At 47.3% G+C, this 72,089-nt stretch overlaps 1 long non-coding RNA gene across 1 annotated transcript; it reads right to left on the reverse strand.

The window, feature by feature from the left end:
- Positions 1–2,471: 2,471 nt before the first annotated feature.
- LOC138247393 (uncharacterized) lies at positions 2,472–31,234 on the reverse strand. The gene is made up of 2 exons (XR_011194484.1): positions 31,062–31,234; positions 2,472–2,688 (listed from the first exon to the last, which is right to left on the reverse strand). It is a non-coding gene; the product is annotated as an uncharacterized lncRNA (long non-coding RNA).
- Between the last annotated feature and the right edge of the window lie 40,855 nt (positions 31,235–72,089).

Genomic DNA, 72,089 nt, shown 5'->3' on the forward strand with positions numbered 1-72,089 from the left:
TGGGGGTGTGTGCATGTCGGGGTGCATGTCTGTGCATGTCGGGGTGGGGAGGGGGTTCGTACCACCTCTGGGGGGTGGCAGGGGGGTGGAGGGTGTGGGGGGGGGGGACTCGGGTGGGTAGTGGGGGGTGGGGGAGACCCCTATCAGTGCCAGGGAAGGAATTCCCTGGCCCCGATAGTGCTTACCGCCATGGTTCACATGGCGGTTCCCGACCGCAAGAAACCGCGGCGGTAGGCAGGGTCATGATACCGTTGGCGGTCTTGGGACGACCGCCGGGCCGGAGTGCGCAAACTCCAGCCCGGCGGTCATGACCGCCGTGGCGGTCGGAGTGGGGAAGTGGCGGTCGATCGCGGCGGTGACCGCTGCGGTCAGAATGCCATTTTTCTGACCGCCGGTCTGTTCGCGGTCCGACCGCCGCCTCTCCGCCGACCGCCAAGGTCAGAATGAGGGCCAAAGTGTGGCTTGTTGTCAGCACATTATCACCGTAATCGAGAACACTGTAAATGTAGTCATTTGCATTGGTTTTTAGCCATACTTAGTTTTTTTTTTACATAACTTGTCTTATAATATTCATTCCTCAGTACATGGATACCCACTCTGTTCACTGGCAAGGTGCATGACTCTCAGTTCTACATATGTGGTCCCTAAAAATGCTAATTTCACACTTGGTTCTTGTGACCAAGTCATAAATCTCATTAGTAATTGTGCAGAGTTGTCCTCACTTCTCCAACAACCACAAGAGGCAGCATTGCATACATCTGCTTATTAGCATATCTTCAAGATCTTGCGCTGTCTCCTGAAACTCTTCAGAACTCAATTGCCCCACATTCTAAACTTCAACATTCATATACCAAACATACAGGCCCTCATTCTGACCTTGGCGGTCTTTTCGCGAGACCGCCAAGTTACCGCCGCGGTGAAGACCGCCGACCGCGGCGGTATGCCGCTGTGCGCATTCCGACCGCTGGGAGCGTTCCGCCGGGAAACCGCCAGCAGCCACACTGGCGGTCGGCGGAAAAGTGGAGACTGGTCAACCTCCACCGCCACGCCAGCAGAACACCGCCCACAGAATTACGACCCACATATCTGTGTGGCGGTCTTCTGTTGGCGGTGTTCTGTTGGCGGTCACCTCCCCATGGCTCCCGTCGCCTCCCGGAGGACCAACGCACAAGGTAAGTTGACCGTCCGTGAGGGGAGGGGGAGGGGGGGTGTTATGTGATGTGGGCGTGCATGGGGGTGTGCGTGTGAGTGTGTAGAGGGGGTGTGTGAGTGCGTGTATGCGGGCGGGGGGTGCTGCTGTGTCTATGGGTAATGTGTGCTGTTCGGCAGGTGCGCATGTCTGCATGTATGTGTGCGGGTATGTGTCCCCGTTGTGTATGTGTGTGTAGGGGGTGTGTATATGTGCATGTTGGGGGTGTGTGCATGTCGGGGTGCATGTATGTGCATGTCGGGGTGGGGGTGGGGAGGGGGTTCGTACCACCTCTGGGGGGTGGCAGGGGGGTGGAGGGTGTGGGGGGAGGACTCGGGTGGGTAGTGGGGGGTGGGGGAGACCCCTATCAGTGCCAGGGAAGGAATTCCCTGGCCCCGATAGTGCTTACCGCCATGGTTCGCATGGCGGTTCCCGACCGCCAGAAACCGCGGCGGTAGGCAGGGTCATGATACCGTTGGCGGTCTTGGGACGACCGCCGGGCCGGAGTGCGCAAACTTCAGCCCGGCGGTCATGACCGCCGTGGCGGTCGGAGTGGGGAAGTGGCGGTTGATCGCGGCGGTGACCGCCGCGGTCAGAATGCCATTTTTCTGACCGCCAGTCTGTTCGCGGTCCGACCGCCGCCTCTCCGCCGACCGCCAAGGTCAGAATGAGGGCCACAATGTTTTGAATGCAAAGAATATCCTGCGCATAGATGAAACAGGACCTTACATTAATTTCAGAAGATATAATACATTAATACAGATACACATACTATACAGAAATGTGAGTAAAATGGTTTGCAGGGCATTATGGGTAAGAAAACAAAAGGTGATCCATACAAGTCACACCACTCTGGACTACCCTGGGTGTCTAGCTTTAAAAAAATTGTGAATTTGGTAGGTTTCTTTGAGTGGTGGCTGTTCCTAGGATCATCTTCTTCAGCTAATCACATCGCCAAAATTGTCCATTTCTCATAACTAAATTTTATTTCTGTATGTTGCATTTTGAGAAACGTTGCTTTTGTGGGCAATAGGTCCACCCTCAAAAGCGGGGTACTGTTTTTAGCAGGAGAAGTTTGGGAACACAGAATAGTTGAACAGTTGTTATTATCTATTGAATTTATCTCCATTGTTGGATTCCAAATGTAAGTCGGCGTGCAAGAAAAAACACATTGAGCAAATTGCTCTGTGAACCACATGACAGTATGGGTAACCACAAATACGAAATTTCCTAGCTATCGTGAAGGAAAGTTTCAATTCTATTAAGGACACGGAGGCGAGGATTATGCAGATCTTTCTTCACTTTTTATTAATTAGCAAGTTCAAAGTTAAACACAAAATGAACAAAAAAACTACAAGTTCCATGAAGCCGCCGCCATGGTTATCAGTATCCAATGAGGTTCCCCCATTCACGCCGGTATAAATATCCTCCAACGCGTCACTCTTCCTCGACTTCACTGCGGAAATCCTGGCAGAGTCAATTGGTTGTAGTTTCGGAACCTACAAAAAATGGTGTAATTAGGTTCAAACTGATAAGAGAATGTCGCATTCCAATGTCAATAAGGAAAGGAATATACACATCAAATACTAGGATCTTAAGTACAAGCACAATAACTATCAATTCCGTTTAGGGAAAAACTAGACATATGAGCGAAGATAATAATAAATAAATAAATAGATAAATAAAGAAATATGGAGATAGATGCAAATATACCACCTCAATACGAAGATACAAATGTTCGGGTGGGAAGCAGACTCGTGAGTAGTCTGTGGGTGGGATAATCCTCGCCTCCGTGTCCTTAATAGAATTGAAACTTTCCTTCACGATAGCTAGGAAATTTCATATTCTATGGCAGGACCGGAGGCGAGGATTATGCAATTTCAAAGCTTACCCACCACCAGTGAGGCTGCTTCATGAATTGGTTTAAAGTAAAACTTTTTAAAAGTAGATTCAGAAGACCAATCAGCCGCATGCATTATGTCCTCTAATCTACCCCCCACCTGGATGGCTTTTGAGGCCACGGCTCCCCGGGTAGAATGGGCGCCAAAAACCTGAATATTGATACCTGCTTCGGAAAGAATCCATCTGACCCATCTGGCAATGGAAGGAGAAGACACCGCCTTAAACGGTTTCTTTATGGAAATCAACAATTGACTTTCACCTGGAGGTCTATGACTCACGGTCACCTCCTCATGGACCTTGAGACATCTAACAACGCATAATTTAGGGGAATCAGGAAAAGCTGGATAAGATACAGACCTGGTATTATTCTTCGTTCTCCTTGAAATAGTAAACGTGACCCCTTCTGGGGTAAAGACTCGAGCTGAGACATCCAGTGCCCTGATATCTGACACCCGTTTACACGAAATGAGGCACAAAAGCATGGCTAACTTGGCTGACAATTCCTTTCTTGACAAATACTGATTATCCTGCCAAGAGGTTAAAAGATTAAGAACTAGGTTGACATCCCAGAGTTCTGCATATCTGGGCCGTGGAGGTCTGGATAGTCTAATACCCTTGAGGAGTTTGCATATCCAGGGATGTTCGCCAATCGGGTGGTTGTTCAGAGGGGGGTGAGCCGCGGAGATAGCTGAACGAAAAGAATTAATTGTACAATAAGCGAGACCAGATTCCGCTAATTCTGCAAGGAAATTTATGATGTCTGTAATACTGGCCCCCATGGGATCGCAGTGTTTGCCCACACACCAACGAGACCATCTATTCCATGCTGATCTGTATCGCTTGCATGTCCCAGGGGCCCAAGCCTGTGCAATGAACTTTTTAGCTTCCTGCGAAAGTCGGTTGTCTTGCCAACGATGCCTGAAATCTTCCAGGCTATGAGGGAAAGATGACCCTGAAGGACCAGGGGGTGATAAAACCTTGACGGGTCTCAGAGAATTGAGGGAAAGACCGGGAGACGAAGAGGACACTCGCAGGAGAGTTCCAGCAGAGTCAGGAACCACGCCTGAGATCTCCACCAGGGGGTTATTAGAATGATTGTCGTCTCCTGACGGCGAACCTGTGCTGCGACTCGCAGGATAAGAAGGAACGGTGGGAAAGCATAACCCTGAAGTGTCCCCCAGTGCTGGAGAAACGCATCTACTGCCGCAGCCCCCGGATCGGGCGCCAGCTGAAGTATAGGGGAAGATGAGCATTCCATCTGGACGCAAAAAGGTCCACTGTGCAGGGACCCCAACAAGCCATGATCGCTTAAAAAAATCGAACGATGTAGCTGCAATCGCTGGAATCCGTGAGAAAACGGGAATTCCAGTCCGCCCAAGTATTCTGGGCTACCGGAAGATACTCCGCTGTGACCGAGATTTGGTGTTGGAGACAAAAATGCCAAAAATCCTTTGCGAGTTCCGCTAGGGCTCTCGATCGCGTCCCCCCTAAACGATTTATGTATTGTACCGCCGATACATTGTCCATCCGTAGGAGAACTACACAAGACCTTGTCTCTCGTCAGAGACTTGATCGCAAACGATCCCGCCAGGAGTTCCAGACAATTGATATGCATGGTGAGCTCCTGTGGGGTCCAGCGTCCCCCAAACGAGATGTTCCCGCATCGAGCCCCCCATCCCTGGCGACTGGCGTCTGACTCTATCACCAGGTCTGGGGCGGCTCCGAAAATGGCCCTGCCATTCCATGCTTCCATGTGGTCCAGCCACCAATGTAATTCCGTCCTTGCCTCCTGAGAGGGAGATGAGTTCGGAATACGTAACCCCTCTGCGAAGGTGATAGGCCTTCAGGCGTTGCAGGGCTCTGTAGTGTAGGGGACCTGGAAAGATGGCCTGAATTGAGGAGGAAAGCAGGCCGACCACTCTGGCTAATTGACGTAGCGAAATCCTGTCTCGCCGAAGGACTTGCCTCAGTTCCTTCTTTATCTTCGATATCTTCGTCGTCGGAAGACTGAGGGATGCCGAACGAGAATCTATGAGAAAACCGAGGAAGATTAACGATTGAGTCGGAGTAAGTTCCGATTTCTGTTGGTTGATTACGAAACCCAGATCCTGGAAAAGAGCAATAGTTGTGTTCATATTGGATAAAAGTTGAGACCTGGATTGATCCATCAAAAGGATGTCGTCCAGGTAAATGATGAGTCGTATGCCTTGCAACCTCAGTGCTTCCACCACTGGTTTGAGAAGTTTGGTGAAACACCATGGTGCCGACGAGAGACCGAAAGGGAGAGTGGTGAATTCGAATACCTGATCGTTCCAGATGAATTGCAGGAATCTGCGATGAGGGGGAAAAATAGGGACGGTGAGATATGCGTCCTTGAGATCTAGGCGAACCAACCAGTCCCCCTGAAGAAGGAGGTCGCGAAGTAAATGAATACCCTCCATTTTGAAATGCCTGTAAACAACCCATTTGTTGAATGCTCGAAGATTGATGACAGGTCGAAAGCCCTTGTCCTTCTTTTCTACTAAGAAGATGTTGCTTACGAAACCTGTGGGATGCCGGGATGTGAAGGATATGGCGCCCTTGTGCAGAAGATCCTGAACTTCTAAGTCTATGAGTTCGTAATCTGCTGCAGAGAAAACTATTGGCGGTGGCAGTTTTTCTTGAAGCGGGGTACCCCAGAATTCTATCTGAAACCCTGCCACTGTCTGAAAAACCCATGTGTCGGCGGTAATACGTCTCCAATTGTTCTTGAAAAACCTCAATCTCCCTCCGAAGTTTCGAGGGGAAAAAGGGATAAGCCTTACCAGAGGGACCTCCTGGGGCATTAGATGCTCCTCGTGCATTTCTGGAAGTTCTGCCTTTCCCTCTTCCTCTATTGGGGAAGAACGTTCCCTGCCGGCTATCACGCCAACCGTTGTTTCGGAAGGAACCGGGGCCTTGCTGGTAGAGACGGCTGGAAGAGCGACCACTGCCTCGTCCGGCCCCGCCAAAAACCTTCTTGGGGAAAAAATTTTTAATGGAAGATTGGGCTTTATCGAGAGCCGAAAAAGTAGCCACGAATTTACCCAATTCTTTTACAAAAGGGTCACCAAATAAATTGCCTTGGGCAATAGCCCCTGCCTCCGAGTTAGAAAGTTCCCCTAATTTGGGGTCTATTTTGATTAATAAAGACCTGCGTCTTTCTGCCGAAATGGCACAGTTCGCGTTGCCCAGTAGACAGACAGCTCTCTGAGCCCATCCTGCGATAATGTCTGTCTGAAGGGGAGTGTTGGATTGCTTGGCGCGTTCTGCCAATTGAATTATCTGTGTGAGGGGTCCCAACACATCGAGAAGTTTGTCCTGGCATGCCCTCCAAGAGCGATCGATTCCCTTCTTGGGATCTTTGGTGTACTTTGTGAAAAATGTACACATTTTTGGGTCGATATCGGGTGTAAAAGCGACCTTATCTGATAACGACGGATGTGGGCATTCCGCCCGTAAACGAGCACGCACCTCCTTGTCCAAAGGTTGTCTAATTTTACTGGTGACATACTCCGCCACCTTGTGGTCTGGACGCCACTCCGAGGAACTAGGATGGTAGATACCCTCCGGTTCAAACATATCGGAGTCAGAATCCCCCGGGTCAGAAGGATCGGGTAGGGTAGCACTAGGACGCCAAGGGCGACCTGAGTCATCATCATCTAAAGAAGAGGAATCCTCATCTGAACCTCCCATGATGCCTTTAGGTGACCCCAAGTCAGGGTTCCATAGGTGGTGAAGCATGTCACCCATTACTCTGGGCAATCGACCCTCCCGGGAGGGTAAACGCTTATGCGCGCGCGCACTCTTGGAATGTGATAAAAATTTGCTATCCTCCAGGTGCCCCGCGTCGCGCTTGCGCAGTTTCTTGGGAGCCGAAAGGGTAGAGTTATCACCCTATGCCCCCGTCACACCAAACATGCCCGTACCCTTGGACACCTGTTCCTTAAGCTTAGCTACTGTATCCCTAAGAGGGGCTAAGGCATGTGAAATTGCTTGCGAAAACAAAGCGTCCACCCCAGGGGGAAGGGTACGGTGAGAGGGACCCTCACCTGGGGACATGTTGGTAAAAGGCTCATGTTCCTGAGAGGAGTGCATGCTGAGGTTCAGACGACACACCACAATACGACAGAATACACCCTATAAAAAATATATAAAGGGTAATTCCCTACCCCCTCTGTCAAGCAGTTTAGCTGTTTAGTAGTGCAAAATTTCTTCCCCACGGGGTAATGTCAACCAAAAAGGGTGTCACGGGGTAGGGAACCAAGAAAAAACACCATAGTGTGAAAAATTTAGGAAAAGAAACGTGAATACTAAAGTTGAAAGCGAGCGCCGAGTGTTTCAACACGCGAGCGCTCAAACGCGCTTGAAACAAACCCCGCGCGTGCCCTCTGTCGGGCCCAACGCTGTTGTAGAGAAAAGAAAGCGTCCGAGCGGAACACTGCTCCGGGCTGAGCACACGCGTAGCAACACTCGTTGCTACAACAGTATAATTCAAGAAACAGCGCGCTAAGCAATTTAAACACAATGAGGCACAGAGAAAAATTAACCGGAGGCAGTAAGGCACTTAACTGACGGTTGTAGCAGTGAAGAAAGAGGAAGAGTGACGCGTTGGAGGATATTTATACCGGCGTGAATGGGGGAACCTTATTGGATACTGGTTACCATGGCGGCGGCTTCATGGAACTTGTAGTTTTTTTGTTCATTTTGTGTTTAACTTTGAACTTGCTAATTAATAAAAAGTGAAGAAAGATCTGCATAATCCTCGCCTCCGGTCCTGCCATAGAATTCAGAGTTGCACAAGTAATCACTATCGTAAACTCTGTATCTAGAGTACATTTTAAATAAGCATGGGTTTCCTTTGTACAATTTTTTCACTTATTAGATAGTATCAAATGAATTGCTGCATAGTCAGTACACAATGAAAAATCATTCTAAGCTGCAGTTCAGTTGTTGTATCACATTTTTCGGACAAGCAACAAGCACTATATATCCCTGCAACCAGAATGGTTTGACAGTTGTAATAGTATATTGCTTTTGTAAATCATGCATCACAAAAAATTACAGCTGAAAATGCTGTGAGCTATTTTTACTTTCTCTAGTAAGTTAAAACCACAAAGAATATGAAAAATGGACAATACTTTGAAAAATGCAAAAACTGTGGGAACATTTTATTTTTTACAACTGTGCATGCTCTAGGAAGCTGTGAAGATTGTGATCTCAGCACAACAACCCTTATGTTGATGTCATTTTTTAGAAACAAAAACCACATATTTTCTTTAACAGCCTTTTGTCCGTTTTGCAAAAAAGAAATGGTGCAGTTTTATGCCAATGCTTTCAGTTGCCGCCAGGGAAATCCACAAACCCTGTATACATTTTGAATCTGCAACAGTGGGGAGAAAGCATGCAAAATTGGCTTTGATACCTTTTGTGGGAAAAACATACTGAAGGATTAAGCATGAAGTGCTTCTAACATCAATAAAAGCTCACCAGTAGGGCAGGAAAAGGCTCAGCAGTTAAGGGGTTACATTTTGTGGTCAAGTGATCCACGGGGCTGGTGGAGATGTACAACAATTAGTAGACAGGAGGTGTAGGACAGATGTTTCCAAGGTAAAATTTACTACCACATCTGAAAATTTGTGAAGTAGATCATTACGTCAGAAAAAATGCTATCACAATTGCCACAGAGAGGTTAACTCAGTCCAGACTCTGCAGATGTAGGAGTCTGACATATATCTTTTAACACTACAAAGAAAAGATGACAGCAGTGTGGGAAGATATCACTGCATCCTCCACTGCACTGTACCTTTCACTAAGCTTTCATACAAGGGCCAAGACATTATAAGGTTCACACCATTTGCTACATAAGAAAACCCACTTAGTGAATTGAACAGAGTTTCTGAGGGACTGTGCAACTGCTTAGATTCAAACATGCTCTATTACCCTAAGTACATTATCAGCCCTGTCAAGTGCCACACATCCAGTGTTAGACTAATGCTTTCATATTTTTACTCTGCATTACTGTGATGACCCTAGATTACCACTCAATCAGAGATATCAGAGCATTCAATCTCTCAGTCCCTGGCGGTGTGCTGAACATCCTTGCTAAACTGGTAATCTGAGAGTTAAACATGGGCATCTTATCACACCGGGGGTCTCTAATCGCTGCAGATTTGTCACTGCAATGACTAGCTATTCCTCGAAGAGCCAGGTTTTGAGCTTTCTCCTGAAGTCGAAAGGTGGGGGGGAATATTGCTCCAGATCTTGGCGGCAAGATGAGAGAAGGCTCATCCTCTACTGCGGCTGCGGCGAACTCTTGGGACTTGGGTGAGGGCGAGGGATGTTGATCGAAGCCTCCTTGTGGGTTGGTGGAAGGAGAGTCTGTGGTTGATGAGGCTGGGTCTGATGTTGTGAGGGCTTTGTATGCCATGGTTAGGACTTTGAATTTGCATCTCTTATGCATGGGCAGCCAGTAGAAATTCCTGAGGAGTGGGGTGATGTGGGTCCATCTGGGAAGGTCTAGGATTAGTCTTGCGGCTGCATTCTGGATGGTCTGGAGGCAGTGGAGGAGTTAGGTGGGGAGTCTGATGTAGAGGTTGTTTCCGTAATCCAGCCTGCTGGTGATGATGGCTTGGATTACTGTTTTTCTAGTCGTGCTGGTTATCCATCTGAAAATTTTCTGTAGCATGCAGAAGTTGTGGAAGCTGGTGGTGGCCACTGCGTTTATCTGTTGTTTGAAGGAGAGCTTGCTGTCTATGATAATGCCGACATTGTGGGCGTGGTTAGTCAGGGTCGGGGATGACTGAGTGTGAAGGGCCACCAGGAGTCATCCCGGGGCAGGGGTTGTTTCCGAAGATGATCCCCTCTGTCTTGTCTGTGTTCAGTTAAAGGCAGTTCGATTTCATCCAGTCAGCGACGTGCGTCATGGCGTTGCAGAAGTTGTCTATAGGGGAGATGTGGTTCTCCAAGAGGTAGAGAATAAGTTGAGTGTCGTCTGCGTATGAAATGATGTTGAGTCCATTGGAACGTACCGTGTCTGCTAGGGGCGTCACATATGTATTGAAAAGGGTGGGGCTGAGGGAGGATCCCTGGGGTACGCCATATATGGTGCTCTTTGGGTCTGATGTAAAAGGTGGGAGGATGACTCTCTGGCTGTGTCCTGTGATGAAGGCGTGGATCTATTTAAGGGCATTGTTTTGGATCCCAATGTGATGGAGTTTTGCAGTGAGGGTGAGTTGAGAGATGGTGTTGAATGCGGCGGAGAGGTTGAGGAGGATCAATGCTGCCTTCTCTCCGTGGTCGAGGAGGGACCTAATGTCGTCTGTTGCAGCAATGAGGTCAGTCTCAGTGCTGTAGTTGGTGCAGAGACCGCACTGGGAGGGGTCCAATAGTTTGTCTTTTTCCAGGTTTTCGGAGAGCTGTTTGTTGATGGCTTTTTCTAGGACTTTTGCTGGGAAGGGGAGCAGAGGAATGGGGCAGTAATTTTTGATTTTGTTGGGGTCTGCGGATGGTTTCTTGAGGAGTGGCTTGACATCCGCTTGCATCCAGGCTTCGGGGATGGTGGTGGTCCTGATGGAGGTGTTGAGGATGGGAGTGAGGACGTGGCTGATTTCCTTCTGGCACAGGTTGAAGATGTGGTGAGGGAAAGGGTCGTTGGGTGAGCCAGAGTGGGGTGAGCTAATTTCCTGGATGGATATAGTCTCCCAGTCTGTGATCAGGTGACTGGGAGAGTCTCCTGATGGGGTTAGTAGGTTGGCTGTTGGTTTGTGGGTGGAAGTTACTGTAGATGGCCGTGATCTTGTTGCGGAAGTAGTCGGCTAGAGAGTCGCAGAGGGTCTTGGTGGGTTGGATTGTGCCCTCAGTGGCTGCTGGGTAGGCAAACTCTTCGACGATCTTGAAGAGTTCCTCAGGCAGTTGGTGCTTCGGGCAGTGGCTGAGTAGGGGCGCTTATTTTGCTTCTTTGAGGCGAGGATGGTATTTTTGAGTGCATCTTTGAAGGTAGTCCAGTCTGTTTGGTCTCTGCTGCTGCGCCACCGTCTCGCTAGCCTTTTGCAGTCTCTTTTGAGGGTAAGGAGTTGGTGATGAAACACTTTGCTCGTTTGCTTGATCTGCTGAAGGTGGAGTTCCTTGCAGGGGTGATCTTGTTGCTGTAGTCGAGGATCCATTTGAATAAGCAGAGGGCCTCCTGCTCAAGGTTGTCGGAGTCAGTAGGTTTGCTGATGTGGTCGACTGGGCCTCTGTGATTTTTCCCCATCTGGGTAGGGGGGGAGGTGGTGGTATATGGGGGCAGGCCTCGGTCTGCTGGGTATGGTGACATATATCACTCTACAAGCATCCTTGTAAACTGATTGCGTAAACATGCCACAGAGTGAAAGCACAATACAAATACCTCTGGGGCCTAGATCACCTCAGTCTCGTGACAGAGACACATGAAGCAGAGAGGATGAGGGAGACACCCATTACAGACTGATCTCATCACCTACGTAAGCTATGAGGACACAGAAGCAAGCACATGACCACCACGCTGCCACTTGGCTCAATTACTTCTTGCAACCCAAGCTCCAAAAGTAAATAACAGCCAGTTCAGGGAGTCCTGCGCCTGGCCGAGGAAGGCAGCAGAGTGCAGCACTTGTGCCAATAGTCTCAGGTCATTAAGTTTGAGGCCTAGGGTTGCACTGACAGCACTCAGTATGTATCACACACAGTACACGGAAATTGCCCTTCCGATATCTGTGAAGAACACCCCCTCCATACAACTGCACACCCCTACAGAAGCTGAATATTACTATTAGTATCCTGCTACTGCTGGCTTGTAGACTGCTGCTGTAATAGTGCATTGTTAAATTTCTGACAAAGAAGTACTATAAGCAACAATATATTAACAGTTCTGTCAGAAATCTGAATAGCTATTCTGTTGCTTGAGGATAAATATATAAATCTGAAAAAGACAAGTCATGCTGTTATCTAACATGTTCATTATTTTTTACACTGAAACTTGTCCAACATTAAAATCTGTATTACTTTTTAAGCTCAGACTTGTCTGAGTGGTACAATCTGCATACAATGAAAAAGACAATACCTCAAAGAAAGCATATAGGCCCTCATTACAACCCTGGCGGTTGGTGTTAAAGTGGTGGTAATACCACCAACAGGCCGGTGGTAATTACTGCCAAATTATGACCATGGCGGTGTTATCTCCGATAGACAGCCAATGTACCACACCGACCGCCAGGGCGGAAACAACAGCCACCATGGCGGTAGCTGCCTACAGCCAGGCGGAAGTCAATATTCCGCCCACCATATTAAGACACACTATTCTGCCACCTTTTCCGGGGCGGTACCAACGACATCAAAAGCCTGGTGGAAACACTGCACAGAAGTCAAAGGACTCACCATTGGAGACACAGGAAAGAACTACGCCGCCATGGAGCCGGAGCTGCATGTCTTACCCATGATTTTCTACGTGCTGCTCCACCACGAACATCAACGCCGGCAAAGATGACGGCAGTGAGTACAGCCGCCTAGCACACAAGAGGGGGAGGGAGGAAAAAGAGAGTGACACACACACACACACGCAACACCCTCCCCCCCCAACACCATACACACAACCAGCTGCATTACCAAAACATTTGTACTCCGTACCTCGGATGAATAATGCAAGGAAAAAACTATTTTGAGAAAGTGAATGTAATGCGAGAAACACATAAAGATAAATAAGTGAGGCAAGACAAGAGATATACAGGGAGTGCAGAATTATTAGGCAAATGAGTATTTTGACCACATCATCCTCTTTATGCATGTTGTCTTACTCCAAGCTGTATAGGCTCGAAAGCCTACTACCAATTAAGCATATTAGGTGATGTGCATCTCTGTAATGAGAAGGGGTGTGGTCTAATGACATCAACACCCTATATCAGGTGTGCATAATTATTAGGCAACTTCCTTTCCTTTGGCAAAATGGGTCAAAAGAAGGACTTGACAGGCTCAGAAAAGTCAAAAATAGTGAGATATCTTGCAGAGGGATGCAGCACTCTTAAAATTGCAAAGCTTCTGAAGCGTGATCATCGAACAATCAAGCGTTTCATTCAAAATAGTCAACAGGGTCGCAAGAAGCGTGTGGAAAAACCAAGGCGCAAAATAACTGCCCATGAACTGAGAAAAGTCAAGCGTGCAGCTGCCACGATGCCACTTGCCACCAGTTTGGCCATATTTCAGAGCTGCAACATCACTGGAGTGCCCAAAAGCACAAGGTGTGCAATACTCAGAGACATGGCCAAGGTAAGAAAGGCTGAAAGACGACCACCACTGAACAAGACACACAAGCTGAAACGTCAAGACTGGGCCAAGAAATATCTCAAGACTGATTTTCTAAGGTTTTATGGACTGATGAAATGAGAGTGAGTCTTGATGGCCAGATGGATGGGCCCGTGGCTGGATTGGTAAAGGGCAGAGAGCTCCAGTCCGACTCAGACGCCAGCAAAGTGGAGGTGGAGTACTGGTTTGGGCTGGTATCATCAAAGATGAGCTTGTGGGGCCTTTTCGGGTTGAGGATGGAGTCAAGCTCAACTCCCAGTCCTACTGCCAGTTCCTGGTAGACACCTTCTTCAAGCAGTGGTACAGGAAGAAGTCTGCATCCTTCAAGAAAAACATGATTTTCATGCAGGACAATGCTCCATCACACGCGTCCAAGTACTCCACAGCGTGGCTGGCAAGAAAGGGTATAAAAGAAGGAAATCTAATGACATGGCCTCCTTGTTCACCTGATCTGAACCCCATTGAGAACCTGTGGTCCATCATCAAATGTGAGATTTACAAGGAGGGAAAACAGTACACCTCTCTGAACAGTGTCTGGGAGGCTGTGGTTGCTGCTGCACGCAATGTTGATGGTGAACAGATCAAAACACTGACAGAATCCATGGATGGCAGGCTTTTGAGTGTCCTTGCAAAGAAAGGTGGCTATATTGGTCACTGATTTTTTTTTGTTTTTGTTTTTGAATGTCAGAAATGTATATTTGTGAATGTTGAGATGTTATATTGGTTTCACTGGTAATAATAAATAATTGAAATGGGTATATATTTGTTTTTTGTTAAGTTGCCTAATAATTATGCACAGTAATAGTCACCTGCACACACAGATATCCCCCTAACATAGCTAAAACTAAAAACAAACTAAAAACTACTTCCAAAAATATTCAGCTTTGATATTAATGAGTTTTTTGGGTTCATTGAGAACATGGTTGTTGTTCAATAATAAAATTAATCCTCAAAAATACAACTTGCCTAATAATTCTGCACTCCCTGTATACATATGTACACAAAAAGGGGCACAGCCCAGTCCACAATGTACGTAGTCCACATGGCCACAGGCCAAAGTCCAAGGCCAAACATGGCACCTGCCTCAACATGGAGAGAACACTGCAGGGGCATCTGTTGGTAAATAGGCAGGCACCTCAGGGGGACAGGGAGGCACCTCAGCCGGGAGATGGAAAAACACCACTGGTTCTGGAGGGGGCAACATGCCCTGTGGTTGGTCCTGGGAAGTGTAAAGCCACAGTCTCTAGAGTGGGTGACTTGCCCACTTGCTCTGGAGGGAGCAACATGCCCTGTGCTTGGTCCTGGGGAGTGAAAGGCCACAGTCTCTCGAGTGGGTGACTTGCCCACTTGCTCTGGAAGGGGCAACATGCCCTGTGCTTGGTCCTGGGGAGTGCAAGGACACAGTCTCTCAAGTGGGTGACTTGCTGTAGGAAGTTGGCTCTGTATGTACTATTTCAAAGTAAGAAATAGCATGCACAGAGTCCAAGGGTTCCCCTTAGAGGTAAGATAGTGGCAAAAAGAGATAATTCGAATGCTCTATTTTGTGGTAGTGTTTTCGAGCAGTAGGCTTATCAGAGGGTAGTGTTAAGCATTTGTTGTACACACACAGGCAATAAATGAGGAACACACACTCAAAGACAATTCCAGACCAATAGGTTTTTGTATAGAAAAATATATTTTCTTAGATTATTTTAAGAACCACAGGTTCAAGATTTACAAGTAATACTTCAAATGAAAGGTATTTCACTTAGGTAACGTAGGAACTTTGAATCAGCAAAATAGCATGTACAGTTTTCACAAAAATGGCAATGAGCTATTTTAAAAATAGACTGCAATTTTCAACAGTTCCTGGGGGAGGTAAGTGTTTGTTAGTTTTGCAGGTAAGTAAACCACCTACAGGGTTCAAAGTTGGGTCCAAGGTAGCCCACTGTTGGGGGTTCAGGGCAACCCCAAAGTTACCACACCAGCAGCTCAGGGCCGGTCAGGTGCAGAGGTCAAAGAGGTGCCCAAAACACATAGGCTTCAATGGAGAAGGGGGTGCCCCGGTTCCAGTCTGCCAGCAGGTAAGTACCCGCGTCTTCGGAGGGCAGACCAGGAGGATTTTGTAGGGCACCGGGGGGGACACAAGTTAGCACAAAAAGTACACCCTCAGGGGCACGGGGGCGGCCGGGTGCAGAGTGCAAACAGGCGTCGGGTTTGCAATGGAGTTCAATGGGAGACCCAGGGGTCTCTTCAGCGAAGCAGGCAGGCAAGGGGGGGGCTCCTCGGGGTAGCCACCACCTAGGCAAGGGAGAGGGCCACCTGGGGGTCGCTTCTGCACTGGAGGTTGGATCCTTCAGGTCCTGGGGGCTGCAGGTGTAGTGTCTTTACCAGGCATCGGGTTCTTAGAAGCAGGCAGTCGCGGTCAGGGGGAGCCTCTGGATTTCCTCTGCAGCCGTCGCTGGGGGGTCAACTCTGGCTACTCACAGGGTCGTAGTCGCCGGGGAGTCCTCCCTGTAGTGTTGTTTCTCCGCAGGTCAAGCCGGGGGCGTCGGGTGCAGAGTGCAAAGTCTCACGCTTCCGGCGGGAAACGTGTTGTCTTTAAAAGTTGCTTCTTTGTTGCAAAGATGTTTCTTCTTTGGAGCAGAGCCACTGTCCTCTGGAGGTCTTGGTCCTTTTAGATGCAGGGTAGTCCTCTGAGGCTTCAGAGGTCGCAGGACCCTGTGGAGCGCGTCGCTGTTGCAGTTTTTCTTGAAGTGGGGAGACAGGCCGGTAGGGCTGGGGCCAAAGCAGTTGGTGTCTTCTCTGCAGGGCTTTCAGGTCAACAGTCCTTCTTCCTCTTCAGGTTGCAGGAATCTATCTTGCTAGGTTCTGGGAGCCCCTAAATACTCAATTTAGGGGTGTGTTTAGGTCTGGGGGGTTAGTAGCCAATGGCTACTAACCCTGAGGATGGCTACACCCTCTTTGTGCCTCCTCCCTGAGGGGAGGGGGGCACATCCCTGATCCTATTGGGGGAATCCTCCATCTGCAAGATGGAGGATTTCTAAAAGTCAGAGTCACCTCTGCTCAGGACACATTAGGGGCTGTCCTGACTGGCCAGTGACACCTCCTTGTTTTTCTCATTATCTCCTCCGGCCTTGCCGCCAAAAGTGGGGCAGTGGCCGGAGGGGGCGGGCATCTTCACTAGCTGGAGTGCCCTGGGGCGCTCTAACAAAGGGGGTGAGCCTTTGAGGCTCACCGCCAGGTGTTACAGTTCCTGCAGGGGGAGGTGAGAAGCACCTCCAGCCAGTACAGGCTTTGTTACTAGCCACAGAGTGACAAAGGCACTCTCCCCATGTGGCCAGCAACATGTCTGGTGTGTGGCAGGCTGGCAACACTAGTCAGCCCGCACTGGAAGTCGGGTATGTTTTCAGGGGGCATCTCTAAGGTGCTCTCTGGGGTGTATTTCACAATAAAATGTACACTGGCATCAGTGTGCATTTATTGTGCTGAGAAGTTTGATACCAAACTTCCCAGTTGTCAGTGTAGCCATTATGGTGCTGTGGAGTTTGTGTATGACAGACTCCCAGACCATATACTCTTATGGCTACCCTGCACTTACAATGTCTAAGGTTTTGTTTAGACACTGTAGGGGCATAGTGCTCATGCACCTATGCCCTCACCTGTGGTATAGTGCACCCTGCCTTAGGGCTGTAAGGCCTGCTAAAGGGGTGAGTTATCTATGCCATAGGCAGTGTGAGGTTGGCATGGCACCCTGAGGGGAGTGCCATGTCGACTTAGTCATTTTCTCCCCACCAGCAGTGGCAAGCAGTGTGGCTGTGCTGAGTGATGGGTCCCCAGGGTGGCATAAGACATGCTGCAGCCCTTAGAGACCTTCCCTGGCATCAGGGCCCTTGGTACCAGGGGTACCAGTTACAAGGGACTTACCTGGATGCCAGGGTGTGCCAATTGTGGAAACAAAGGTACAGGTTAGGGAAAGAACACTGGTGCTGGGGCCTGGTTAGCAGGCCTCAGCACTCTTTCAAATCATAACTTGGCATCAGCAAAGGCAAAAAGTCAGGGGGTAACCATGCCAAGGAGGCATTTCCTTACACTTGTCCACTGGTTCTGGAGGGGGCGTCGTGCCCTGTGCTTGGTTCTGTGGAGTGTAAGGTCACAGTCTCTCAGGTGGGTGACTTGCCCACTGGTTCTGGAGGTGGCATTGTGCCCTGTGCTCTTGATCCTGGCGAGTCTGGGGTAGGTGGGTGTCTTACCCACTGGTTCTAGAGGGGGCATTGTGACCTGTAATCTTGATCCTGGCGAGTCTGGGGCAGATGGGTGTCTTACCCACTGGTTCTAGAGGGGGCATTGTGCCCTGTGTTCTTGATCATGGCGAGTCTGGGTTAGGTCGGTGTCTTACCCACTGGTTCTGGAGGGGGCATCGTGCCCTGTGCTCTTAAAACTGGAGAGTGCAAGGTCACAGTCTCTCAGGTGGGTGTCATAGGCACTGGATTTGCAGGGGGCAGGCCGCACAGCAGCCCATGGAGGCAGAATTACATACCGTCCGCCGGCGGTGACAGCTGCTCAGTGGTGGTGCTCCTGCTGGTGAGGATAGGCTCCTGCCCTTCCCCTGAAACCTTGGATGGCTTCTCACTGGGGGTGGTGGTGGTAGTGCTGCTGGTGGGAGGAGGCTCCTGCCCATCCCCTGCAACCTCGGACGGCTGCACAACCATGGTTGGTGGTGGGGGCTCCATCACAGTTCCTGTCCCAGGCTCCATTCCCTTCTTGGCAGCAGCTTGGGCAGGCTCGTTTCCCTTCTTGGCAGCAGCTTGGGCAGGCTCCTTTCCCTTCTTGGCAGTAGCTTGGGCAGGTTCCTTTACCCTCAGGACATGTGCCCTGGATCCTTTTCCACCACGAGTGGGTGTGATGACGACTGGGCCCGTGGACTGGGTGGCTGATGTGCTAGGCTGGGTTCTTCCCACCCTGGCCAGACGTGTGGGGGGGGGTAGGGAAGAGGTCAATGGTGGATAGGAACAGTTTTTTTAGGGACAGTGGGGCGGGAAGAGGGAGAAGGTTTGGGAGTGGAGGAAGAGGGAATGGTTGTTGGAGGTGTCTGCTGATTTTGGGTGCAGGTGCATAGGCTGGATGCTGTTGTGAGGTGCATGGCTGTTGGGTGTTTGAGTGCTTGCGTTTGTGTACCTTAGGAGGTGGGGGTCAGACACAGTGGGAGAGGACACAGGGGACGTGTGCATGGCTGTTGTGGAGGTGTCTGCCAGTGAGGTGTGTGTTCTGCTTGGTGTGGTGGTGATGCTGGTAGTGGATGATGATGTATTGCATGCAAGTGGGAGTAGGGACGGAACTGGGAGGGAGGTGGAGGCGGAGGAGGAGACAGTGGAAATAGTGGATGTTGGTATGTCTGCATCTGGATGGTGTTTGTGTGAGTGCCTGTGGGATGAAGTATGGTGCTTGTGTTTGCCTGAACCACTCTTGTGTGGTGTCTTGTGTGCATGCTCGTCTGCCCGTGAGCTTGGGATGGGTTGTGTTTGAGGAGAATGGGACTGGGAAGTGGAAGGTGGAGGGGGGAGGGTAGAACCAGGGACAATGGCTGCCATCAGAGAGGAGCCCAGAGCCTGGATCAATCTCTGTTGGGCCGCCAATCCAGTGTGAATGCCCTCCAGGAATGCATTAGTCTGTTGCATTTGGGCTGCCAGCCCCTGGATGGCATTCACAATGGTTGACTGCCCTACAGAGATGGATCTCAGGAGGTCAATAGCCTCCTCATTCAGGGCAGCAGGGCTAACTGGGGCAGGGCCTGAGATGCCTGGGGTGAAGGAGATGACCACCCTCCTAGGTGAGCGGGCATGGGCAGCTCTATGAGGGGCTGCTGGGAGGGCAGTGCTGGTACGGGGTGGCGGCTGTACCTGTAGCTGGGGTGGTTACAGAGGTGTCCGCCACCACCAAGGAGCTTCTATCAGAGGAGGTATCTGTGTCTGAAGTGTCCCCTCCAGTCGCCGCCGTGGTGCTCCCCTCGCCTCTGTCCCACTGGTGCCCTCAGCGTCGGTGGACTCTGCCTCCTTGGTCCTGTGGGATGCAGCTCCCTCGGTTGCCGCTGCCTCTGCTCCTCTGCCAGATGATGCTAATGCACATAAGGACGGGATGATAAAACAATAAGGGGGAGGGATAAAGGATACACTTGGTCAATGGCTGCGCCAACACCACTGTTGGCATACACAGCACCATCACACAGGGAACAGGCCAATGCAATATGTCATAGCACTACCAGAGAAAATGTTAGCATTCAAGGCATGGGGAGGGGCACAAACCGCCAAATGCAGCACACCTGGGCCCACGCAGCCCTGACCAGTAGTGGATGCTTACAAGCTAGGTAGCAGGATTATCCCCTCAGAACCCTAGCCACCAGGGGACCTATGCTGCAATGTGAGGCCTGGCCTAGGGGCACCCACTGACACACAACCCCCACCCGGATACCACCCTACCATGCGTAAGTTGTAATGATGGGCACTGTACTCCCCCCCTTGTGGCTGCTGTGATGCCCTCAAGTGCCCATCCAGCTCAGGATAGGCCACCACCAGTATGTGGGCCATCGGGGGGGGTTAGGGTTCAACGGGCACCCCTTTCTAGTTGGGAGGCCATCCCCAGCTGGGCCTCCGCCATCTTCCGTGCCCAGCGTCTCAGGTCCTCCCACCGTTTCCGACAGTGGGTGCTCTGCCTGCCATAGACCCCCAGGGTCCGCACATCCTTGGCGATGGCACGCCATATACCCTTCTTTTGACGGGCGCTGACCGGCAGAGGAAATAGGCACAGGAAAATAGTATTAATCAAACAGTCCTGCCTGTTACACTTATGGCCCACCATATCCCTTCACATCACCATTTTCACACACATGGCCCAGCACACAACTACCACGCCACCCAGAGGACATCCACTCACCCCCCTTACCCGAGGCCTTCATACACAACTCCATGCATTCATGCCACATGCATTGTGCCTGATGTGTACTCACCTGTTGGTCTGAAGGCCCATACAGTAGTCAGTACTGTGGTAGGACTCCATCCACCAGTCTCTCCAACTCCGCCGAAGTGAAGGCAGGGGCCCTTTTCCCAGTCACACGGGCCATGGTAGGTTCCAGACCCGGTCACAGCAGCACATGCAGTGTAGGTCCTGTCCTGTGGATGATCAGGTAGCAAGTGAGGAATATGATAGAAAATGGCGGTCACGCCCGCGGTGGTGCATATCGTCACCGCCTGCGTATATCCCCATTGGCCTCTGCACCCCTTAGGGCCCAATGTTACCCAATGAGGAGTTGCATGGCGGTTCCCGACCGCCTCCCGTAACGGCACACAACGTCAGCGGAATTACCTCACTTCCACCTGTCCCTCCACACAGAGCATGCGGACGCCATTTCAGGTGGTTGGGGGCAGGCTCTGGATATTTGCTGCGTCACTGTTGAAAATTGGACATACTATACTAGTCACACTTACCCATTGCAAGTTAATAGCATGCAAAGTTCTGTTGTAGTCCCATTGTTCAGTTTGTGACCGGCTCCTCACTCTTTTGCCCCATAGATTGCTACCACTGCGGATGAATAAGAGATGGAGACATACTCCTGTGTACAGACCCCTAGTGGACTTGGCAACATTGGAGGACAGGCACATCATCCTCACCTATAGACTTGACATGGCCACAATCACAGAGCTGTGTGCCCAATTGGAGCCTGACCTGATATCTGCTATCCGTCACCCCACTGGGATCCCCCCCTCTTGTGCAAGTTCTATCAGTTTTCCATTTCCTGGCAACTGGTTCTTTCCAAGTGACAGTGGGCTTGGCAGCAGGAATGTCACAGCCAATGTTCTCAATAGTCCTGACCAGAGTGTTGTCTGCCCCGATTAAACAAATATTCAGCTACATTGTTTTCCTCCAGGTTGAAGATTTGGCCACAGTGAAGGCCGAGTTCTATGCAATTGAACATATCCCCAACATATTTGGGCCGATTGATGGAACACATATTGCATTTGTCCCCCGTGAAAATGAACAGGTGTTCAGAAATCGTAAGAGTTTCCACTCTATGAATGTACAGATGGTGTGCTTGGTGGACCAGTACATCTCCCACATCAATGCTAAGTATCCTGGGTCGGTGCATGATGCCTTTGTCCTGAGGAATAGCAGCACCCCAAATGTGATGGCCCAACTACAGAGGCACAGGGTGTAGCTAATAGGTGAGCCCTGGTTCCCACCCAGTATATGTTGGTGTATGGGTATGGTGTGGGCCATATAGGATAGTGTGTGGCTAAATGTTGTCCCTCAATATTTCAGGTAACTTTGGTTACCCAAATCTCTCATGGCTGCTGACCTCTGTGAGGAATACCAGGACAAGGGCAGAAGAACGTAATAATGAGGCACATGGGCGAACCAGAAGGATCATAGAAAGGACCTTTGGCCTCCTGATGACCAGGTTCCGGTGCCTCCATCTAACAGGTGGATCCCTGTGCTACTCACCCAAGGTCTGCTATTATAGTAGCACTGCATGTTGCACAACCTTGCCCTGAGACACCATGTGCCTTTTCTGCAGGAGGAGGAGGAGGCTGGAGATACCTGTGTGCCAGCAGTGGACCCTGTAGACAGTGAGGATGAGGAGGCAGAAGATGAGGATGAGGACAACAGAACATCAGTCATCAGACAGTACTTCCAATGACACACAGGTAAGACAGTGCTACTTCACAGTTCAGTGCATTTTTGGGAATTTCTGTGGCATTGGCATGCTGTTATTTCACACTTCTATGCCCACTTACTGTACCCTTTGGCAATTCATTTTACAGATGTTGGTAACCTCACATATGCTCCTAGTGTGATCACTGTAGCCAGCTACAGGTCATACACCTATGCTCATTTTCTGTACAGTTGCATTGCAATGTGTGTACCTGTTGAAATGAAAACATAATAAAAAAATGTGACATACTAAAAAAATCTTTTTTTTTCCCAATGGTGTTTATTGAAGTGGTAAAATATGGAGGGGCAAGTGCAATGGCATGGAGTGATGAGGAAATTCCAGGGTATAGCTCCAATCTATTTGTAGCACAGGTGCATTGTCCAAGGGTACATAGGAAGGGGAGCAATGGCAGTTCAAGGTGGACAGGGTGACAGAGTGGGACACAAGGGTGACAATCAGGAGAGTCTCGTTTCCTGGCGGGGTCTTGGCAAGTGTCTCTGGCTTCTGTCTGGATCGCAGGGAACGTTTGCGGGGTGGTTCACCTTCTGCAGGGGGAGGGGTGCTGGTGGCCTGTTGGTCCTGTGGAGGGGCCTTCTAGCCCCCAGCGGAGGTGGAAGGCTGTTCACATATCTGGCTAGTGGCAGGGTGTGAGACTGCCTCCCTCCTTCATAATGTTGGCCATGTCTGCCAGCACCCCTGCAATGGAGATCAGGGTGTGGTTAATGGCCTGCAAGTCCTCCCTGATCCCCTGGTACTGTCCCTCCTGCAGCTGCCAGGATCTGGACCATCGTGTCCTGGGAATGTTGATATGCTCCCAGGATCTCTGCAAGTGCCTCCTGGAGAGTCGGTTCCCTGGGCCTGTCCTCCCCCTGGCGCACAGCAGTCCTCCCAGTTTCCCTGTTGGCCTGTGCCTCTGTTCCCTGAACCGTGTGCCCACTGCCACTGACCCCAGGTCCCTGATTGTCTTGGGTATGAGGGGGTGGCCTGGGGTCCCTGTAGCGGTGGACACACTGCTGATTGACATGTCCTGGGGAGAGAGGTGTGGGAACGCTGGGTGGGTGCTGTGGTGGTGTTTCCCGATGGGGGAGGCTCTGTGGTGGTGTGTGACTGGGCCTGGGTAAACGTCTGTCCAGAGGTCACTGGTGGACCAGGTTGGTCATCCAGATCCAGAAGACCACAGTTGCTATCATCACTGTGGGCCTATTCTGTTGGGGGACTGGATATTGCTGGCACCTCCTCTATGCTGACATTAGCTGGGGTACCTGTGGGGATTTAAATGCTGTGTTATTGTTTCTGTGTCTGACATATTGTGCATCCGTGGCTTGCCCTCTTTGGTTGTATTTGCCCTGGCAGCTTTCACTAGTGTAAGTTGGTATATGGTGGGTCAGCTGATACTCTCTAGTATGCATGCTTTAGTGATAGGTGTCCATGCAGATCTGTGAGTGGTGTCCATGCACTGGTATGGCATGCAGGGCTTGGCACTGGGATAAGTGAGATGTGATGGTGGGGTGTGTGGGAAGTGGTGGAGTGAGGGTGAGGGTGGGGTATGTGATGGCATGCAGGTAGGGGGGCAATAATAGTAGAGAGTTGACTTACTAGAGTCCTGTCCTCCTCCTGCTCCAGCCAGGCCCTCAGGATGCATGATTGCCAAGACTTGCTCCTCCCATGTGGTTAGTTGTGGGGGAGGAGGTAGGGGTTGGCCGCCAGTCCTCTATACAGCAAGTTGGTGTCTTAATGGAACATACCTTCCCCCATAGGTCGCTCCACCTCTTCCTGATGTCATCCCTAGTTCTTGGGTGCTGTCCCACGATGCTGACCCTGTCCACGATTCTCCGCCATAGCTCCATCTTCCTAGCTAGAGATATATGCTGCACCTGTGCTCCAAATAGCTGTCGCTCTACCCAGATGATTTCCTCCGCCATGACCCTTAGCTCCTCCTCTGTGAATTGGGGGTGCCTTTGTCACCATGGGTGTTGTGTGTGGTGTGTATGTGAGGGTGTGTAGTGTGATGTGTTGGGGTGTGTGATGTGGGGTGCGTGAGTGGTGTATGGGTGTAAGTAGTGTGTGGCTCTGGTTTTGTCTGTGGTCTTGGTGTCTGTCTCGTGCCAATGGTTTGTAGTCCTAAAGGGTTGTGGGTAATGTGTGTGAGTGTTTTATAGTGGTGTGGGTGTGGCATGTGTACGGTTGTCAGGTGTGTGTTATTTGAATTGTCCAATGTGGCGTTGTTGTGTATGTGTGTGTGTATTTTGAGCGCAACGGTACGTACCGCCAATGGTTTACCATCATTGAATGTCCGCCGTGGTGATTTGTGGGTCATAATGTGGTGGGCGTTGTTCTCTAGGCGTAACAGTGTGGATTTTGATACCGCCACTTTATCACTGACCTTTGGACAGGCGGATTTGTGTATGTGGCTGAATAGTGACGGATTGGTGTATGTATGTCATAATATGGTGAACGGATATCTGCCACTGCAGCGGTTTGTTGGCAGCAGTCAGCTTGGCGGTAAGTGGGATTTACCCCCCAATGTCATAATGAGGGCCATAGTGTCCTTGCGGCAGAAGTGATAAAGCAGAATTTGGAATACCAGACACCAATCCTCAGCACTCCCTTAGTGGTAGTATAATATTTGTAGATCTCTCAGTATATAAAAGAACACGTGATAGCATTTCTACCTCATTTGAGGAATGTATACAACAGCCAATTGTCCTAGTTTGTCCAAAACATGTTCTTTATTGTTTATCACGAAAACAGAAATTTCTTTTAGTTTGCTTGTAGATATTACATAGATACTTGCAGCCAACGCTTTTTTTCAATTTTGAACCTCTTCAAAAGGGCTTACATTGTACAAACTCACCAATGGTAACCGATGGTCGTATACAGCGTTTAAATTCTTTCTTGAGGCCGAGTCCTGCCACTGAGGTCAAGTAACCTTAGGAAATCATGAATTTATCCCTGTTAGAATATAAATTCAAATGTGTATGCATTGCTCAGGGATGTGGAATTCCTATCACCCGGGACATCTTGTTTGGGGTCAAGGGCAACAAGTTTTTATGTTTACTTTGTCCTTGGGACAAGTAGGCCCAACCCCCTGCAGCACAAACCCTTTGGCTGCCTGTTTACAGAGAGTTGAACTCTCTGCAGTTGAGATAATGTGTTTCCAAAGGATAATGCTGTTCGAACTTGTATTTATGGTTCATTATTTGAAAGCCTTCATTATTAGGGTGCGTGCTGTAAATAAATGTTTTAAGGTCACACTTCACTACTGACGTTGGTTCCAGTACAAAAAAATAAAACGTGTACACACATGTTTGAAAAGTTTAGGCTAAGAGGCTAAGTATAATGCTCCCAGAATGCTCTCTGATTATATGCAAATGAAGTGTCATTTAGTAAAATGTGTTGATGCATGCTAGTATTTCCCAAAAATATTTCTAATGGAAAATCAGTGTAACCATTTTCAACACTATTATGGGAAGCATGAAAATAAACAAACACTGACAAAGCCAACTGATCTGACATATTTTTATAAGTCTTTTAGTTTTATCAATGCGTGTCTTGTTTTGACATGGCTTTTGTAACACTTTATTGTTGTGGCAGCTACCAGGCCCTCAACATTGTAACAAACATTGGCAAAACCCCCCCCAAAAGTTTTTGAACTCTTAAAGCACACGTTGCCACCAGCGGCATAACAAAGGCCCCGCAGCCGCCCTCCAGGGGGCCCAGTCAGCACAGCACCTGCCCTGAGTGAGTCTGGAGAGGGGGCTCCTCCATGTTCTTTGCAAAGGGGCACCCTCCAGTTTCGTTACGTCACTGATTGCCACTGTAGTTCCTGACACTGAACAAAACTACTTTGTGTGGCAATATGCTCCTTGTGGAAGAGCAGAATGCGATCACTCACAGTAAAGCCAGCCAAAAGAGAGAGAAATAGAAGTTTAATAAAAACAAAATGTCTTTGTTAACACCAGACCTAATTAGGGACCAAGACCCACATGTAGGTAGCTTTTTGCATGTCGCAAACAGCGACTTTCGCTGTTTGCGACGTGCAAAAAGCACATTGCGATGCACAAACCCAGTTTTGCGATTCAGTAACCTGGTTACCGAATCACAAAACGGGTTTGCGACTCGCAATTAGTAAGAGGTGTTCCCTTCCTAATTGCAACTCGCAGTGCAATGTAGGATTGTTTTGTGACCGCGAACACGGGCGCAAACCAATCGCAGTTTGCACCCATTTCAAATGGGTGCTAACACTTTCGCAAAAGGGAAGGGATCCCCATGGGACCCCTTTCCCATTGTGAATGTCACTGTAAAAAAAATTTCAGAGCAAGCAGTGTCCTGTGGACCACTGCCTGCTCTGAAGAAATGAAACAAAAACGTTTCATTTTTCGTTTTTGTTATGCATCTCGTTTTCCTTTAAGGAAAACGGGCTGCATTACAAAAAAAACTGCTTTATTGAAAAGCAGTCACAGACATGGTGGTCTGCTGTCTCCAGCAGGCCACCATTCGTGAGGGGGTCGCAAATTGCGACCCACCTCATGATTATTCATGATGTGGGCATTTGCGAAGCCCTTGCGAATCACAGATGGTGTCAAGGACACCATCCTACATTCGGATTTGCGACTCACAATTTGCAGGTCACAAATCTGAACCTACCTACTTGTGGCCCCAAATTCTTAAAGAAAGTCACAAAAGTGCACCCATGGTATATGTCGTACCCATATAAAATATTTGTGAACTGTATTTTAGCGTGGGTAAATACGATGTGTAGATTTGCTCATGTGAAAATCTATTGAGCATTTGCAAGTTCATTTTCCCTCCAGCCACTTTCTTCCCAACCCTGGAAGAAGTTCTAATTCTGCCATTGTCAGGAGTAAATGTCCAACCTTTCTTATTATGGGAAAATATTAGAGAGAAGCTGGCAAAAATCTTTAAAACATGCAGGTTAGTAGGTTTGCAGACTCAAAGGCATTCCAGCCCTGGAACTATTGCTTACTGCTTCCTCCAGCCCCAGTATGCAGATCTGCAGAAAGGTGGCAAAATAAGGAAATTTCTACAGTAGGGATTGAAACTCCAAGTATTCAAGCCCTACTATGGTAGTAGCCCTGGCATAATCAGAGAGGCTATTAATTGCTGCCATAATTTGTCGCCACACTACATGGCACCAAAGGGACAAGTAGATCTTTTTACAGGACAAGTAGATTTGAGAATCAACCTGTCCCCTGGACAAGTAGATATTTTAATAAATTCCACACCCCTGATTGCTGTACCTTGGATGTTTCACTCTTATCTCGTCGCTGTTGCAGATTCCGTGTGAGCACAGATGTGCTCTCTTTGTGAGCTGCATCTGCCACCATGTGTAAGTTCACAATTACTTAAGGTTATTTGACTTCAGTGGCAGGACTCAGCCTCAAGATTGAATTAAAGACTGTATGCAAACATCAATTATTATGGGTCAATTTGTACAACGCAAGCCCCGAAGAAGTTTAAAATTGAATGAAATGCTTTGGCTACAAGTCCCTAGACTACAGGCACAATTTATATACAACATTTTTTGTGTGGTGAACAACAAAGAAGATGTTTTAGACAAACATGGACAATAGACTGCTGTATACCTTGCCTGAATGAACTTGGATTGCTATTGTGTGTTCTTTAATATACTGAGACACCTACAGCTGATCTTCTACCACTGAGTGCTGAGGATTGGTGCCCAGAATTTTGTAGGAGGGTAGCGCTAACTGTTATCCGCTGATATGGAGGTGGTGATTGGCTCCCTCAATTGCTTCCTGCAACCCAACCTCATTACCATATTTGATATAGTTACTGAGGTTACAATGATGTGTATGGTGATGTGCATGTGTCCTAATCACTTTTTGTAAATAATTTCTGGTGAATTTGGAATACTAGAGTCTATGAGTGCAGCCACAAACTATGCATATTTATAAAAGTCCAGTGGTTTCATAGATCCAAGTGAGGGAAAAATGGTCCCCCTGCCTATTTCAAGGTAATAAACTACAAGCAAAATAAGATCATTGGGCCCCCAGGGATGTGGAATTCCTATTGCCTGATGCCTGGGACATACTGTTTGGGATCAAGGGCAACAAGTTTTAATGTTTCTTTTGTCCTTGGGACAAGTAAGCACAACCCTCTGCAGTACAAACCCCTTGGCTGCCAGTTTACTGCCAGTTTACAGAGAAGGAAAGTGTCTGCAGTTGAGGTTACATGTGTGTTAATGCTGTTCGAACTTACATTTATAGTTCATTAATGAAAAGCCTTTATTTTTAGGGTGAGTGCTGTAAATAAATGTTTTACGGTTACACTGCACTACTGACAGTGGATCTAGTAAAAACAAAAAAAATTACAAACATGTTTGAAAAGTTTAACAATATGAATGTAAGTATAATGCCCCCAGAATGCTCTCTGATTAGATGCAAATATTTGCAGAAGCTTGTAAGCATGAGTGATGACTGTTTGCTTTCAAAATAAAATGTTCAGAAAACAATGTAAGTAGGAAAAAAAGAGTTTCACTACTATGAAATTTTATGTGCCATTTCTTTGAAGCGTCATTTAGTGAAATGTGTTGATGCATGTTAGTATTTCCAAAAAATATTCGTAATGGAAAATCAGTGTAACCATTTTCAACACGATTATGGGAGGTATGAAAATAAACAAGCACTGGCAAAGCCAACTGATCTGACATTTTTTGTGAGTCTTTTGGTTTTGTCAATGCATGTCTTGTTTTGACATGGCTTTTGTAACACTTTATTGTTGTGGGAGTTGCCAGGCATTCCCCATTGTAACAAACACTGTCAGCACCTGCTCTGAGCGAGTCTTTTGGGGGTGGGGGGTGCTCCATGTTCTTTGCAGGGGGGGCCCCTCCAGTTTTGTTACACCACTAATTGCCATAATAGTTCCTGGCACTGAACAAAAATACTTTGTGTGCCAATATGCTCCTTCTGGAAGAGCAGAATGTGATCACTCACAGTAAAGCCAGTCAATAGAGAGAGAAATAGAAGTTCAATAAAAACAAAATGTCTTTTTTAACGCCAGACCTAAATAGGGACCCAATTCTTAAAGAAAGCCACAAAAGTGCACCCATGGTAAATGTCTTTGAATTAGTGGCTTTCATGAACTCACAAGAGCTCACAAAAGTAGACTCGAAAATCTTACTCCTAGAAAATATGTGTGAACTGTATTTTAGCATGAGCAAGTATGCATGCGTAGATTTGCTCAAGTGAAAATCTACTGAGCGTTTACAAGTTCACTTTCCCTCCAACCACTTTTTCCCCCATCCCTGGAAGAACATCTACTTCTGCCATTGTCAGGAGTACATTTACAGCCTTTCTGACTATGGGAAAAGATTAGAGAAGAGCTGGTGAAAATCCTTAAAACATACAAATCAATAGGTTTGCAGACTCAAAGGCATTCCAGCATTAGAACTATTACTTACTGCTTCTTCCAGCCCCAATATGTAGATCTGTGGAAAAGTGTCAAAAGAAGGAAATTGCTATAGTATGGACTGAAATTGCAAGTTTTCAAGTCCTACTATAGTAGTAGCCCTGGCGTAATCAGAGAGGCTATTATCAGAGCTCTTACATAATGAGATTGCTGTCATAATTTGTCACCACACTACATGGCACCGAAGGGACAAGTAGTTTTTTTTTTAACAGGACAAGCAGATTTAAGAAGCAACCTGTCCCATGGACAAGTAGATATTTTAATAAATTCCACACCCCTGGGCCCCTCAGACACATGGGCCTAACTGTCACTGCCCCTGCTGCACTACTGATAACTATGCAGCTCTTAAAGTCCAGAAACAATCCAAGCATTCTGCTCTTTGGCAGTACTGCAAAATCAGCCCAAAACGACCAACCTCTCCTTTTCCCACATTAAAAGGGTCTTTTAAATTTATGCCACTTCAAAAAATTAAACTAGCACCCAGCTGCATGCCTTCGCCTTCACTCTGTTATTTTTTTGTTTGTCCTTTTACCTAGTGTTGGATTAAACACAGTTCTGGAATTACAGTTATTCACTTTTGGATTTAATTGTTAGCATAAACGCCCCCTCTTGGGGCTTACATTAAGGAGTCACTGCTACAATGAGTCTGTTGCCCTGTGATACACTTTCAGAGAAATCTGTAGCCAACAATCTGTTTAAAAAGCAAAACTACATGCCCTAGAATGCATTGTGCTCTTGTGTAAAAAGCTGATATTGGCTGAAAGTACCACACACTATGGCGCAAGGGTTACCTTTAGCTGTGAACAACAATTTACCACATTTGACTCATGACTTGGCATTACTCAATGCTGGTGCAAAGCAGAAGCCAACTTCTTGCAATGCAGCATAAGAAGTAAACTGTGCATGCCCTTACTGGGGGATAGGCAAGTCTTGAGAATAGCAAATATTTTTAAACTATAGATTTTCATGTAGCACACAAGGGGTTACAGTTATAGCATTTATCTCATTACATGAACATAGCTGATCATGTTGTACTCACGATAAAGTGTCACTTGTCACACAAAGACATTGAAATGTAATGCTTAAACACGCTTAAAACACGAAATTATCATGCATAAGCAACAATCTGAAAATGTGGCAGATATGTAAGAAATATATCAGCCAACTCTTCCCATTTTAAGGTACTACAAAAGATTGAACATGATGTTTAAATAAACTGACATTAAACATGGCCTTTCCGTCTTTATCAGGCAGGGGTTGTTACAGTGGCTGTAGAACACATTTAAAAGTGTTTTCTTCTTCCACTTGCTGCTCCAAATATGTAACGAAAAGAAATATGCTTTAAGGGACTTGCCTAATCTGTGATTTGCATAATTGTACTGGTTTGGCAGGGACATTAAAATACTAATCGTGTCGGTATAAAACGGCCAATTGGCAATCTACCGTGTGCGCAACCACTGTATTTGCACATTGATGTCATTTACCTGAAGACAAACACCGTACCTCTATTCACGACCTTCCGCTGCCCAAACAGGAGCTGTTGGTTCTTTCTTCTTTCAAATGAAGTGACAGAAGAAACTTGCTACTGCTACCCTTCTAGAAAACAAAATGGTATGGAAATAAACTGTAGTTGTTTCTTTTTCGCATTTCTGATAGGGCCGTCCAGAACTTCTGGGTTTCTGACAGGCATGCGCGCGTTCACCGTTACATAATACGCATGCGCATGAAAATGCGTGCGCATGCGTTTATGAGGAAGTGACACTGACGTGACAGGAGTATACGCCGCAGGAGCATCGGTCCTGGCCGTCGTGAGTACGGGACCGACGACGGCCGTTAAAGAAGTGAAAGTGGGCTGCTGATTCCAGGTTGAATAGGTGTCTAGGCAAATTCTGGTCAAGGTAGTTAGTCACCTTATTCTTCACTCAGCCTTTTAAGAACTTCAGGCAGTGCGGCACAAGGTCATGACCCTGCATCTAGACCTTTCCTAGTAACCCTCAGAAGACGAGCAGATGCCCTATAACATCCTGAACGCCAAACAGCAGAGACCTAAATGATTCTAGGTGACATAATATCTAAAAAAAACTTTCACACCTGATCTCAAAGTATCCTCTTCTACAAGAGACGGGGAATCTGTAATGTCCCGTCCTGCAAACCTCAAACTAACTGTCACAAATTACTGTATATGGCCAGTAGAAACCACAGCTTCAGAAGGGTGTTTGGTGTGTGACACCCCCACATAAATGCATTCTTGGCTTGGTAGTTGGGTCTAGGGGCTTTGAGTCAGCTCTGCTTTGTGTTGATTTTTTTCGTCGTTATTTCACTAAGAGGTTTTAACTTTGTATTTTTTGCATCAGAGACACATATATGGTGACCGGTTTACCAGGAAAGTAGTAAATATGATCCCACAAAAATGCTCCTTGAATCGGTGCAAATTAACTACTTTTTGGAATACGTAAACATTGGCAGTAGTAGCCTTCTTGGAAAGCTGTGCCAGTCTCAGGTTTCCAGACATACTACCGGCTGTCAAACACCCCAAAGGTGATGGAACTAATGCTTGCAAATAGTCTAACTACTAGCAGTCCCTCAGGGCGGCATTCCCATCCATCCTTTTTCACCCACAGTGCCACTCTAGACAGAGAGCCACCTAAGGGGAACAGTCCATCCTGAATCTTGGTTATGTCACCTGTCCATGTTGCAACCCAGTGCTTTTTTAGTTGGCAAATTTGAGATTCACACCTACTAAATTTCAGTGAATAAGCTGTGCCCCCGAGTGCAGATGTCAAAATACTTACACTTCAGAGCCCACTCACTCCCTAAAGAAACCTGAAATACCTCTTGTTGAAAATCCCAAATTACTCCTGACTGTAAAGGACTCCTTGTAGATTCCAGATTTCCCCTCCCTGTATACGTATTAGAAATAATTAAAAAAACAACTCATTCACTGCAGCAGCATTCTCACACCTATGGCATAACATTCTTCAAGTGGGGACCCGAAAATTCATTACAAATCACTCATTACTCACACTTGATACTAGGCCTGATTACAAGTACGGTGGTCCTGGGACTGCTGTACCTGCGGTGGCGGTTTGACCACAGCATCCTTGGTGGTCTCACCACCAGATTATGAAGATGGCAGTCAGACTGCTGCAAACGCCAGGATCTTCGATCCCGCGGCAGCGATGGTGGGAAAAGCCGTGGTCAGTTGCGGCGGTGCTGATGCCGGCACCACCATGCTGATCATGACTTGCCTGACCTCGCCATGAAAAGCTCGGCGGAAAGGCAGGGAATGGGCCCCAAACAGGGCCACAGGGCGAGTGTGTCCATTGGGCATTGTGGCTAGGGACACATGTGGTGCCCCCTAAGCCTGCACTGTCGGTGCACACCGCTGAAATGCCCAAAATTGTGTACGGCAACAGAGCACACAAGGTGCATCTGGCACTACACTGCACCGGCATGTGCTTTAGGCATGCTGCCGCAGTGACACCGCTGCAGGCACTACCGCTAGCCAAGCTGTAGTGTTGTAATACAGCGGTGGGGAGGCTGCCATCTTGGCAGCATCCTCCTGAACTCTATATTGGTGGTCAGACGGTCAGACTTCCAAGATCATAATCAGGCCCATAGTTTTTTGATGACACTCTCAAAATACTGCTCACTTAGGCCAAAGATTAATCCGCTAGATACCTCAGAGTATGACCACAGGGCTAAACAGCTGTTCATTAGAAAGTCCAAAAACACACTCAATTCAGACCATAAAGTACTTTCAATAAAAACTTTAAATGCCCCTCACTAGAGACCACAGAACATCCTGTTAGTATGAGACCTCTCATACATTGTAGTGTGCCTAACCTGCCCATCACTGGATCTTAAATGGACTTGGGCAGAGACATAAAAATAACCCCAACTGTACGCAATCAAATATACCTTGTTTATACTCTCAAAGTTATATTTTTCTGCCCAAAAGATCCCTCATCAGTACCCTGAGACACTATTCAAATGTATCATGGCACTCCAGATGTATAAAACAAAATACCACTTGTGTGCGTCTAAAATAGCTTCTATTTATACTAACAAATGTGTTGACAATGGATCATTCACATAAGCTGCCCTGTGAAAAATATGATGAGTGATATGTTGTTTGTGTTTGTACTTATTGACCCAAGTTCATTTTAGGAGGTTGCATATGAATGAGTGCCATTACTGTTATACCATTTGATGTTGTGGTTATGTTTTGAAATTGTGTTTCTAGAAACAGTACTAACAGTTCTATGACACTTAGGCCCTCATTACAACTCTGGTGGTCGGTGTTAAAGCGGCGGTAATATCGCCAACAGGCCGGCAGTAAAGAAATTGGGATTTGGACCATGGCGGCTACCGCCATCTAAATCCGCCACTTTAACACACCGACCACCAGGGTGGTAACGGCCACTGGGCTGGAGACTTCGGTCTCCAGCCCGGCGGCCGCCACAATCCCACCCTCGGGATCACGACCCGGCCTCACGCCATGGTTTTCATGCCAAAGTTACCGCCATGAAAACCATGGTGGTAGGCACGATCTGTGCCAGGGAATTCCTTCCCTGGCACTGATAGGGGTCTCCCCCTCCCCAGAGTCCTCCCCCACCCTCCTGCTTCCTCCACTGCCCCCGCACATATACACACCCACATGTGCACCCATATACACACATGCACACATGCATACCCACCACCACCCATGCATGCACACATACATACCCACACACCAACATACCTTGTCACACACATGCATTCACAACACTCACAATCACTCATTCACGCATGCATCCTACGTGACTCACACCCGCATGCACGCATACCAATACATACACACAACACCCCCCACATACACATACCACCCCCCACATACACACAACACCCCCTACCCCCTTCTCCGGTCAGAGAACCCGACTTACCTGCTTGCAGGGGTCCTCCGGCTGGAGACTGTCCGCGGCGCTGCTGTCAGCAGCGCTGCCGTCCGCTGCCATGACCGTCTGCGGTGTTCCTCCAGCATTCTGGCGGAATACCATAGGCAGTCATGATACCGGTAGACGTCTGTTAGCCACGGCGGAGGTATGTTGGCGGCCGTCGCCTTGGCGGTAGGTGGTCAATACCGCCAATGTTGAAATGAGGGCTTTAATGTGTGGAGGAAACATTAATTTCCCTTAGATTTAATGTTATTTGTATATCTTTTATTAATTACTATTTGTAAGAAATTGGGTTAATGGTTAAGGGAAGTGAAACCGTACTCGAGCAGGAACCACAATCCTTATCAGGGTGAGGTCACAAGCAAACCCTAAATCAACCCATGCTTATCCCTCAGGTAGCTTGGCACAGAGCTGTCAGGCTTAACTCAGAGGCAATGTGTAAAGTAATTGTGCAACACTTAAAAGAGTAATAACATGAAAACAAACACAAAGGGGATCTCACACCAGATTAGAAAAATAGAGTAATTTTTAATAACTAAAACAAGAACAAAACAATAAAAATGCAGTTAGTAGAACTGGAGATATGCAATTTATAAAAGTTCAGTGGAAATAGTGCCAAAAAATCACAGATGCCCAACTGTAGATACCTGTTCGTGGCAGACTGGGACAAAGTTACAAATTCAGGCCGACCGTGATGGAGCACGAATGGCTACAGGGGGCTAGTTAGGCCTGCTGAACAAGAGTACCTTAACTCCTGGTTGTCAAGCATTGCAAGGTCCCACACTGAGGATGCGTCATGCTGCCAAGGCTATACGTCAGTTCAGAGGAGCTGCAGAGCTGCAATGCGAGGTCCACAGTTGTCTTCGAGCGTCCCATAGACGAGTGCTTGCAATGCAAAGTCTAGCATTGAGGATGTGTCACGCATTTGAGGTGATGCATCGGTTCCATAGAGCTGTGAGGCTGCGACGCGAGAACCTGCGTCATCGTCAAAGCTGCAGTCAACAAGGGATTTGCAGTGCGAGGGCCATAATCTATGATGCCTCTCACAGTAGTGTTCCAGTGCGAGGTCGATGCAGAGGCGTTGTGCTGGGAGAACACTCATAGTATAGGTGATGTAATGTTTCTGTTGACTTCACAGATGGGCTGGCAAAGCACCTTTAGGCCCACTTACAAGGGACCAGGACTCGGGTGGCACCACTTGGCAGGGTAGGATTCACAGATGGCAGAGTCTAGGTGCTGGGTTCAGGGTTGTTTGAGCCTTCTGTCCCTAAAGGTCTAGTCAGATGCGGGCCAACAAGCCCTTAGAGTCACTCTGGGGTCCTAGGTTCAACAGATGTGGGTCCAGACTTACACGCCCAGGCAAGAGGGCAGTAGGTCATCGCAGCAGGGCAGCAGTCCTTCAGAGCAGCAGTCCAGCAGTGTGTCGGTCCTTCCTTTCCTCTGCACAGCAGTCCTTCCTGGCAAAATATATACATGTCCACAAGTGTAGTGAAGTTGTGGTGTCTGAGGTCCAATATTTATATCTGGGCCTTCCTTTGAAGTAGGAGAAGCTTCTGGAGGTTTGCCTTTGAAGTCCCCAAGCATCTTGCCTTCCCTGTCTTGGCACCAGACTAACTACAGGGGGTATGCAGCCCTTTGTGTGGAGGCAGGACACAGTCTATTCAAGTGTAAGTAGGGCTATGCACAGCTCTGTCCTCCCCTCCTGCCAGTGATGGCCCATCTAGGCACTCCCAAGCTCTCTATTGTGTGTGACTGCCTAGGAGAAATACACAACGTCCAACTGTCAGCTACATACACTCATGTGACCTAGAGATAGGCTGCAGACACTAAATGACTAATGACCAATCTCCTACGCAGGCGACACCCAACTCATCTTCTCGCTCACTGATGACCTCACCAAAACCAACTTCCACTTATGCTTGACAAGTATAACTGACTAGATGAAAGAAAACTGCCTGCATCTAAACACGGACAAGATTGAAGTTCTGATCTTCTGCAAGAGCAGCAACATATGGAACAGCTCCTGATGGCCTTCAGAACTAGGACACGCACCCACTCCCTCCGAACATTCGAGAAACCTCGAAATCATCATTGCCAACTGGCTCACCATGGACTCACAGATTAGCACTTTGTCCTCCGCCTTCTTCTTCACTGTGCGCATGCAACGTAAGATCTTCAAGTGGCTACGACCACACACAAGATGTATCGTGACACAGGCACCCATCACCAGTCAACTAGACTATGGCAACACCCTCTACGTAGGAATCTCCTCACAGCTCCTACACAGATTTCCGACCATACTGAATGCTGCAGCTAGACTCATCCTTGATGTTCTCCGATGATCCCACATCACACCATACCTAAGGCAACTTCACTGACTCCCCGTGCAGAAGAAGTGTGTATTCAGTGTGTTGACCCACACACACACAAAGCTCTTCACAACCAAGGGCCCACCTACATTAGCCACCGCCTGAATTTCCACCAACCATCAATATGACTACACCCCACCTTCCTATCCCTTGCCCACACTACACGCATCCACTGAAGCAGAAGTGGAGGACATGCTTTCTCCCACATAGCAGCAAAAACCTGGAACAGCCTCCCCACACAATTCCGGACCATAACCTCTCATCCAGAATTCCCTAGAGCTCTCAAGGACTGCCTATTCGAATAAGCCTCTGAGACCTGGAAGTGCCTGGATACCCTCGAGGGTGAGTAGTCACTCTTTACAAATCCTGTTTGATTGATTGATTTAAGGAAAATGCCAACTTTCTTAAGGTGGCATTTTCAAAACTGTAATTTAAAATGTGATTTTACCATAAGCGAGAATTTTTCATTACAATTCCAAGGACACCAAACATGAACTAGGTATATGCTTCCATTTGGAAATTATCACTCATTAGATGTAACTCTAATGTTAGTCTTCAGGAGAGACAGGTCTTGTACCAGTGAAAAAACAAATTTAAGAGTTTTTCACTACCAAAACTTGTAAAACTTAATAGTACATGTCCTACTTTTTAAATATACCATACACTGCCCTCCGGGCTGTTCATGCCCTACCATAGGGGTGACTTATAGGTATTAAAAATTACGTTTGTGGCCTGGCAAAAGTTTTTTTTTGCCAGGTAAAAAATGGCAGTTTTAAACTGCACACACAGGCTGCGATGACAGTCGTGAGACATGTCTAAAGGGCTATTTAAGAGGGTGGCACAATGAATGCCGTAGGCCCACTAGTAACATGTAATTTAGAGGCCCTAGGTAAATGTGGTGCCATTTTACTAGCGACTTACAAGTAAATTAAATGTGCCAAAAGAAGGTAAGCCATTTCTACCAAGTTTAGAGGAGTGAGCACAAGCACTTTAGCACTGGCTAGCAGTGGTAAAGCGCACAAAGTGCTAAGGGCAGCAAAAACAGGATCAGCAAAAAATGGATGAGAAAGGCAAAAGGTTTGACGGTGATCCTGCAGAGAGGGCCAGGTCTAAACCTATTTTTATATTTTAATGACATGCTGATACGACAATAGGACTCTAGAGAGAGGTGGGAGTTTCAGTGTTGGGAAGAAGAAGTACTGTTAGAGGAATAAGTTATTAAGGGGGTGAAAGCTTAAAGGGGGAGGTTGATCTTCAGTTGCTTTCAGAAAGACCTAGTGTTGGGTTTGGTGCAGAGATGCATTGGGATAGACTTTCAGAGGGATGATTGGTAATGGTGCAAAGATTGGCTGCCAACCTGTCAACGTTTTGATGATAGCATTGCAAGACAGTTGAAGGAAATCAACCAGTGCCATCTGGTTAGGTTGCTCAGCTAGAGGCTAGTTGTGTGTTTTCAAGTCAACCTTTAACTTGAAATTGTATGTTTTACCCCAATTTTCTGTTTTTCCTTCCCTTAAATACACAGCACACATTTTAATAGGTGTTAGAACATGATCTTTTTGATTTTGTAAAGTGTATGTGACTAAAATATATTTGACGTTGGATGCTTCAATATGGGTTCTACTGGAAAACTTTAGTGTGTATAACTGGAACAAAGTCTGGTTATTCAGTACAATAACCTCACAACAGTGTTTAACGAGGGTGGTTAACCACTGTTGTGACATTTTCCAGGGCAAGCACTCACTTCCCCTTTTTTTTCTGCCATCTCTCCGGGATCTCTGGTTGGAGGTGTCACCCATCTTCTTCCACCCTTCCAAGGTCTTTAAAGACCTGAGAAAGTGTGAGATTGTGGGTGGTACTGTGTCTATAATAACCACCTTCTACCCTGTCAGCACAGAAGATTTGAAGCCACACAAAGAAGCAGTTCTTAAGGAGCAGCTGCAGAGTGATTCCAGCTGTCCACACTAAGGCCCCCATTACGACTTTGGTGGTCTGAGGACTGCCAAAGTGGCGATGGTGATGGCGGTTGCACCGCCGCCAGACCGGCGGTGAAGACAGCCATATTATGACCATGGTGGTGTTCCCAACAGAACACAGCCAGTACCGCCAGTGCGGGTGGACCACCGCAGCCTGCGGTAGACATCTCCAGGGCGCCGGGGACCATCTTTCCACCAACCATATTACGACCCAGCACACGCCAGGATTTCTGGGGCGTTATCACTGCCACGAAAATGCTGTGGAAAACGACCAACATAAAAGGAGACACTCACCTTTAGGAACACAGACACGTCCGCAGCCGCCATGGAACCCGAAATGGAAGTGTTCCCACTGCTCCTGCTGGCCATACAACTTCAGAATCAGCGACGACAATGAAAACAACACCCGTAAGTACACCCACCTAGCACACACTGGAGGGAAGGCCAATAGTACACACCCACACACAACCCTGCCACCGCTAGCGACTCCCACACACACGCAAACATACACCCACCCCAACACACAAACACATCTACATACACACACAAACACACACACACCACGTCCAACATACACGTTTCATACACACACACCACACTGCATACACACACCACTGCCACTGTCAAACACATCCACACACAACACCACCAAGTCACACTACCACAACACCATCGTAACCACACAAATGGATTGGCAGAGAGGTACAACTCACACCCCCACAGGAAAACACATACTGGCAGCAACACATAACAACAGCACACAACCAGTACAAGCAGTAACACTGCCAAACAACGTGTCACATCACACGCCACGTCCACCCAACACACAAAGTACATCACAGATGCATCACAACCTATACACTACTGCCATACAACACCAGCACAACACATCACAACAAATCCATAGCACAACTCACCCACACAACTCATGCTGCTACACAAACACATCACGTACATTGAAGACACACACTAAATCGTACATACAGGGATGTGGAATTCCTATCGCCCGACGCCCGGGACATCTTGTTTGGGGTCAAGGGCAACAAGTTTTTATGTTTACTTTGTCCTTGGGACAAGTAGGCCCAACCCTCTGCAGCACAAACCCTTTGGCTGCTTGTTTACAGAGAGTGGAACTCTCTGCAGTTGAGGTAATGTGTTTCCAGAAGATAATGCTGATCGAACTTGTATTTATGGTTCATTATTTGAAAGCCTTCATTATTAGGGTGAGTGCTGTAAATAAATATTTTAAGGTCACACTTCACTACTGACGTTGGTTCCAGTACAAAAAAAAAACGTGTATACACATGTTTGAAAAGTTTAGGCTATGAGGCTAAGTATAATGCTCCCAGAATGCTCTCTGATTAGATGCAAATGAAGTGTCATTTAGTAAAATGTGTTGATGCATGCTAGTATTTCCCAAAAATATTTCTAATGGAAAATCAGTGTAACCATTTTCAACACGAATATGGGAAGCATGAAAATAAACAAACACTGACAAAGCCAACTGGTCTGACATATTTTTATAAGTCTTTTAGTTTCATCAATGCTTGTCTTGTTTTGACATGGCTTTTTTAACACTTTATTGTTGTGAGAGCTACCAGGCCCTCAACATTGTAACAAACACTGGCAAAACCCCCTCAAAAAGTTTTTGAACTCTAAAAGCACACGTTGCCACCAGTGGCATAACAAAGGCCCCGCAGCCGCCCTCAAGGCGGCCCCTTCAGCACAGCACCTGCCCTGAGTGAGTCTGGAGAGGGGGCTCCTCCATGTTCTTTGAAAAGGGGCACCCTCCAGTTTCGTTACGTCACTGATTGCCACTGTAGTTCCTGACACTGAACAAAACTACTTTGTATGCCAATATGCTCCTTGTGGAAGAGCAGAATGCGATCACTCACAGTAAAGCCAGCCGAAAGAGAGAGAAATAGAAGTTTAATAAAAACAAAATGTCTTTGTTAACACCAGACCTAATTAGGGACCAAGACCCACATGTAGGTAGCTTTTTGCATGTCGCAAACAGCGACTTTCGTTGTTTGCGACGTGGAAAAAGCACATTGCGATGCACAAACCCAGTTTTGCGATTCAGTAACCTGGTTACCGAATCGCAAAACGGGTTTGCGACTCGCAATTAGCAAGGTTGTGTTCCCTTCTTAATTGCGACTCGCAGTGCAATGTAGGATTGTTTTGTGACCGCGAACGCGGGCGCAAACCAATCGCAGTTAGCACCCATTTCAAATGGGTGCTAACACTTTCGCAAAAGGGAAGGGGTCCCCATGGGACCCCTTCCCCATTGTGAATGTCACTGTAAACATTTTTTCAGAGCAGGCAGTGGTCCTGTGGACCACTGCCTGCTCTGAAAAAATGAGTCGAAAACGTTTCATTTTTCGTTTTTGTAATGCAACTCGTTTTCCTTTAAGGAAGCAGTCACAGACATGGTGGTCTGCTGTCTCCAGCAGGCCGCTATTCGCAATGGGGTCGCAAATTGCGACCCACCTCATGATTATTCACTAGGTGGGCATATGCGAAGCCCTTGCGAATCACAGATGGTGTCGGGGACACCATCCTACATTCGGATTTGCGACTCACAAATTGCGAGTCGCTCTGACTCGCACTTTGCGGGTCGCAAATCTGAACTTACCTACATGTGGCCCCAAATTCTTAAAGAAAGTCACAAAAGTGCACCCATGGTATATGTCGTACCCCTATAAAATATTTGTGAACTGTATTTTAGCATGGGTAAATACGCATGTGTAGATTTGCTCATGTGAAAATCTATTGAGCATTTGCAAGTTCATTTTCCCTCCGGCCACTTTCTTCCCAACCCTGGAAGAAGTTCTAATTCTGCCATTGTCAGGAGTAAATGTCCAACCTTTCTTATTATGGGAAAATATTAGAGAGAAGCTGGTGAAAATCTTTAAAACATGCAGGTTGGTAGGTTTGCAGACTCAAAGGCATTCCAGCCATGGAACTATTGCTTACTGCTTCCTCTAGCCCCAGTATGCAGATCTGCAGAAAGGTGGCAAAATAAGGAAATTTCTACAGTAGGGATTGAAACTGCAAGTATTCAAGCCCTACTATGGTAGTAGCCCTGGCATAATCAGAGAGGCTATTATCAGAGCTCTTACATAAAGAGATTGCTGCCATAATTTGTCGCCACACTACATGGCACCAAAGGGACAAGTAGATCTTTTTACAGGACAAGTAGATTTGAGAAGCAACCTGTCCCCTGGACAAGTAGATATTTTAATAAATTCCACACCCCTGTACATATACAAAACATACATCTGGAAGGAAAGGCAGGACAACTATGTAAACCTCAACACCAACGGGTGACAGGTGCAGATATATTAAAATCATATTCTCAGGAAATATATAACTATATACAACAGAGGCCTAATGGCCAGTCCAAAAGTGTCTATTTCCCCAGACACACTGGGCAGACCTCTGGCCCCAACTTGACTCCTGACTGCAAAGTGGTCTCCACATGGCAGGGGCATCAGTGGGGCATTGGGTCTTTAGGTTTGGGTGGGTGTCCTTAGGGTTGGGTTTGGGAGGGGGCTTTAGATTTGATTTTGAGGGGGGAGGGGCTTTCCCCTTAATATGGCCCTTAGGAGGAGGGCCCTTGCCCTTTTTTGTGGTGGTAGCCCCCCATAGGAGTGGCATGGGCACTACCTGGGGGGCCATTTCTAGGACTGGGGGGTGAAAAGACTGGGAATGGGGATGGAAGGAGGGTGCTTGGGGGAAACAGGGACAAGGTCAGTGGGAGGGAACAGGGCAAATTCGTGGGAACACAAGGGCGGTCATGGGAAAAATAGGTGGGAGGAGAGGGAGTGGTTTTGAGGTGTGTCTTGGTAGGTGCCTTGGGTGGAGGTGCGTGGGTGTAACCATGTGTGTGCTGGGTATCTGTTGGGTGGGTGAGTGTGGACATTTAGGTGTCTTGGGAGGAGGGGGGAGGAGATGCAGGGAGATGACAGGGTGGATGTGTGAGTGTCTGTTGAGGTGGTGCCTGCAGGTAAGGTGGATGTGTGCTGCATGTGGGGATGTGGGTAGTTGTGGTGAGTGTACATGTGGTGAATGGGGTGAATGTATGGGGTCTGCCATTGTGGTGACGGTGGGCATGATGGGTTTGGGAATGGATCTGGGAGTGTTGATGTGAAAGCAGGTGTGAGTGGTGTGTCTGAGGGAGGAGGTGGGGGGAGTCTGTGTAGGGAGTGGATGTTGTTGTGTGTGCATGTGAATTTTGGCTGTGTGTATGGCAGTGGTGTGACTTGTGGTGCCTATGTTTGTCTTTGCAAAGTGTGTCTGTTGAGGTGGATGAATGCTGGTCTGACTGTGTGCTTTAGATGGGTGTGGGGAGAGTGGTGTGGGATTGGGCACAGGTAGCTGGAGGGGGGGACGGATGACGAAGGGACCCTGGCTCCCGTCAATGAGGAGGCCAGAGCCTGAAAGAATCTCTGCAGGTCAGTCAGGGCACCGTGAATGCCTTCCAGGAAGGCATTGGTTTGCTGCATCTGTGATGCCAGACCCTGAATAGTATTCTCAATGGTTGACTGTCCCACAGAGATGGACCTCAGGAGGTCAGTAGCCTCCTCATTGAGGGCAGCAGGGCTGACAGGGGCAGGAGCAGTGGTGCCTGCGGCGAAGGAGACTCTCACCCTCCTGGATGAGCGGGCACGGGCAACTGGGTGGGGAGCTACAGGGAGGGCAGTGCTAGTAAGGGGTAGCAGACAAGGATGGTGTTGGGCTGGTCCCGGATGGGTCTGCCACCGCCAGGGAGCATCCATCGGAGGAGGAATCCGAAGAGGATGTTGTTGATCTAGTCTCCCCTGTGGCACCTTCCTTGCCCTCCATCCCACTGGTCCCCTCAGCTCCGCTGGTATCAGCCTCCTGGGTGCCGCGGGCTGCAGCTTCCCCACTCGCCGGTGCCTCTTCTCCTTTGCCTGGTGATGCTGATGCACACAAAGGCAGAGGAGGAGAGGGAGGGTGGGAGAGAAAGAAAGGGTGCAGTGAGTCAATACCTACACATCGTGCACACAGACTGACACCCTAATTAACTGCTGGTATGCCATGCCATTGCATACCATTACATTGTAAGGCTCAACTTTGGGAAATCAGAGGGGAAACAGAAGCTATGCATTCTAATCCATTCAGTGTGGGAACATTGGCACCTTTGACTACATGAAGGGCCATACAATGCACAGTAGCGTAGACCTACCCTGTACACCTTACTCTACCGATTCCTGCATGGCAAGGTAGCATGCCAACAAATCCATCAACAATGTGGTCAGTAACATTTTGTCCCTTGCAGCCGTCTACACCTACAGTCTGAGGCAGCTGATTTGGATCACACCAATTACCTCTGTCATATTGGCCGACCATTAGTGATGGCAATGCCCTGACACCTCAGGTATACTGATGTTGATGAAAGGAACTGGTCACCCAAAATATGACAAATGTCAGGAGACAATATCCCAAAATTGAGTTCCTACCCGCATGAGTCACCGTCTGCATGGTTTTGGCACCCATAACTGATACAATTCCTGCCAGGATGGCTAATAGCCATAGCCGATGTGCAACTGCCAATGGACTACACAACATCTACCCACTAGTAGGGCCCCCAAACCCACACATGCCTAACGTTAGGAAGGTGGGGGTGTTTACTTACCCCCTGGTGGCTGCTGAACTGCCCTCAAGCGCCCATCTACCTCAGAGTAGGCCCCTGCCAAAATGCGGGCCCTTAGGGGGGTCTGGGTCTGACGAGAACCCCTTCCTCGTTGGGAGGACGTCCCCAGCTAGGGCTTTGCGGTCTTCCGGACCCAGCATCTCAGGTCTTCCCACAGCTTTCTGCTGTGGGTGCTCTGCCGGGCATGGACCCCCAGGGTCCTCACTTGCTTGGCGATGGCAGCCAAATCCCCTTCTTCTGATGGGCGCTGACCTGCATGGGTGACACAGACAGAAGGAGAAAGTCATGTAGAGTGGCATCACACCAACAGCAGTGAACTTCACACATCAGACACATCTTATGACTACACAAATGTGTCTTAATGGCACTTCCGCACCTACACTTTTGCCATCTGCATGCATCCACTCTGTGTGCCTCGTCTACACGCCTTTAAACCCCAAACACATCACCATCAGACAGGACAGGAACACCGGACTCACCTGCTGTTCTGGTGCCCCATACAACTGTCCATACAGGGGTAGGACCCCATTGACAAGCTTCTCCAGTTCCTCCGGGGTGAAGGCATGCGCCATATCGCCTGCTGGACTTGGCATAATGGCTCCCAGGGACAGAACACAGCAGCACATGTAGTGGAGGTCTTGCTTGCACTAGTGTCCAGAGTCAAGTGAGCTATGCAATACAAAATGGTGGTCGCGGTCGCCCCGTACATGACCGTCACCGCCGGCGGTGATCATCATTGGCCCCAGTCTCCCATAGGCAACAATGTTAGCCAATGCTGAATTGCACGGCGGTTACGACCGCATACCACCATGACAACTAACGCCAGCTGAATTAGGTCACTTCCGTCTGACCTGTGCTTGCAGGACAGGCGGCTGCCATTTTACATGTAGCTAGTGTATTGTAGTCATTATGATTGCGTCATGTATGAATGATAGTGAGGTGCATACATAATCCATGTTCAGATATCAAAGGAAGGTTCACACGTGACATTCAGGGATCGTCAAGTGTGTGTACTGAAAAGTATGACACGATATGTGCAGTCACTTGCTGCTTCGTAGGCAGCCTAGCCAAATGTGTGTCACTAAGCCACATGTATAGTGTTAGGTGGCATGTAAACTGTCAACATTAACGTGTGGCTTTTCCTCTCTCTTATTTCTAGATACCGTGTAATGGTAAGAATGAGACATGCACCTGTGTACCGGCCTCTAGTCGACCTTGTTACCCTGAAAGAGAGACACATCATTCAGACCTATTGTCTGAACCGTCAGACCATCATGGAACTGTGTACCCAGTTGGAACCAGATCTCTTGCCAGCCATCCGTAATCCCTATGCTATCCCTCCCACAGTACGTGTCTTTTCTGTTCTGCACTTCCTTGCCTCAGGCTCATTCCAGTTGACAGTGGGTTTGGCAGCAGCCAAATGTTCAGTATAGTGTTGAACGATGTACTGTGTGCTTTACTGGAACACCTGGACAGCTACAACAGATTCCCCCAATGTGCGGACTTGGCTACTGATTTCTGTGCAATGGCACATGTCCTTCATGTGATAGGGGCTATAAATGGCACTCACATTGCTTTGGTACCTCCCAAGGCGAGTGAACAAGTGTACAGCAAAAGGAAAAATGTTTACTCCATCAGTGTCAAGGTGGTGTGTCTCGCTGACCAGTACACCTCACAAGTGACGGCCATGTTTCCTGGATCTGTGCATGACTCCTACATCCTGAGGAACAGCAATGTGGGACAACTACAGAGAGAGAGGGCCTGGCTCATTGGTATGTATACAATGGTATGTGTGCAACTGTTATGTCACCTCTCTTCACATTCGAACCTTTGTCACTACCAGTATTGTGGTAGGTCCATCCTTTGTGCACATAGGTGACTCTGGCTATCCTAACCTTCTGTGGCTGCTGACATCCTTGAGATATCTAACAACAGACAGTGAAAAAAGTTTTAGTGAGGCCCACGGCAGAACGAGGCGTGTCATCGAGAGGACCTTTGGGATGCTAAAGGCCAGATTTTGGTGTCTCCACACCTCAGGAGGTACCCTGTTCTACAGAGCACTGAAGGTGTGCCAGATCGTAGTTGTCTGCTGCATGCTACACAATCTGGCTCTAAGATGCCACATACCATTACTGTATGTTGAGGAGGTGGCAGCTGGACCTGTGGCTGATGATGGTGACATAGACAGTGATGATGAGGCAGATGATGAGGATCCAGCTGACTCTAGGGCAGTTGACCCAACAAAACATCCAATGATCTACAGGTATGTGTCAATTGCCTTGTATGTGAACTGTACTCCTGTCTGCCTTGTGACATTGCTCATCCTGGTGTGTGCCATCTGTGGAGGTGTTAAGTGCAGCTCTCCCTCTGTGTGTGTTTGGAGCAATGACATATTGCCCATCAGGGGCGGTGGCACTGTGCATATGTCAGTGCTATGTATAGTGTGCTGTTGGCTGCCATCACATCTGCATGGAAATGGCCATGATGTATGGTCCCAGTAATACAGTGTAAATTGCTAAGGGACTGGAAACCAAGGTTGTGTCAGTAGTATTGCAACGTTTCCTCACTGTACACAATGGACGGAAATGGTAGGTAACTAATATTGACAGTGGAACTCAGCTTTAGTTGGGTACTGTGAGCTGTAAGGGATGGACCATTGGAATGGATGTTTTGACAATGTGGATCTGCTGCGGTCAATTGTGTTCACATGCTGCTTGGGTATTCACACTAGGGAGGACGACAATGTACTGCATGTGTGTTGGCTGGCAACCGTGACTACTATCGTGATGGTTGTCCCTGTCTTAGTGTATTTGCAGGTAATTTGGGTGGTGCTACTCCGGTTCCTGCCTTGATTGGTGGCTCCCTTGACACAAGATTTGAGGATGAGTTTGTTCTACTAGCAAACTTGCTGCATGTGCCTCAAGGATGAGTTTGTTCTACTAACAAACTTGCTGCACGTGCCTCCCCCTTCTGTCCACCTTAAAGACTTTTGCTGGTCAGAGGTTTAAGTAAGCTGACATATTGTACAACAGTTAATTCATACATGTTACAATAAAGACAGGTAAGCAGTAGCTGTGCTCATCTGGATGATACCGCATGGAAGATGCAACATAGTTTTAGTGCTGCTACTTTGGCTGTTTGAAAATATATCTATACCACAGGCAAGTTACCAGTTATTTGTTTTTTTTAAGTTGATTATTTTCACACTGCTGGCATGTGCTGACCAGATGTAATAGCGATCTGTAAATCTGTACTAAATGCTCACCTATACCTGTACCCTAACCCGACCATAGTCTCTAAAATGTTGTCCTGGAAACATTCCAACCAGACACCCTACTAGAGGGGTGCTCCTATGAAGGGATAGTAAGATCACAATAGATGATACACCATGATCAGAGTGCTATGGGCCCTGAGTACAGTCACTTATCTTAATGTTACATATATGCACTGGTTGAAGGGATTGTAATGTGATTTGATTACCTAATCTGAAATGCCAATAAAATAAAAGTGTTAAAAAAAGCAGTAGCTGTGCTCAATGGTGTTTATTGTTATTTACAAGTGCAGTGGGTGATGACTGGGGTCATGGTGATTGAAATCCTCTGAGCAGTTGGCCCAGCTGTTGGTAGTACAGGTCCAGTATCCAACGACTATGGGAATTTGGAGAGATGACAGTGGACAGTCAACAGGGTGTGTCAGTGGCACACAATGCAGAATATTCCGGAGAGTCTCACTTCCTGGCTGTGGTCTTGGCATCAGCCCCTGCAGGATGTCTGGATGGACGACCTCATTTGCGGGAGGGTTCCTCAGCTACAGAGGGAGGGGTGTTAGTGGCCTGTGGGTTCTCTGGCAGGGCCTCTATTCCACTTTCTGAGGTGGAAGTAGATGACACAGATGGCATGTGGCTAGTGGAAGGGGCCTGCTGGTGGGAGGAGAATGCACACAAGATGGATGTGAGTTCCTTTAGCACCCTTGCAATGGTGGCCATGGTGGCATTGAGAGCTTGCCACTGCTGTATGGCCTCCTGGTGGTATTCCTTTTGCAGCCTCTGGTTGTCCTGCAAGGTGGTGAGTATTTGGCTCATCTTTCCTGGGATTGCTGGTATTTTCATGGGAGATGGCCTCTTGACCAGTCCTTTCCTTTGTGGGTCCCATCTCTTGGCCCGCAGGTGCCCTTCCACTGGCCATGGCCCCCTGTGCCTCTGCCCATTCCCAGCTACACCAGGTCCATCATCGTCTTGGGTGTGAGGGTTAGACTGAGGTCCCTGTACTGTGGGGCACACTGCTGTTTGAAAAAGTACTTGGGACATAGGTTTGGGGCCTGTGTTGTTGTTACCACAGGGGTGGGGGGCTCAGATGTGGGCAGGGTGAGGCTGGTTGTGGTAGAATGACCAGATGTCCGAGATGGGCCAGGTAAGTTGTCAATGTCCAGACATCCAGAGCTGTAGTCCTTAGTAGGGCCTTCCTCCTGGGGAGGGCTGTCTGTCTCTGGCATCCTCTGCATGGTGAAAGTGGTAATTATAGATGGAGAGGAGGAGAGTTACACTGTGGAGGTGTACTTGTTCGTATCATTGTATGATGCATACAGCGGCTTGACTTGCTTCCCCGTGATGGCAATGACAGATGCGGCACTGCAGACATTGTTAGTGGGTGATGGATTGTGGAATTGGTACCATGCTCCATGGAGGGTTGTGGATTGTGGATAGCATAGCTGTCATTGCCATGTAGTGGTACGCAGTCGGTGCATCCAGTTATTGTAGCTGTTGCAATGGTTTTAGGTGCAGGTGGAGGTGTTCCACTGTGAAGTGGGACTGGCAGCTTTTCATGTGTGAGGTGTCATGCATGGTGGGAGTTGTAGTGCTTGCTATTGTGAGTGCTATCCGTGCAATGGGGGTGGAGTGTGTGGGGATGGTGGCAGTGAGGTGGTGTGTGGCATGCAGGGGAGGGGCACTGGGTGATTGGGTGGAGTGTGGAAGTGTGAGGTGGGTTGCATTAGGGAGTGATAGGGTGGTGGGGACGCATGCTGTACAGAAGTCTTTGGTGTCAGGGGAATGTCAGTGACTTACCGGACTCCAGTCCTCCGATTATTCCAATGAGGCCCTCTGGATGCAGTATGACCAAGACCTTCTACTCCCATGATGTACGCTCTGGGGTAGGAGGTGGGATTCTACCCCCTGTCTTGTTGATGGCAATGTGGTGTTGTGATGCCATGGAACGCACCTTCCCCTGGACCTTTTGGCAGGTTCCTCCCCAACGTTTTGCCTCCTTCCTCCCATTTTTCTGACATTTCGCTGTTGGCTCGATGACTCTGAGCACTTGATCACTTCTGATCAGTGCTAAAGTGCAGGTGCTCTCCCTTCTAAAGTTGGTATGATTGGCTTACACCTAATTGGTATATTAAATTTACCTGTAAGTCAGTGGTACAGTGGTATCCATATACCCAAGACCTGTAAATTAAATACTACTAATGGGCCTGCACGCTACTTGCACCACCCACTGAAATAGCCTATCAAACTGTCTCATGCCTGCAAGTGCAGGGCCTGCATGCGCAGTTTTCTGCCACAGGGACCGTGCATCTAAATTTATGTGCCAGGCCCAGAACTCTCTTTTACTATATCTACTACTACTACACCCTCAATGTAGGCCCTAGCTAGCCCAATGTGCAGAGTGCTATGTATGTAGAAGGCAGGACATGTGTCTGGGAGTGTGGCCTGTCCTGGTAGTGACAAACAACCTATTTGGTTTCTCACTGCTGTGAGTGCTGCCTTCTCATAGGATTGCATTGTAAATACCTTGCCTTAGGGGTATTGTATAATTTATGAGGGGTATTATAGGCATGTTTGATGTGGTTCTAATGGTAGTGAGAAATGCTGCTTACTGGTGTAAGTGGATTTTTTATTACTATTACAGAAATGCCACTTCTGGAAAGTGAGCATTTCTCTGTGCTTATAACTCTGGTGATTTGCAGCTTGACTCCAATCCACTTCTGATGGATACAACTACCTGTGGATTCCTCACCTGATGAATACTCCCATGGCGCCAGCATTCGACGGAAATCTTCTTACTAGTCTCTGCACGTCGACGAGGACGTCACTCTAGCCCACGCGACGCCGTCTGATGTCATACAGGCAATAAGAGGTCCTCGCCGACGTGCCGATGACAGTTCCCTTTTTTCCGTGCATTCGAAACGGTTATCTTCGAGGGAGCTACTGTTACCTTCGTGGTTACAGTGTATTGTCTGCTGCGTAGTCTTCTCTGCGGTAATAATGTCTCAGAGGAAGTCGGGTTTCAAGCCCTGTCGAGAGTGTGGGGGCAAGATGTCAGTTACAGATCCTCACTCCGACTGTCTATGGTGTTTGAGCTCCGACCATGACGTCTCGACTTGCGATTCATGTCAACACATGAATCCGAAGGCCCTCAAAGAGCGTGAGGCCAAGTTATTCATGGCAAAGTCAAAGAAGAAGGAGAAACATCATAAGAAGTCTTCTTCGCCAAGGTCTCACCGGCGTCATCGAGACTCCCGGCGCCGTAGAGACTCACAACGCCATTCCAGCAAGGAGTCTCGTTCGAGGTCACCTTCGGCTCGGCGTCGGAAGACTTGGGAAGTCAGCCCCACGGTCACGCCGCATCCTTCGACGCCGTTGCCATCTCCGGCGTCACCGACTTCGCCTGGTCAGGCGTCGGTGATTGAGGTGGTGCAGCCTCTTGGGTTTTCTCCGGCGTCGCAGACGTCGAGGCCGGCGTCGGGGTCGCCTTCGATCCAGGCACCCCAGTATCCGGCTTTTCCCACTCCTGGAGCCGATAGTACCGCGTTTCTTAATGCGATGTATACCATCCTTCAGCAGATGGCTCCAGGAGCTGCTCCGGCTGGTCCTTCGGGGCCCTTGGCCTTTTCGTTGGGTGATCCTGCGCCTCTTCGTCCGGCACCCTTTATGCCCTTTCTCCCTTTTGGGAATGTGGGCTCGGCGCCGGTGCCGGTGCCGGCGTCGGTGGCCGCTCCGGTGGCTTCGGATGTTTCGGCCCCGGAGGTTGCCCTTCCGTCGAAGTCAGGATTTTGCCCTGTGACTCCGGTTGGTCCATCGGCTCCAAGACCTCGTCCTCCGGCTCCTGCCTCGGCGCCGAAGCTGCCTGTGGCGCCGGACGCGGCGTCAGATGCTTCTGGAGATCGGCGCCGTTCTTCGACGTCGGCGGAGGCCATGTCGACTCCGCGTATCGAGGAGAGACTTCATTCGAGGAGGCGTGCTCTCCGTCTTTTAGAAGAGCAGGAGTACCAGCGAGTCTTAGAGGAGGGAGAGATTGAGGACTCTGGAGACGGTCTACATGGTCTGGATACAGCCAGTGGGCTGGACACTTCCCCTGAGTGGGACCTTTCATCTCCAGGGGAATATACGGAGGAGGCTGCTTCCTTTCATGCTGTGGTGAGGAAGGCAGCGAGCTTTTTGGACCTGCCTTTGCCGGTGGCAGAGGCAAAGCAGAATTTGCTGACAGAGGTATTGCATCCGGCCTCTGCTGCAGCTGAGCCTCTCTTGCCATTTAATGAGGCTTTGCTGGATCCGGTGTTGGAGGTGTGGAAGAAGCCGGTGTCTTCCTCGGCCGTTCATAGGGCTGTGGTCAGGAGGTATCGAGCTGCACCATCTGACCCTGGCTTTCTCTCTAGACACCCTACGCCGGAGAGCTTGGTGGTGCAAGCCTCCTGTTCCTCAAAGTCAGCGCCTGGTTCCTTCCCGACGGTGCCTGGAGACAGAGACTCCAAGAAACTGGATGCGCAGTCCAAGAAAATATTTTCGTCATGCAGTTTGGCGTTGAAGGCCACCAACGCAACGTGCATTCTGGGGAGGTACATCCATGCTCTGATGGATGATATTTCATCTTCATTTACGGAGCTCCCCCAGGGTCTCTTGGATGTGGTCTCGGACGCCCAGGCTGCCGCAACCCAGATTATCCAGTCTGGGCTGGACACGACCGACTCGGTGGCCAGGGCGATGGGCACGGCTGTGGTGGCAAGAAGACAGGCCTGGCTCCGAAACTCAGGGTTTTCTGCGGATGTGCAGTCGACCCTGCTGGACCTCCCGTTTGATGGGGACAGACTGTTTGGAGCCAAGGCAGATTCGGCCTTGGAACGATTTAAGGAGAGCAGAGCCACAGCCAAATCGTTAGGACTGCAAGCTCCTTCTTCCTCTGCCTCTTCTAGATTTTTCAGGAGGTTTCGGGGATTTGGGCGTGGCTATTCTTCCTCTTCCTTTCGGGGGAGGTTCCAGCAACCCGCCTCTTCCCTCCCCTATAGGTCATTTAGAGGGAGGGGGAGGGGGAGGGGGAGGGGTGGGGCCCGTACCAGAGGAGCCTCTCAACAGCACTCTGCCTCTTCCTCGTCCTCTGGAGGGGTGCAGCAGGGGAAGCAGCCTTAGGCTTCCACCGTTTTCCACTCACTCCTCTCCTGTAGGGGGAAGATTACAGCATTTTCTCCACAAGTGGGAGTCTATCACAACGGACACTTGGGTTCTCGGCATTGTGGGGAAAGGCTACGCCCTTCCCTTTCGGGAGTTCCCGCCCCTCATCCCGCCCCGCCCATCTTATTGTTCAGAAGAACACCTCCTGTTGCTAGAACAGGAGGTTCGAGTCCTCCTTTCAAAGGGCGCGGTAGAGTTGGTCCCAGAGCAGGAAAAGGGTCGAGGTTGTTACTCAAGATACTTCCTGATTCCCAAAAAGGATGGTCAGTTGAGACCAATCCTGGATCTGAGGATCTTGAATTGGTTCCTCAAGCAGGAAAAGTTCAAGATGCTGACCCTAGCACAGGTGCTTTTGGCGTTGAACAAAGAAGATTGGATGGTGTCTGTCGACTTGCAGGATGCTTACTTTCATATCCCGATCCTCAAGTCGCACAGGAAGTATCTCCGGTTTGTGGTAGGGTCGCAGCACTATCAGTTTGCGGTCCTCCCGTTTGGTCTTACTTCAGCACCTCGAGTCTTCACAAAGGTGATGTCAGTGGTTGCGAAGGAGCTCAGAAGGAAGGGGATAGCAGTATTCCCTTACTTGGACGACTGGTTGATCAAAGCCAAGTCCCCGGAGCTTGTGTCGCATCATCTGCAGTCAACAACCCAGTTGTTGTTCGACCTGGGCTTTTCGGTGAACGTGCCCAAATCTCACCTGGAGCCCTCTCAGCGCCTCCTGTTCATAGGGGCAGTACTGGATACAACATTGAGTCGAGCCTTTCCTCCGCCTCAGCGGATTCAAGATATTCAGGAATTGGTTCCAATGTTTCGAAATGGAGCGGTAGTTCCAGTCCTCAAGGTCCTTCGTCTGCTCGGTCTGTTCGCCTCCTGCATTCTGTTGGTCACGCATGCTCGCTGGCACATGAGGGCTCTTCAGTGGTGCCTCCGAAGGCAGTGGTCTCAGCACAAGGGAGATTTAGAAGGTACTGTCAAGATCTCCAGAGATGCTGCTGTGGAATTGAAGTGGTGGATTGCGGGCAACAATCTTTCACAGGGAAAGCCGTTCGCGCAGTCGCCACCAGTGGCCACGGTCATAACGGATGCTTCCACCCTAGGATGGGGAGCTCATCTGGGGGATTTGGAGATCAAAGGGCTTTGGTCTCCAGAGGAACAGGTGTTTCATATCAATCTGTTGGAGTTACGGGCTGTACGTCTGGCTCTCAAGGCCTTCCTCCCATCCCTTCGTGGTCAGTCGGTACAGGTCCTGACGGACAATACTACCGCGATGTGGTACATAAACAAACAGGGAGGAGTAGGGTCGTACCTTCTCTGCAGAGAAGCTCTTCGGCTATGGTCCTGGGCAAAGGACCATCAGATTTGCTTGGTGGCAAATCATCTGGCCGGGGTCTTGAATGTACGTGCGGACAGTCTCAGTCGCCAATTCTCGGCGGACCACGAGTGGCGTCTCCATCCAGATCAAGTCTGTTTAATCTTCCAGATGTGGGGGTTTCCTCGGATAGATCTGTTTGCCACTCGGGAGAACGCGCATTGCCCATTATTCTGCAGCCTCCAGTATCCGATGCAGGGAGCGTTGGGGGACGCGTTTCAGATAACCTGGTGCGACCAGTTGCTTTACGCGTTTCCCCCCATACCCTTGATTCCTCGAGTGTTGAGGAAAATTCGCCAAGACCGGGCCCAAGTCATCTTAATAGTTCCGGATTGGCCAAGGAGGGTATGGTACTCCGACCTTCTCCAATTCTCACTGTGCCCTCCGCTCCGTCTCCCTCTCAGGGCAGACCTCCTCTCGCAGTCGCAGGGGCAGGTTTTACACCCCAACCTCCAGAGTCTGCACCTACATGCTTGGAGATTGAACGGGGCAACCTGAGTTCCTTCTCTCTCCCGCCTGATGTAGTGGATGTTATCTTAGCGGCCAGGCGACACTCCACTAAATCTATCTACGCTAATAGGTGGTCTAAATTTGTTATGTGGTGTGGAGAGAGACAGATTGATCCCTTACATGCTCATCTGTCACACGTTTTGTCTTTTGCACTGTCTCTAGCGCAGAAAGGTTGTGCAGTGGCTACCATTAAGGGTTATTTGTCGGCCTTGTCAGCCTTCATTTGTCTTCCAGACCAACCATCGTTATTTAAATCCCCTATTGTTCTCAGATTCTTGAAAGGTCTTCTGAATCAATATCCTCCAAAACCATTTGTTATGCCTCAATGGGATTTGTCCTTGGTCCTGACTTTCCTTATGGGGTCCCCTTTTGAGCCTATGCATTCTTGCCCCTTAAGGTATTTGGTTATTAAAACAGTATTCCAGGTAGCTATAACATCTGCAAGGAGAGTGAGTGAGTTGCAGGCCTTATCGGTTAAACCCCCTTATATAACGTTTTATGGGGATAAGGTGGTGTTGAGGACCAAGGCTGCTTTCCTTCCGAAGGTTGTTTCACCCTTTCATTTGGCTCAGACAATCACTTTGTCCACGTTTTATCCTCCGCCTCATCCTTCAAAGGAGGAAGAAAGACTACATCGCCTGGACCCAAAAAGGGCGTTGAGCTTCTATATCGATAGAATGAAGGATATCAGGCTGGAGGATCAGCTGTTTGTCGGATACGTGGGCAAGAGGAGAGGAAAGGCAGTCCACAAGAGAACACTCTCCAGGTGGGTTGTTCTTTGCATTAAAATCTGTTACTCTTTGGCAAAGAAGGATCCGCCTGAGGGCATTAGAGCTCATTCCACCAGAGCTAAGTCGGCCTCTTCGGCCTTGGCCAAGGGTGTTCCTGTGGTCGACATCTGCAAGGCCGCAACTTGGTCGTCCCTTCACACTTTTGTGAAACATTACTGTTTGGACTCTGAGGTCAGAAGGGACGGTCATTTTGCACGGTCAGTGCTGCAGGATTTCTTGGTTTGACCATTTAGGCACCCACCGCCGGGCGTGGTACTGCTTTGGGACTCTATTCATCAGGTGAGGAATCCACAGGTAGTTGTATCCATCAGAAGAACGAGTTACTTCCCTTCGGTAACGACTTTTCTGGTGGATACATTAGCTACCTGTGGATTCCTCACGGTCCCACCCGCCTCCCCGTTGCCTTTTTGGTCTCTCCAAGCAATCCTTGAGTGTGCTCCTTTTGGTCTTCAAAGTTGCAATACATTTTGCATATATGATATTTGTATATATGTGTATATTTATATATAAATCAATATATATTGTGTATATACATGATTCGTATGTATAAATATATTTATTAGTTTAAAAAAAAAAAAAAAAAAAAAGGTTATATTAAATCTACAGCTATTTTATTGCAATGTTGTGTGATTTACAATATTAAGAGATGTTGCTTTGCTCTTTCATTACATTGGGTTATTATTATTATTATTATTATTCTCATGCACGTAAAAAATGTTGGTACTGTCATCGGCACGTCGGCGAGGACCTCTTATTGCCTGTATGACGTCAGACGGCGTCGCGTGGGCTAGAGTGACGTCCTCGTCGACGTGCAGAGACTAGTAAGAAGATTTCCGTCGAATGCTGGCGCCATGGGAGTATTCATCAGGTGAGGAATCCACAGGTAGCTAATGTATCCACCAGAAAAGTCGTTACCGAAGGTAAGTAACTCGTTCATCTGGGCAGATTGACAGTTGGGCTTTGTGCATACTTTTCAGACAGCCTGTACACAGGGAGGGTGGAGGTGTCATGAGGTGCATTTACATTTTGAATAGTCTTCCTGGGCTGAGAGAAGGGGGAGGTGGGGCACACATACATCTATAAAGGCCGTGCCATGGCCTCACATAAAAGGGTCGTTTACCCTCACCTGTGCTGGAGGAGAGAGGGGGCACTCCCAGAACCAGTTGTAACTGATTGGAACCTCCTCTCCCCTTCTTTGTGAAACCCTTGTAAAACTGAATATAAGTACATGGGAGTTTTCTCCACAATTTGGTGACATTTTGGAACTGGACACAGAATGCTGCTGGAAGGACTCACCAGGAACCACCATGGACTGCTGCTGCTGTGCTGACCTGTGACCTGCTTGGTCACTTGGAGGAACTGCCAGCTGCCTGCATCCCCCTTGCGCTGGCCTGCTGCTGGGGCCTGTTGCCCTGTGCTCCATTTTGTTTGTGTCCCCCAGAGGCTGGTTGCTGTGGCCCCTGACCTCTGCAACCTTTTTATTTTTAGTGCCTGAGGAGTGCTTCCTGTCGAAGGGTGCAGCGCCTGGAGAGCGCTTCACTGATGCCCCCAGCACTTTGAGAGCGCTCTGTGTAACTATCTCAGAGCACCTTGGGAATTTTGTTCTGTTGATTCTCTTCGTGTTCTGAAAGCGCTCTACTGCTCTTAAAAACCACTGCCGCAACCCGGGCAGCTGGTCTTCTCGAAGCACCTAGAAAACGCGCGGTGTGCCCCCGGGGCAAGAGGAAACCAGGCCCAGAGCGAGCGTGGTTCCAGAAGTGCACCCGGGGTGAGGCGTGACAAGGAGAACGCTCCCGGGGCTGACCTAGCGGAAAACTCATAACGGCCCGGCGGGGAGGCTGCCACACTAGCAGCAACCTACCCGTCTGGACTTTGACGGATGGGCTTTTCCATCTGCCAAAGTCATAATCAGGGCCTATCCACAGTATAATATTCTTTCTCAAGGGAGAGTATCTTTAGAGTAGCACCCCCTTTGCTCCTGTGACAAACTGTCAGTGTTGATTAAAATGCACTTTCAGTTTTAAGTGTTGTTCCTTTATTAATAGATGCACATCGCAGTAGCTGTAGATCTACTTTATGTATTTTGTGTTACTCACAAATCCATTCATAAGCTTCAGAGTGGATATGTTTTTGGCCTTAGTAGTGACATATAGGAACTCTTTTTCAGATGTATTTATTGATGTATTGATGTAGCACACACCTAGCCGAATGGGCAGCAGAACGTTCTACATGTAACAGGAAATATGATGAAGATAGGTAGGAGACAGAGTGGCTCAGATTAAAATGACAATATCAGATTATTTATTCCTTGAGATCTGCTTTAAAATAGATAAGTCTTCAGGTTTTTGCTGAATGTTAGTAAGTTATTGTTATTCCTGATATGCTAAGGCAGGTTGTTTCAGAGTCTTCGGTCTAGCCGTGAAAAGGCTAGGTGCAGTGTTTTGGCGTTCTTATTTTAGGGATGTATACGATCCTTGTGATTTGTTTCTGATAATTCTCTTTGCTCCAATGATCAAGCATTTGTTTTGCAAGTAGGAGGTTAAGCCTAGAAGTAGGGGTTTGCAGGTGATGCATGTCAGCTTGAAGTCAGTTTTGGCATCAGTGAGGAGCCAGTAGAGTTCTTTCACGGTGAGGTTGATATGTTCTGATCTCTTAGCATCTTTGACAAATAAGGCAGCAGCTGGAAGAATGGCTTTGAGGAGGACTACCACTATTTGGGAGGCCGGCGAGTACTGCCTTGCAGATGTTGAGGTGTGAGAATATCAAAGACTGTACAGTGGTTTTGAAATCTTTAGATGGGATAAAAGGATGACATTTTTAGGCAGGGTGGAGTTTAAACAATATGCAGCCTGCTTAAGACATATCAACTCTGAATCTTGTAGAAACAATTATAGCATCCTTCAATAGCCCACGCTACCCCCTACTGCAGACCTAATTAAGCCAAGTTTTCAGCCTAGTTATGGGCAGAGAATGATCCCATGTTAACAGTAGCCAGGAGGTATGTGCTTTAATTACCCTAAGACTTTTGACTATCTGAATCAAGATCCATACTTTGCATAATTCATGATAAAGCAACTCTGACCACTTTCTAGTTATATGTTTGGTTATCTATCCCAAGATCATCAGATTTGCCAGGCATCATTCAAAACAGTTTCAACCTGCAGCTTAAAGCAAATCTGGAAACAACCTGTACAGGCAATATAGTCAAAGTATGATGGTCTCTTTCCTCCCTATAAACAATTTGAAAGGAAATGATGCTATGGAAAATATCCCTCTTCCAATAAAGGCATGCTTGTCTGGCCTCTCTAGAGGGAAACATCTCCAGTTACTATAAAAGTCATGATCAGCAGAAAGTCAGTCTCAACGTGTGCATCTACTCTTGGATCACACTAAGATACCTCGGAATCATGAGCATTATCCAATATAGCATCAAAGGTTCCGATAATGAGGATAGCAGTCGTGCTGCCATGAGGGCTGAACATCTAGCTGTTCTAATTAATTGCTTCCCATTTGGCCATGAGTCCCTAAAATGGGGAGAAATAAACTTTCTGACATGGTTGCTGTATCAATTAATTATAAGGACCCTTATGCTTTTCTATATGGCAGTTATATATTTTTTTACAACCAGGATAGATTGGCATATCGGTTCACACAAGATCAGTAGGCACTTAGATGATGAGTCCCCCTGAAACACGACCCCTCATGGAAGGTACAGAGAAGATTTGAATACCATCCGAAAGTACTTTCTTTCCTGAGTTTTGTGTTGCCATTTTTTTGATTGTTGGTAATAGCTTGAAGGTACCTACGGAAACGGTCAAAAAGTAAACTGTTTAGGCTTTGTTAGCCTCACACAACTTAATGACTAGAATGTTTCATTTTATAAACAGGTAATAAAATACAATAGCTCCACACACCAAATAAATAAGTGAGGAGCCAGTAGAGTTCTTTCACGGTGAGGTTGATATGTTCTGATCTCTTAGCATCTTTGACAAATAAGGCAGCAGCTGGAAGAATGGCTTTGAGGAGGACTACCACTATTTGGGAGGCCGGCGAGTACTGCCTTGCAGATGTTGAGGTGTGAGAATATCAAAGACTGTACAGTGGTTTTGAAATCTTTAGATGGGATAAAAGGATGACATTTTTAGGCAGGGTGGAGTTTAAACAATATGCAGCCTGCTTAAGACATATCAACTCTGAATCTTGTAGAAACAATTATAGCATCCTTCAATAGCCCACGCTACCCCCTACTGCAGACCTAATTAAGCCAAGTTTTCAGCCTAGTTATGGGCAGAGAATGATCCCATGTTAACAGTAGCCAGGAGGTATGTGCTTTAATTACCCTAAGACTTTTGACTATCTGAATCAAGATCCATACTTTGCATAATTCATGATAAAGCAACTCTGACCACTTTCTAGTTATATGTTTGGTTATCTATCCCAAGATCATCAGATTTGCCAGGCATCATTCAAAACAGTTTCAACCTGCAGCTTAAAGCAAATCTGGAAACAACCTGTACAGGCAATATAGTCAAAGTATGATGGTCTCTTTCCTCCCTATAAACAATTTGAAAGGAAATGATGCTATGGAAAATATCCCTCTTCCAATAAAGGCATGCTTGTCTGGCCTCTCTAGAGGGAAACATCTCCAGTTACTATAAAAGTCATGATCAGCAGAAAGTCAGTCTCAACGTGTGCATCTACTCTTGGATCACACTAAGATACCTCGGAATCATGAGCATTATCCAATATAGCATCAAAGGTTCCGATAATGAGGATAGCAGTCGTGCTGCCATGAGGGCTGAACATCTAGCTGTTCTAATTAATTGCTTCCCATTTGGCCATGAGTCCCTAAAATGGGGAGAAATAAACTTTCTGACATGGTTGCTGTATCAATTAATTATAAGGACCCTTATGCTTTTCTATATGGCAGTTATATATTTTTTTACAACCAGGATAGATTGGCATATCGGTTCACACAAGATCAGTAGGCACTTAGATGATGAGTCCCCCTGAAACACGACCCCTCATGGAAGGTACAGAGAAGATTTGAATACCATCCGAAAGTACTTTCTTTCCTGAGTTTTGTGTTGCCATTTTTTTGATTGTTGGTAATAGCTTGAAGGTACCTACGGAAACGGTCAAAAAGTAAACTGTTTAGGCTTTGTTAGCCTCACACAACTTAATGACTAGAATGTTTCATTTTATAAACAGGTAATAAAATACAATAGCTCCACACACCAAATAAATAAGTATTCCAGGAAAAACGACTATCAATGCTACAAAATTACAATTATTTTGTTTTGGCATGATTACTTGCAGCCATGACTGTTTTCTGATTCATTACCTCCTAGTACACCTTCCCTGATCCAGTCCTTACATGCGAGATTCCATTTACGTTCTGCAGGATGTGTTCCCTAGCTGACCTAAAAATTGCCCCCAAAACATACCTACCACTACCCAGCAGCCTTTACGAAAGAGAGGAACCATGACACCACGCCCTGTCATTTTATTTCTGAAGCCTGACTTCCGAGCTGATGCAGGTAAGTTATTTCTTTATGTTGATTATATGAGTGTTTTTGACTGGGACTTGCCATAGCAGTCTTTTGGGTCAGGCGTTCAGTTGCAAGGCCTTGTGGCACTCCTCCATCCTTTTTACTTAAGGAAAGCCTTGCACCAGTACTGCTCAATGCTAAAATTGGTGTATTTCTAGTGGGAAAATCAAGTTCCCTACCAAGATGGCACGTCTTTCTCGTCCTCCTGCGAGTACAGCAGCTAGAGTGTAGGTTGCTTAGAAACCATACAAAACAGGACGTTTTGGTCAGTTACAGGTCTCTCAGCAGCTATGTTCCACAAGTCAAGCTTTCTGTGACATTTTAGATTCATCGTAAGAGCTTCTTGTTGAATCTTTCAGCATCTGAAACCTCGCTATGGACAAATCAGTAGAGGAGGTGCTGATGATAACAAGTATTTGCAATTCAATTGGTCTCACATTTGTGAAAGTTATAGCTCTTGGCATTGAAAATTGCATTATTTTTTACTTTTGTTTTTTTGTATGCAGCGGAGTGATTATGTTTACATAGCGCTATTGCCATTCGTATGACCTTGTGGCGCTGAAGACCCAGAACATCAGAAGGAAACCAAGGAAAAAAGCACCTCAAAATACAAATAAACACAAAAAAGCGTAATTATACAGTAGTTAGTCCCTGCTTCCAAAGAGAAAAAGGAGGGACAAAGAGGCATGACTAACCACTGGAAAGCAAGAATTTGTAAATGACACTGAAACAAACAAATGAAGTGGCTTTAAGCCAACGGAAGTACACTAAAAGTATATAAGGGGTCGTACGCTTACGCTCGGTGTAAGGAAATGCCTCCTTGGCATGGTTACCCCCTGACCGTTTGCCTTTTGTTGATGCCAGTTATGATTGAAAGTGTGCTGGAACCCTGCTAACCAGGCCCCAGCACCAGTGTTCTTTCCCTAAACTGTACCTTTGTTCTCACAATTGGCACAGCCCTGGCACCCAGATAAGTCCCTTGAAAATTGGTACCCCTGGTACCAAGGGCCCTGATGCCATGGAAGGTCTCTAAGGGCTGCAACATGTCTTATGCCACCCTGGGGACCCCTCACTCAGCACATGCACACTGCCTCAAAGCTTGTGTGTGCTGGTGGGGAGAAAATTACTAAGTCGACATGGCACTCCCCTCAGAGTGCCATGCCCACCTCACAATGCCTGTGGCATAGGTAAGTCACCCCTCTAGTAGGCCTTGCAGCCCTAAGGCAGGGTGCACTATACCACAGGTGAGGGCATATGTGCATGAGCACTATGCCCCTACAGTGTCTAAGCCAAAACACAGACATTGTAAGTGCAGGGTATCCATAAAGAGTATATGGTATGGGAGTTTGTCAAACACGAACTCCACAGTTCCATAATGGCTGCACTGAAATCTGGGAAGTCTGGTATCAAACTTCTCAGCACAGTAAATGCACACTGATGCCAATAAAATGAACCCAGAGGGCATCTTAGAGATGCCCCCTGAATACCAGTCCGACTCCCAGTGCTAGGCTGACCAGTTTCTGCCAGCCTGCCACAACCAGACGAGTTTCTGGCCACATGGGGTGAGTGCCTTTGTCACTCTGTGGCAAGAAACAAAGCCTGTACTGGGTGGAGGTGCTTCTCACCTCCCCCTGCAGGAACTGTAACACCTGGTGGTGAGCCTCAAAGGCTCATGCCTTTTGTTACAGCACCTCAGGGCATCCCAGCTAGTGGAGATGCCTGCCCCTCCAGCCACTGCCCCCACTTTTGGCGGCAAGGCTGGAGGAGATAATAAGAAAAACAAGGAGGAGCTACCCACCAGTCAGGACTGCCCCTAAGGTGCCCTGAGCTGAGGTGATCCCTGCCTTGAGAAATCCTCCATTTTGAGATTGGAGGATTCCCCCAATAGGATTAGGGATGTTCCCCTATTCCCTCAGGGAGGAGGCACAAAGAGGGTGTAGCCACCTTCCACGACAGTAGCAATTGGCTCCTGCCCCCCTGACCTAAACACACCCCTAAATCTAGTATTTAGGGACGACCCAGAACCCAGGAAATCAGAGATGACGGAGACAACAACTGACTTGGCCCCAGCCCTACCGGCCTGTCTCCAGACTCAGAGAACCTGTAGAGCGATGCATCCAGGGGGACCAGCGACATCTGAAGACTCAGAGGACGCACCTGCACCTAAAGGACCAAGAACCTCCTGAGCACAGCGGCTCTGTTCTGAAACAGCAACAAAATTGCACAAAGAAGCAACTTTAAAGAGACTCTCACTTCCCACCAGAAGCGTGAGTCTCCACACTCTGCACCCGGCTCGAGTCCAGAACAACAAACACCGCAGAGAGTACTCCCAGGCGACTCCAACGACGTGGACACCCTGAATCGACCTCTCTGCACCCCCCACGGCGACGCCTGCATAGAGGATCCAGAGGTAACAAAGAACAAAGGAACCCGAGGCCTGGACCAAGCACTACAACAGCAGCCCCCAGGACCGAGAGGAACCACCTACCAGTGCAGGAGTGACCAGCAGGCAGCCCTCATCCTACCCAGTCAGTGGCTGGCCCGAGAAGCCCCCCTGTGTACTTCCTGCATCGCCAGAGTGACCCCCGGGTCCCTCTATTGCTTTCAATAGCAAACCCAACGCCTACTTTGCACACTGCACCCTGCCGCCCCTGTGCTGTTGAGGGTGTTTTGTGTGCTTGTGTGTGCTTGTGTGTGTCCCCCCCAAGTGCTCTACAAAAAACCCCTGGGCTGCTCCCCAAGGATGCAGGTACTTACCTGCTAGGAGACTGGAACTGGAGCACCCCTCTTCTCCATAGGTGCCTAAGTGTTTTGGGCCCTTCTTTGACCTCTGCACCTGACCGGTCCTGTGTTGCTGGTGCTGTGAGTTTGGGGTTGCCTTGAACCCCCAACGGTGGGCTGCCTATGCCCAGGAAACTGAACTTGTAAGTGCTTTACTTACCTCAGAAACTTAACCTTACTTACCTTTCCCAGGAACTGTTGACTTTTGCACTGTGTCCACTTTAAAAATAGCTTATTGCCATTTTTACCTATACTGTGTATGTTGCTGCTCTAATTCAAAGTTCTTTACTTACCTGTGTGGAGTACCTTGCATTTTATGTATTTACTTCAAATCTTGAATCTTCTATAAAAACTATTGGCCTGGAGTTAAGTCTTTGAGTGTGTGTTCCTCATTTATTGCCTGTGTGTGTACAACAAATGCTTAACACTACCCTCTGATAAGCCTACTGCTCGACCACACTACCACAAAATAAAGCATTAGAATGACCTAATTTTGCCACTATCAACCTCTAAGGGGAAGCCTTGGACTCCGTCCACACTGTCTCTCACTTTGAGATAGTATGTACAGAGCCAACTTCCTACAGTCGGCTTACAAATGGCAGCGGAGGCAGCATTTACAGCCAGTAAAGTTACTTCGCCACCTAAAGTGCCTAAAGTCCACAATTCTGACAATCCTGCAGCTGACATGGGGAGAACGCGAGAGGTTTCTTCATTCAGGGCACTTACTCTGACTTACTACAGCCTTTGAGAGTTAATCTCAGCCTGCCTACCTCAGAACCTTTGACGGTGAATGAAGACTTTTTATCACAGTCCCTGAAACGTCCATTCCTCTGTTCGTAGCTATCAGATGAGTTCTAGATCACAAGTAGAAGGACGCTGATATATCATTTTCCTCAATTCCTGGCCAAATGCTACCCATTCCATGAATTTTCTGAGAAATGTTGAGCAGTGGTAAAGGTGTATAACCTTATGGCAGGTCTTTCGTTGCAGGGTAACGTAATTTCTTAGGCTGCTTCACCCCCAGTGCTGTTGATAAAAGGTTTGAGAGTGCTATCAAGAGATCATACTCTACTTCTAACCTTGCTGTGTGAGCAAACACATATACAGCCTACACAGTACAATCACTCCTAAAGGATATCCAGACTTAAGCAGACCGTATGTCTGAGGGCTTGAATTGTGCATCTCTTATGAAACAACAGGTTCATATTTGTTGATTTATCTGTCCTTCAACAATTTATGTACTGATGGGCAGTAGTTTCAGCTCATTATCACCTTTAGAAGGAAGCTTGTAAGGCTGATTCATTGCAAAAATCAGTGTTGGTGAAATGGCCATTTGATGGTTCTAGGCCCTTCAGTCAACGTTCGGAGGATACGATAAAGAGAACAGTTGAAAATAAGAAGCTTGTGGCTCTAGTTAGGTACTTCTCTAGGGATAGAGGTTTTGGATATAAAAGAACTTTTCTGCCTGATAGTGCTTATGGAAGCTTGCAGCCTTTTTGAGGATGGGTCGGTGGAGGGGGTGTCAAATCCTGAAAAATCCAGTTCCACCACATCACTACCAACTCTTAGCCCCCAGATCATCCCGAGGCATGACTATCAGCAGTGCCTTCCAGTAGGTGGACAAGTGCTGTTTTATCAAGGACATTTGGACTACACATGAAGGGCATGACAGTTATATATCTAAGCAGATCCAAATAGCAGAGTGGTCGGAATACATCGGAGAGATGAGACCACAAATACCATAATTTATTATACTTGAGCATGGTTTTGTTTTTTTGTTTTATTTAGTTATATTTGTTTAGGTATGATGGTTTCTTGTCTTCTCTTTCCGATTATTTTTTATTACTCTAATTCTGACTATTCAGCTATAGTAATAATATTGTTATACTGTGGGAACGGAATGTATAGCATGAACCTACAATTATGATCTGCTGGAAGAAAATATGTATGTACAAATGGTTAATAACAAACACAGAAAATCAATAAACAAAGTTTAAAAAAAATAAAATCAAGGACATTGGGACACAGACAGTCCCAGTGGGCAGTGGTGACCGAGGGCTACCTAGAAATACCTTCTGTTTGTTACAGGATAATGCTTCTCCCAAGTGATCCACAAAAGCAGCAGAAATCTGTATTGGACAGAATCCAAAAATTGCTTTTTAAAATAGCAGTTATTCCTGTTCAGTTCCACAAGCAGGGTCAAGGTTATTATTCAACTCTCTTCTTAGTACAGAAACCCTTAAGATAATTAAAGCCAGTGTTAGACCTCAAAGGGCTCAATAAGTATCTACAGCATCAAACCTTCAGGATAACAACATTACAGAGTATATTTCCACTGTTGATGCAGGGAGATTATCTGACATCTCTGGATATGCTGGATGCACATCATCTGCATGTACCAATATTTCCAGCACATCAGACATTTCCATGATTTGCAGTTGGAGCTCATCATTACCAGTTTAGAGTGCGTCCTTTTGGGTAGACTTTTGTCCCAAGAGTTTTTAGAAAAGTCTTAACTCCACTGGTGGATATTGTACATATTCAAGGCATCAATTTCTACCCCTATCTTGATTACTGCTTAATCAGGTCTTCTTCTTTTTCAAAGGCTGTGAGAGATGCAGTCTCTTTCAAGACTTTGGTTTCCTGCTCAAGTTTGAAATATCCCACCTGTATTCAGCTCAGACTCTTCAATTCATAAGATTTACTGAAGATAAAGGATCAAGCCAAGGTTCGATTGGTGGTCCCGGGTTGGTCAAGGAGGCTGTGATTTCCCTTACTACAACAGATGGCTGTCTCTCCTCAATGGGGGTTACCCCTACAGCTAGCTGTCTCCCTTGAGCCAGCCAATCCTGTCCCAACGTTCGGTCAGCCTGGTGAATCTGAGGGTTTGGCTGCTAAACAACTAATCCTGTTAGTGCAGGATTGTTCTTCAGATATGGCAGACTCTAGTCAGTATTCTCGCCTTCCCTCCACTCATAATTCATACAACCTCTACTGGCAACATTTTGAACAACTGTATTTTTCTAAAGGGTTAAAGACTATTCTTTGTAATCCACTGAAAATTGTGCATTTTTTACGACATCATTTTCTCCTGAGTGTAGCAGTATCAACCATTAGAGCTCAGTGGGCTGCAATTTAGGTTTTTCGGGGAGATATAGGGGGTCATTCCAACCCTGGCGGTCAATGACCGCCGGGTTGGAGGACCGCGGGAGCACCGCCGACAGGCCGGCGGTGCTCCCAAGGGCATTCCGACCGCGGCAGTAAAGCCGCGGTCGGACCGGCAACACTGGCGGTCTCCCGCCAGTATACCGCCGCCCTTTGGAATCCTCCAAGGCGGCGCAGCTAGCTGCGCCGCCGAGGGGATTCCGACCCCCCCTACCGCCATCCAGTTCCCGGCGGTCCGCCCGCCGGGAACCGGATGGCGGTAGGGGGGGGTCGCGGGGCCCCTGGGGGCCCCTGCAGTGCCCATGCCACTGGCATGGGCACTGCAGGGGCCCCCGTAAGAGGGCCCCTACAAGTATTTCACTGTCTGCTTGGCAGACAGTGAAATACGCGACGGGTGCAACAGCACCCGTCGCACCTTCCCACTCCGCCGGCTCGATTACGAGCCGGCATCCTCGTGGGAAGGGAGTTTTTCCCTGGGCTGGCGGCGGTCTTTTGGCGACCGCCCGCCAGCCCAGGGAAAAACTTAGAATACCCTCCGCGGTCTTTCGACCGCGGAGCGGTATTTCGGAGGGGGGAACTCTGGCGGGCGGCCTCTGCCGCACGTCAGGGTCAGAATGACCCCCATAGTGTCAAGAATTGCCCCTTTGCCTTCCCAGCTGATTAGGAATTTTCTCTCTCCAGCAATTCACTCTCCAGTCCCTACTTGTGATTTACACTTGATTCTTTCGGTATTAACTAATCTGTCGTTTGAACCACTTGAGTCAGTGGAACTGAAAAGAGAAGAGAAGGTACATCCCTAGTAACAATTTGTTCAGGAAAAGGGTGGGGGAAATAGAAGCTCTGCTTTCCATTTCTCCCTTCATTTGCTTTTTTCATGTAAAATGGTCCTTCGCCCCAGTCCCCCTACCTAATGTTCCATCTTCTGTCCATTGTTTACAGGACATTATTCTCTCAGTTTATCATTCTCCTCCCTCCTTGGCTGAGGAGGAATGACTGCATACTTTAAATGTCCAGAGGGCTCATTCTATTTACTTGAATAGAACATCTTTTCATAAGGTGGACTCCCTGTTTGTAACCTTTGGGTTTTGCAAATAATGGTTTGCACCTGCCTGTGTCTGCTATATCTAGGTAGATTAAGTCTGCCATAATCATGAGTGGTAAACTAACACAAACATCAGTTCCTTTACAGATGGAAGATTGATCAGCGGAGAGGGATGACTGCCTCCTGGGTTCCTTTTAAAGGAGCTTTTTTGAGAGACATATGTTATGCAGCTACATGGAGGTCTCCACACACTTTCCTTTCACATTATCAAGTTCACCTGGGTGAAGGATTTTCTATGCCTTTTTTTGGATGATGTTTTGTCTGCCATTTCAGGAATGCAAAGGGTTTGGGTTTGCAAGAGACTGTGGCTGTTGTCAAAATAGAAGTTATCCTTTATTAAATATTAGTTTGCATCAATCATAAAGTAAGTGTCTTATAATCAGCCAATTATGCTTGGGTATTATCTTGCATGTAGGACCGAATCGAGGAAGATGGACGAGGAGATAATATCCCAGTTACTTACTAGTAGTCTTCATTACTCTGAGTCTAGACCTTCCCCGGTATAGTCCTGTTTCCCACCCTCTCTCCCGGAGTCTGGGATTGATTATATTTGGATTTTGTCATTTTAAATGAAAGTGCTTGTATAAATAACAGGAAGTGATGCTGTGGTTACTCCCTTTTCTACTGGCTGCTGGTTAGTGGTGGCCAGATTGGGGTAACTTTTTTCAGGTCCGCTAGAGAACAGGTTCTGAAGGACAAAAATAGAATCTCACATGTAACGGCTGTATTGGGAAAGACTTAGACTTGCAGTAATTAAACTTGCCGGTAAGTAACAGAGGCTTTATTTGAAACTATGTTTTAATTTTTAATTGTGACGGACATGTTATTCAAAAAGTATTTTTATGATGGCATTGAATCCTAATCTTAGAACAAGGGAGCAAAATTGCACATGTTCTGTGTTATTATGTAGTAAAAAAAATTAAATGCAAATCATACATTTGACAAAATCCAAACAATATTCTCCCTTTGGTAGGCATTTCTGGCTTGCAGGACAGTAAATCCAGTGATGAACGATGGGTTGTTTCGAACAACTAAAAGAATCCACGGACAATACGTTAGTTCACTTCTTGACTAGACCTCTGACAATCGTGCGAATGCTGGCTTGGGTAAGAAGTAAAATGTTTACAGGGATAAATCTCAATGTAATTTTCCTCCTTGGATGAGAAAGACTCAGATCATGAACTGTGAAGTGATTATCATTTTGTAATGGTCTGATGTAGCATGAGTTACTTTTACTTTGTTTTTTTCATAACAACTCACCAGCTTTACCTGTCTTTACTACAATTAGAGAACCCCGATAAACAACACATGCAGATTTCTTACTGAGCAATGAAAGGCCAATGAGTGCCACTGTTTAATCATGGTGCATTTAATTAGGTCTTTATTACGAAAACCTTTTGTCTTCCATACAATATGGAGTGGGTTCCCTGGTTTGTGAATGAATGAGTTTCTTCTCTATCTCAGTTCTCTGTTCCTTATTTAATAGCTTTCCTCTCTTTTGTCTGTTTGTCCTGCTTTGCTTCTTCACATTGATTCTGATTGGATGAGTTCAGGCCTCGGAAAATCTACTCTCCCACTCCCTATGGCAAATCAGATTTTATCAGGTCGGGCTATTTTTAGCACCAACTTGTCCCTTCTGGAGAGTGAGCTCAAAGCTGGAAGGAACAGGATGTTCTCTTCATTCAGAATGTGAATCAGCAATAAACAGATCTTTAAATCTTGTTTTTATTTTGACACATTTTTCTGTCTGTTCATGGGCAGAATTCAAATGTCAATTTGTCTTTTTATTACTAATTGTTTCTTATCCTGGAAATGGTGTTTAATTTTTTTCTCTTATTACAGTAAGGTTTTTGTCAAGTGAACTGTCGGGCAATCATTGTGAAACAAAAGGCTGTAAGATGTCAGTTTTTTCCCCAGCACACAACATTTAAACAGCTTATAAATTAATATTACAAGTATTTCAAAATATATCCGGAAGTACAAAAAAACATTTTGTTTGTAATTCAGAAGTGCAGTGCAAAGAAAGATTTAAAAAACAGGAGCAAAACAAATCAGAACACTTTACTTGGTGATGTGCAAATGACAAATTTTTGTAGAAACTCAATTTCCAAACATTGTACACTATATAGTTTAAAACCACATCAGTGGAAAATGTTTAGACCATTTTAATGGAAAGTCTGCTGATTGTAAATATGTTTGCTTCCACTTTATGCTTTAGGTATGTATTTATTAAAAGTGATAGATTTTAAACATTATTGAGAAACATTCCTGATCCCTCCATTATGACAATGCGGTTAATGAACTAAGAGGCAAGTCAGCAGTCATGTGTATCTTATATGTCGCTGGATTTCTATTATATATGGAGCAAATGTTTAGTCTATTAAATGAGAAAAAAAGTGTTTTTTGTAGAGCAGACATGCTGAACCTCCGTATTTGAAGGTGCTCTTGTGTGATAAAGAAGAAAATGGGGCTCGTGAATTAAAATATTTTCTCAGGATCACTTAATTTGAAACCAGTTTATGGGCCAAGAGCATTATAATTAGGTTCAGTAGATTATTTTAGTTACTAGACCATATATATGCAGCCTATATGTCTAGGGCTTTAAAAGTCTGAACATATATACCCATGGCTTTAACTAACCTTTCGCCGAATAAAAGTGCCTTGACTCTTCACTTGACTCTTTCCTCGCTAAGTTTCCTAATTCGTAAAAATACAGCCTTGTGTCTCTCTGCAATGAGGCCAGCGTTGGCATTGCTGAAGAAACAAATCGCTCTTTGGCTCCATCCTCTCAATAAATATATATCTAAATCCGTACCATTTAAATATGATTCTTCCACCATGTCAAATATTCTTGCCACAGATCCTAATATATCAAGGAGTTTGTCCTCACATTGCCTTGGACCTCTCTAGACCCTTTCAAGGATCACGACCCAGCTTAAATAAGTAGGTTATCAGGACTGGGTCCAAATTTGGGGTCATTGTTTCTATAACATCAATTACAGGGTGTGAGCACTCTGCCTGCATCAGATTCTGCTCTTTCCTATCTAGCGGTCTCCTAATCCAATGTTTAATATAGCTACCAACATGTGCCAAAGGCCACCACTCTGAACTACGAGATTGCCTAATCTCGGAGGAATTGAATAGTGCGTGACCAAAAGGCTCTTTAACCTCCTTTTTTTACTTCTTTTCTATTACTTTCTAGTTCAGAAAATTAATCTAGATCATCTCCATATCCTAGGTCAAGGAAATACTTATCAGTATCATCTAAGTCTTTTTCCAAATAATTAGGCCGTCAGCCCCTATCCTTTGCAAGATTCACCGTCTGTCTTTTGTGCCGCTTAGGACACCTGATTGTGAGCCACTAGAAACCCCTGCTTTCTCTTCTTTTTCTTTAGTATTTACACAATGTTTACTCTTCTTGAAACATTTTCCTCCTGGTCATCTATTCTGAGAATCATCTTCCCCGGACAGTGACCAATATTCATCATCATTCATCAAATATCCTTGCCTCTTCTGTCATCAAATTCCTTACAGTTTATTGAACTGTATTACTAATTTAGTTAGTAATTAACCTAATTAATTCTTCTCGCACCTCTTGTGCGGTGATCATACTTTTCTCAGTCGTATTCAGAATACTGTTTACATATTACAATTCTATATATTAACTTTCTAAAATATTAATATTCTGTATATCTAAAACTTTTAGTTTTAAAACTCTATATCTGCTATTCATCAAAATAATCTCAGTTATCTCCGATGTTTCCCAGATTTTGCAGATAACAGAAAAGATGCGTGTTACCTAGCAACACTTTGTTGCCAGGTAACGTATCATTGCATAATATACCGTCCTCTTGAA

The sequence above is a fragment of the Pleurodeles waltl genome, chromosome 7 (genome assembly GCF_031143425.1).
Source record: "Pleurodeles waltl isolate 20211129_DDA chromosome 7, aPleWal1.hap1.20221129, whole genome shotgun sequence".
NCBI classification, from domain to species: Eukaryota; Metazoa; Chordata; class Amphibia; order Caudata; family Salamandridae; genus Pleurodeles; species Pleurodeles waltl.